This window comes from Suncus etruscus, chromosome 19 (assembly GCF_024139225.1).
Source record: "Suncus etruscus isolate mSunEtr1 chromosome 19, mSunEtr1.pri.cur, whole genome shotgun sequence".
Taxonomy (NCBI): Eukaryota; Metazoa; Chordata; class Mammalia; order Eulipotyphla; family Soricidae; genus Suncus; species Suncus etruscus.
The window spans coordinates 4,900,798-4,972,886 of record NC_064866.1 but is presented as its reverse complement, the minus strand read 5'-3'; the positions used below and the strand labels follow the sequence as shown (position 1 = coordinate 4,972,886).

At 35.4% G+C, this 72,089-nt stretch overlaps 1 pseudogene; it reads left to right on the top strand.

Moving 5' to 3' along the window:
- The first annotated feature begins 36,088 nt into the window (after positions 1-36,088).
- On the top strand, positions 36,089-52,511 carry LOC125997595 (high mobility group protein B3-like; annotated as a pseudogene).
- Positions 52,512-72,089: the final 19,578 nt, after the last annotated feature.

Sequence of the window (72,089 nt, the reverse complement as noted above, 5' to 3'; positions counted from 1 at the left end):
AAAGGGAAGAGAAATGCAAAGGCACCTTAATATACCAATTTATGCTTATTATAGCATATAATTTGAATTGAGAGAGGGAAAGCTAATACAGTGGGTAGGGTGCTTGCTTTGCACTCATAAAGTTTGGTTGAATTCTAACACCCTGTTGGTTCCCCTGAACCTCATCTGGGGTGACCCTTGAGTTCAGAACCAGGAGTAAAGTGTGGAGCACTATTGGTGTGGCCAAAAGTAAAAAAAAAAGGGGGGGAAGAGGGAATCCCAGAGAGATAGTATGGAGATAAGGCATTTGCCTTGCATGAAGAGAGATGGTGATTCGAATCTTGGTGTCCCATATGCTCCCCTGAGCCTGCTAGGAGTGATTTCTGAGCATAGAGCCAGGAGTAACCCCTGAGCGCAGTCAGGTGTGACCCCAAAAAAACAAAAACAAAAACAAAAAAAAAACAAAGTAAAAAATCTTTTATTTTACTTTATTTTATTTATACTTATTTATTATATATTGTTTCCTTGAACAAATTGCTTAGATGCACACACTACTAATATTTAAGAAGATAAAATAGGAGCTGGAGTGATATTGGTAGTACATTTGCCTTGTGCCTAACACAATTAACGCCTGTGACCACACATTAATCAGAAGTAATCCCTGGGCACTCTAGAATTTGGTTTCAAAACAATCAAAATATGGAATACTTGATAAGCAACTGGTTCTGAGAATATGAGAATATGAGAACTCAAGGGAGAAGGTCATTTGAGAAGGAAGGACCCTGGGAACTTATTAATAGTTTCAAAAGTGTGGTTATCCAGAATATAAACTGCTGACCAGAAGGGTGCAATAAGCTAAGGACTGAGAGCAGTCCTTAAGATTTCATCAAGAAGTTATTAGTGACCATTAACAGACTGGTTTTAGGAGTGGCAAAATGGAACTCTGGATGATTCTCTGTCACAGCTGTTCCAAAGAGGCCATCGAGAAGCAATTAGTTGCATTCACATTAAAATAGCTCTCATAGAGAAGCATTTTTCCTGTCCTAGAGCAAGGCAGGGGTGGGAGGGTGTGGGGTGGGCAGGAAATAGTGATTTAAGTGACAGAGAAGGGAAGGATGCACTCGTGAAGGATGGCGCAGGAAGTGCGACTTCAACCCAACAGTGGACAATTTTGTGACCACAGTGCTTAAATAAAGCAATTAAAATGAAAACATAAAAAGCTCTCACATTAACACACAATAATACATTACCTTTCTTTCTTCTCTATAGATTTTGAGTAAAGTAGTGTCTTCTAGGGCTATACCCTAGGAACACAATACAAATACAAAATACACAAATACAAAAACACAATACAAAAATGCCATCTGCACTCCTCTGTTCATCTCAGCACTATATACGATAACAAGAATCTGGAAATAATCCAAGTGCCCGAGAACAGACGAGTGGCTAAAGAAACTATGGTACGACTATCTTCATAATGGAATACTATGCAACTTTGAAGGAAGAATGAAATCATGAATTTTGCTTATACACGGATGGATATGGAAAGTATTATCCTGAGTGAAATGAGTCAGAGGGAGATGGATAGATATAGAATAATCTCACTCATTTATGGGATATAAGAAAAATAAAAGATAATGTAGTAATAATATCCAGAAACCATAGAGAGGAGGGCCAGGAGGACCAATACATGGTAGGAAGCTTGTCACAAATAATAGAGCAGTAGTGTTAGAGCAGAGATGGGATCACTATGACAAATATAATTGGAACTGATCACTTGGGACAATAACTGAAAATTGTATGATGATAAAATCATATGCTCATCATCCCTTCATTAACAATAGTGTAAAACACAGTGTCTTAAAAGGAATAAAATAGAGAAAGAGAGAGAATGTGAAAAAGAGAGGAGAGAAAGATACAGAGAGGAGCAAAATGTCTACTCCATGGGGCCAGAGCAGTGGCACAAGCAGTAGGGCATTTGCCTTGAACCCCCTAATGTAGGACAATTCGAGGTTGGATCCCCATGTCCCAATTGGTTCCTCAAGAAATTTCTGAGTGCATAGCCAGCAGTAATCTCTGTGTATCACTAGGTGTGGCCCCAAAACAAAACAAAACAAAACAAAACAAACAACAACAACAAAGCCTACCCCAGAGGCAGGCAGAAGGGAGGGTTGGAGGGAAACTGGTACATTGGTGGTGGGGAATGTTCATGGGTGAATGGAGATGTACATTGTAAGACTGAAACTCGATTATGAACAACTTTGTAATCACTGTGTTTAAATTAAAAATAATCACGATAATTGTTTATAGCAATGTATTAAACAGATCATAGAAAAAAAGATCAAGTAGAATTTATTCCACAGAGGCAAGTCTGATCCAATATATACAAAGAAATTAATACAATATACAACCTTAATAAAAGAAAGATTTAAAAAAAAAAAAGGCAGTGTCTTGCTGTTTAAGACAAAAGCAATGTAAGAGGCTTTCAAAATGGCCTAAAGTGCCAGGGAGGATGCTTTTATACCAAGAAATCCAGATTTAATTCTCAGGAATACTGAAGGTCTGTGTTTGACCCCAAGTACCTAGTTGTAAGTGGTACTCCGTACTAGTTTGGTGTGGGGAAAAAACGTAAGAAGAGTAATGTATTCAGTTATAACAGATGTAGGTATGGCAAGGTAATTTATTGTGGTAAACATACTAACATAAAACTATGAATTTTTGCCATAATGGAGCATGTACATTATAAATATATTTTAATTTTTATTTTTTTTCCAAGTAAATGATTGGCAGTGGTTAGAGCTGATCATGGCTATGCATTAAGAAAACATTCCTGGAGGGGCAGATGGAACCATATGTGGTACAAGGGTTTAAACCCAGGCCAGCCATGTGCAAAGCAAGTGCCTTATCTTCTTTTCTACTTCCCTACCCACCCTGGTTCCAACTGTTTTAAGTAAAAGATATATTTAAGTGTTCTTATTTTTCTGTTCTCTTTCATTATTTTCATATGCTCATTTTTTGCCTTTTTAATATTCACAGTTCTTTGAAATAATGCTTTATGCCTTTCAAATCCCAATAAAATCCAAGACATGAATGTTCCTGAGACTGCTTGCCCCTGGTACCAAACAGTCTCATGAACATTGAGTGGAAATTAAAAAAAAAATGACGAGGCCTAAATACCCTACCCAAAATCAACAACAATAGAATCAAAAGACCCAAACCACAACAAGCTATACACAAAAGGGACCTGTTACACCAGCAGTCCCGGGGGATTAAGGATGGAGGTATTGGATGTATGCTGGGAACAGGGGTGAAGGGAGGTCAACACTGGTGATGGGAATGGCCCCAATTCACTGGCACTAATGTACCTTAAACATAACTGTGAAACACTTGTAATTTCACATTGACCTCAATAAAATCTATTTAAAAAAATCCAAGACCCGGTTTATCATGAAATGCAAAAAATAAAAGTATAAATATTTATCAAAGCAATATAGGATATATTGTTCAGTGGGGACTGCTATGTGTGAATAATCAAACCATTTATGCCATGATAGCAAATTCTCTGGGCTTTGTTTGAGATCTGAACACTTGATGTGTCTGATGGGAAGGAAGCAATAGTTTGCCCTGACTTCCCAGTCCTGCTGGGAGAATTTCCAGACACCACCTTGAAGAGTGTGTGTATCCTGTTACAGTCTGCAAAGGTATCACCATTAATATCTTCATAGTTGACAACCAAAAAAGGTGATGTAAAACCGCTTCACATGACTTAGGAAGTAGGAGGGTAGATTAACTGTGATTTCCTGATCTATAAATCATTAATTTCCACCCCTGGTGGAGATATTGACTGTGGCACTTTGTTATACAAGAACATCTCATTTTTTATAGTGCCCTGTTAAATTATAATTAATAGCTACTGTGAAAGAGCATCCTATTGCAGACTATGAAAAATCAAGTCACTTATTTATCTGTTTTAACAATGAAGAAACTAGAATAAGTACTCTGTGACTGTACATTCAACTTTAGCACTGTGTACATGCTTCATATCTTTTAATATTCATCAGTATTTGTTTGCCAATGAAGTTACTATACATTTCTGAAAAAAACTTTCCAATGCATCACATCTCTTTAAAGTCATAATCATAACGGTTAAAACTAGGAGGGTTTTAGATGTAGACAATTTCAAGTTTTAAAAGAAACGTTTTTATATCCTTTGTTCATGTACTATAAGTAAGGTAAGTATACTTCTCCATAAATAAAAAAATGAAGAGAATAAGATATAGAGAGTTAAGTCTTTAGAAAGTTAAATGGACTTTCTGGGGCCCGGAGAGATAGCACAGTGGCGTTTGCCTTGCAAGCAGCTGATCCAGGATCAAAGGTGGTTGGTTCCAATCCCGGTGTCCCATATGGTCCCCCGTGCCTGCCAGGAGCTATTTCTGAGCAGACAGCCAGGAGGAACCCCTGAGCACTGCCGGGTGTGACCCAAAAACCAAAAAAAAAAAAAAAAAAAAAGAAAGAAAGTTAAATGGACTTTCTGAAAATCAAAATATTGATAAAAGACAGAACTGGAATCGACTATATTGCTAGAGGAACTTTTGATAGCATCATATGATCATTCTGTTTTCTATTGAGGAAAGTTATGCAATTAGAGACAAAACTGATGAAACTGTGAAGCTAGTATTTCCTTAGAGCTTATTAGAAATGCAGAACCTGGAGCCGAAGAGATAGTATGGAGGTAAGGCATTTGCAGAAGGACAGTGGTTCGAAACCCGGCATCCCATATGGTCCCCTGTGCCTGCCAGGGGCAATTTCTGAGCATAGAGCCAGGAGTAACCCCTGAGCGCTGCCGAGTGTGACCCAAAAAAAAAAACCAAAACAAACAAAATAAAAAAACAGAACCTCAGATTTTCATTCCCGGCTGAAGCAGAAATGGACTTTAAAAAAAAAAAAAAACAACATGCAATTTATATGAAAATTAATATTTAAGAAGGAATTAAAATGGTCCCATGAACTTATTTAACACAGTGTACTAGCAAGTACTAATCAATAACATTTATTGAATAACCAAGTTGATAAGTTTAAAGAATAACTTTTGCAAATTTGGCATAGTAAGACCTATTCAAAGCTTTTGATATGACTCTACCTTTGCCCATCGAATTGCTGAATGACTTTGATGGACTTCACAGGTTAATTTTAATTTGATCCAACAATCAATTGGTTAAAGAAAAGGCACATTTAAATATTTTATCTAAGGGAATTAAAACCTATAATTGATTGCCAGGTGAAAATGCCAATCTGCTACTTTTCCATAATGTAAAACAAGGATTGCCTCAGCTGTCACACACAAGATCTTTAAGAGAGGTAGGGCCCGGAGAGATAGCACAGCAGCATTTGCCTTGCAAGCAGCCGATCCAGGATCAAAGGTTGTTGGTTCCAATCCCGGTGTCCCATATGGTCCCCATGCCTGCCAGGAGCTATTTCTGAGCAGACAGCCAGGAGTAACCCCTGAGCACCGCCCGGTGTGACCCAAAAAACAAAAACAAAGAAAAAAAAAAGAGAGAGAGGTCACATATTGTATACTTCAGAATTCACCACTGGATTTATCATTTACCTGGTGCTCCCCCTTCTATTTAAGTGAATTAATGAGAGAGACTGAATTATTTGAGAAGGTAACAGGATTATGCCAGATATTTGTAGACCATTGCCCATATATCTTATTAACTAGTTAGCTTCCTAGGGGGGAAAAAAACTATTGATTTCTTTATGTTGGTCATAACTAAATGAATTACTAATTTTTGCTGTTACTGAGTATTGCTGCTTATTTTTATAAGTAATTGATTTTCATATCTTTGTAAAGGGTATTATGACAACTACTCAATAATTTATTGAAACAGATTGATCATATCATAGAAATAGAAGTGAATTTCAAAAGTCAATGAAGAAATGGACTGAAAATACCGAGGGCAGTGCATTTTCTTTGCACATGGCTGGCCCAAGTTTGATTCTTGGCATCCCACATGGTCCCTAGGCATAACCAGGAGTAATTCCTGAGTTTGGGGCCACTAGTAACCCCTGACCATAACCAATGTGGCCCCTAAACAAAACAAATAATTAAAACCTGGAATTCAAAGTGAAACAATATTTTGAAGGAATATTAATTAAGGCCCTAGATTAAAATCTATTTGTGGAAATATTGTTGTAGAAACATTGTTCTGGAACAAATACTTTTCCTAAAACCCATAAATGAGTGAGATTATTCTGCATCCATCTCTCTCCCTCTGACTTATTTCACTCAGTATGATAGATTTCATGTACATCCATGAATAGGAAAATTTCATGACTTCATCCTTCCTGACGGCTGCATAATATTCCATTATGTATATGTACCACAGTTTCTTTTAACAGTCACTTTTGCAACAATCCTCAGAGACAATGAGAGGAGGGCTGGAACTTCCAGCTCACTTCAAGAAACTCACCACAAAGAGTGGTGAGTGCAGTTATAGAAATAACTACACCGAGAACTACCATAACCATGTGAATGAATGAGGGAACTGGAAAGCCTGTCTGGAGTACAGGTAGGGTGGGGTGGGATGGAGGGAGATTTGGGACATTGGTGGTGGGAATGTTGCACTGGTGAAGGGGTGTGTTCTTTACATGACTGAAACCTAATCACAATCATATTTTTAATCAAGATGTTTAAGTAAAGATATTATTAAAAATAGTTTTCCTTTTGCCTTTCTTTCAACCCTAATTAACCATGTTATTTTTAAATACAATAGAATCAATAGAACCAAATGCAGTTTTTGGACTATATCACTCTATTAACATATATTAGCATATACTTATGTTAGTATTTATAGATTATATTAAATCTTATATAAACAATATATTATTTTATCAATAGCATTTATACTGATAAAATATATTAAATATTATATACTACAATTATTAAATTTTATATAATTACATATTATATTTATATTATATATATATATTTTTGGGTTTTGGGTCACACCTAGTGATGCTCAGGGGTTAACCCTGGCTATATGCTCAGAAATCACTCCTGGCTTGGGAACCATATGGAGCACCAGGGATAGAACCCAGGTCTGTCCTGGGTCAGCAGCATATAAGGCAAATGCCCTAGTGCTGTGCTATCATGCAGACCCCTATATTTATATTTTTATATATATTTATATGTTGATATATAATAAACATATTATATATGTTTATTAACATGTTTTTATCTATTTTATTTTAAATTTAAAGCACAGAAAGAATACTTTTTTAATTGAAATAGACTGTGACCAGAGAAAACCACAAAGACTGAAATTTCAGAAAAAGTGGTCATTAGAGGTTTGGAAGACCACCAATTCTACACAGTAAAATTCTCTGGGTTGGTGTGTGTGTGTGTGTGTGTGTGTGTGTGTGTGTGTCTGTGTGTGTATGTGTGTGTGATGTGTGTATATGTTGTTTATAGTAGGTGAGGGTATTCCCAAATTGTGCTTAGGAAGCCTGGGACCCTACTTGAAGTTATTGATCAAGGACATAAAGCTGCTTGGGCCCCGTAGAGCTAGTGATATGTAAATCATATGGACCATAGCCAGTGGTGCTCAGAAGACTATGCTGTGATGGCAAATGAACCCAAGTGGGTTGCATATCTATCAATCTATCATGTCTAGCATACTGTAGTATCTATGCCCCAGGTGTTCTAAGTTTTGACTCAAGTATTCCATAATTGATTTTGTCACAATACCTAATCATGATCTTATTGATTTCTTCGGTTTGATTCCCCGATTGCACTCAGAATCTGACATATTCAACATAGTGGCAATTTAAGTGTCCTCCACATAAGAACTAAGTAGAAATGAATAATGCTTGTAAAATTATTATATTTATTTAGACGTTTTGAAACTCAAGGCTACTTCTATTATAATAAGTATTATTCTAGGCAAATATTGATGCGGCCTATTTTTCATTAGCTTCGTTTTTAATGGAATACTAAAATGTTTTGTAGTAAACAGAATTTGCAAATATTGGCTGCAGAGTTAGTATAGGGGTAAAGTGCTTGTTTTACATAGAGCTGACCTGCTTTCAATTTTTGGCACTACTTATGATCCCCAAAGTCCTCCAGGAATGATTGCTGAGAGCATAGCTAAGAATAAGCTCTGAGCACCATCAAGTGTAGCCCCCAAAACCCAAAACAAAAACATTGCAAAATATATCAAAGGTATGTAGTTCTATGTGAAAGAATGGCAGAAGAATGGAATGTATGCTCCTTTTAAAAAGATTTAAACTTGATTTTGATCTCTGCTAATAGCATACCTTTGTCTTAGAAAAGTATCGTAAGATAGAACTAATTTCATTAAAATGAACAAAACAGGTATTAGCATATTGTACTTTAGCTTCCTATAAGTATAATTTATTTAAGTATTATTCTTTATAATTTACTCTAAGCAGAAATATCAGAAGTATAAGACATACAAGTAGAAGATATACAATAATATGAAAATTTTAATGTATTGGTACTTTAATTAAGTCTAATATTTAGACATTAGTTCTGGGTGCTATTTTTGGATTCTTAATTTGGGGGCAGATATGTGTCTCCCACAAAAATTTCCAAAAGAATATATATGTACTTATTTCTAAACAGTGTATTGTTCTTAAAATACCAGAGAGAGGGATAATTGGATGTCTTATTTTTCTCACTTGTCATTACTTCTGCAGCTGTCGCACAAAATAATGAGAATGCATGGTGTCTCCATGATTTAGTAGGAAATGCTTAAGACTCATAAGGTTATAGTTGTATTTTGTTTACATGCTGAAACTTAGATGATTGTCCCAAAGTCAATTGAGCAAGAGTAGTTAGGCCCAAGGAAGTTTCTAGGCCAGGCTGTACGTTGAGCCATTACCAGCTCTTCCTGAAAATTCCTAATCAATATTAGAATTTTCTTCCTTATGAGTTTATTTTTAGAACTTTTTAATCTATTTTTCTTTCAGTCACATTCCATGAAGTTATTTCAGTAACACTGAACCTCCAAGAAATCTCTTTTCTTCTCCTTTTAGAATTTTGTTTGTTTCTGTGTAAGTTTATTTACTTCCTTCCAAAATTCAGCATTCTGTATTACAGGATACTTGGAGAAACTTTCTTATAATTTTAAAGGGCCACTTAAGCCATATTTCAGGGAAATAAGGGACTAACGTTTATATTTTACTGACCTGTACAATAAAATTTTATGAGTTCTCCAATCGCCACACAGGATTCAGTGTCTTACAAGAGAGTGGTGAAAAAACACAAGTTGATACAGCCAGAAAGTTATATTCTAGAGAAATGAAGAACAAAATGTAGTCATTCTATGTAAAGGCAGGTAGTGGTAGATGTTGTGGGAATAGGAAATAACTAGAGAAGCAAACAGGTTTTTTTGGGACAGAATTTTCACTCCATTGAACATTTTGTGAAGTGAATGAGGGAGAAAATTATGTAGTTTCTGACAAATAAGCCCTACAAGAAGAGTGTAATCAGTGTTCTAAGGCAAGTTAAAGTACATTAGGTTATTATGCTTTGTATAGAGTGCATAATATATGTGACAGAAAAAGTCAGATGATTGTCAAGAAAAAAAAAATATTGAACCTGGAAGACCATACTAAGAATGGTGAATTGATGGCCAGGTAGTAGTATAGCAGATAAGGTTATTGCTTTGCATGTAGCTGATTAGGGTTCAATTTGGGGCTTTTTATTTGGCAACTTGAGCCCATCCTCAGTAATTTCTGAGTGCAGAGTCATGAATAAGCCTTGAATACTGCTGGGTTAAGGCTCAAAAGAAAACAAGAAAAGAAAATACTGAATTTGAGATTATATGTGCAAAGGCAAGATACTGATTTAAGCAGAAATCTTATAAAATTGATTTTATTTCAGATGAAAAAAAAAACCCACTGTTACAGACTAAAATGTGAGGGCATAGGGCAGGAGAACGTACAAGTAGTCCACTTGCCAGGTTCAATAACCAGCACCCCAAATTGTCCCCTCAAACCCATTAGGAGTGATTCCTGAGTTCAAAACCAGGAGTAAGCACTGAACATTGCTAAGTATGACCCCCAATACCATAACAAACAAAACTTGGGGCATAGGCAGTAGAACTAACAATGAACACAGAGAAATTTAAAGTAGTTGGAGGGTAAAAGGTATGATGATTTTTCCATTGAATTTAACACATGGATTTCATGTGAACTTGGCAAATGTAGAGATAAAATCTTTTTGCAACACCACTACTTGAAATCCTAGTAGAATTCATTCTCTTAGCATTGTTTATCATTATGACTATTAAAAGTATTATCTATTAGATAAATTTTATATGCTGGATACTGTACTTCCACTAGAAATGACATAGGTTAATAAAAAAGTCATCTTTATTTACCAGAAATTAAGAGAAATAGGCACATAAAATGATAAATTGTGACTCAAAGTAACAACCTCATTATTTTCTTGTTGGAGTGATTTATAAAAGAAACTCAACTACTTTTCTTCATGTATGTAACCCATCTGAAAACTGTTAGTTTAGAAGACATAGCAAAATTTTCTTTTCTTTTTCAATTAGTGAAAAATGCTTTCTCAATGAGAGACTAAATTTTTAAAGTTCTGTATATAATGATCTTATATTTGACAAACGATTTATTTGATTTGTAGTTATTGTCCCATTTCATTCACACAAGACTTGCTTGGCATGATGGGCTTGTTTCCATTTCCTGAAATCTCTGTTCCACGAAGAGGCAATGTAAATTAGTAGATAAAAATGAGAAAGAACTGTGCTGTAGTAAATATTCTTATGAATCTAACTAGGGTGGGGCATTTATATCACCAAACAACACAAAGGCCCATGAAAATAAGCAAAAGGACATAGTTGAGTGACTACACCATTATTTCTTTAAATAAATAGCATTACTGGATTTATCTGAATGCTTCATGTGTATAAGAGGGTGTGTGCGCTTGGGCATTTGTGTGTTTGTGTGCTCATACAATTTAATAAGTGCAGCTGTGTTTACACAGCTACATAACATTCTACATATACATAGAGCACGCATGTGGCCTGAGATCATTCATAGCTTTTTCTTGGAAAGTCTATGTAGAAAAATTATTCAACCCATAAAAACCAACTTGTATATTAATGCAGAGAAATTCTTAAAGTATGTCTGAAATCCCTGGAATGCCTACTTTGAAAACTAAAACTATTAATTTAACTGATAACTAGATGAAGTTAATTCAGAAATATTTCTAAGCATAGCCACACATATGATAATGAGTAGAAAACCATACATATTTACTTTGAAAGTATTAAAAAAAAGTAGATTCTGTGATATAGCAAACAGAAAATAGTAAATGATACTTACTGTTTTGAATACCCTAAACTTACATTGCAGAAGATAATAATTTTCATTTTCTGCCACTAGAAAAGAAATATTTGGAGTTAGGGTTTTGTCTTGTAGAAAAGGGTGATCAAATGCTAAACTATATTATAAAACTGGAGACTGACACATTATTTTCATTTTTTTTCTTTTGGTTTTTAGGCCACACCCGGAAGTGCTCAGGGGTTACTCCTGGCTGTCTGCTCAGAACTAGCTCTTGGCAGGCACGGGGACCATATGGGACACCGGGATTCGAACCAACCACCCTTGGTCCTGGATCGGCTGCTTGCAAGGCAAACGCCGCTGTGCTATCTCTCCAGGCCTATGACACATTATTTTCAAACCAACTATAAAGTTACTGAAATTTTCTCCAGAAATCTAGTTTTTCTCCCAACTTCTTTTCCTGTCTGGTTCTGAGCCAGTAAGCATCTTTAACTTTTGTCTTGTATCTTGAGCAATTGAAACTCTCATACCTCATTGTTGTTACTAAAAAGTGGTACAAAAACCAGGAAAAGAGGTTATTATAAGGTTAAACATACTTTTAACCTCTGATTTACTAACTTTATATCTAAAATTTGCAGGCGAGAGGTAAAAATGTATGCTCACAAAAAATTGGCAATAAAAATATAGGGAGTTCAATTCTTTTTTTAATCAAAAGGAATGAAATAATAGTATCTGTAGTGCTTAAATAAAACTCAACGTGCCTTTTTTGTTTGTTTGTTTGGTTTGATTTTTGGGCTATACCTGGTGACTCTCAGGGGTTACTCTTGGCTATGTGGTCATTTGGTCACTCCTGGCTTAGAAACCATATGGGACACCAGGTACCCAACCCAGGTCCATCCTGGGTCAGCCATTTGCAAGGCACATACCATACCACTGTGCTATCCCTCCGGTCCTCAACATATCTTTTAAGGTAAAGAAACAACATTCACTGTAAAGTCCTATTTGTGTTTAATTCCAAAATAGATTAACTTAATCCGTATGGATATAAATTAGAAGGTGATCGCCTGTTAGGAATGGGCAGCAATTGATGAATAAATAGAAAATGTGATGACAGGTTTTGTATACAGAGGTAAACATCTGTCAAAACTCATCAAATTGGACAACTATTTGGTTCAGGAAATCGTTGAAGAGTTGAAGAGTTGGCTCAATCCCCAACATTGGATAGTTTTCCTGTAACCATGCTTAGGAATAGGATCTGAGTACTGAGGCATGAGTTGGACTTAAGTATTTTCAGCTATAACTACCAAATACCGCCAAATAACTTTTAAAAATCACATACCTAAAATTTATGTATTTTGTTTAAAACATTTTATCCCGAATTTAAAATGTGTAATGACTAAAACTTTCAATGATTTGTCTTATTTTTGTGATAGAATTAAATTTAATCTTTTCCATGAAGCTAATTTACTTAAAATTTGAGACCCTCAAATTTTATTTAGAACTGACTTCTGACCAATATGCTTCTAACAAACTTCTTTCTAACTTCAATGACCTCTTTGTTATTACTTGAATATATAGGTAAGGTCATATCTCAGGCCTTATTCTATTCTTTCTGCTCTATGAATCTATACAGCCCGCACCCTCACTTTGATATTTGTTCAAATGTCATCTCATTAAACTGCTCTCTATACACTCTTTCAAATATGCATGCACTTGATGTTCTTTAAGTAACAGAAATGCAAACCACAGTGACTAAAAGATAAAAGGATGAGAGAAAAAGACAAAGAGAGAGAAAAAGGGAGGGAGTGGGGGGGGAAAAAGGGAAGTGTTTGCCATAGAGGTTGTTTCTGGGTGTGAGGGATGAAACTGGGCACTTTGGTGGCAGGAAATACACTGCTAAAGAGATGGGTATTGGAACATTAATTGTATGATTGAAATTCAATCATCAACAACCTTGTAACTGCGAATTTCATTGATTGAATTAAAAATTATTCTTTTTGTTTTGTTTTGGGGTCACACCCAGCAGCACTCAGAGGTTACTCCTGGCTCTATGCTCAGAAATCACTCCTGACATGATCAGGGGTCCATATGGGATGCCGGGTTCGAACCACTGTCCTTCTGCATGTAAGGCAAACGCCCTAGCTCCGTGCTATCTCTCCACCCCCCAAAAAAAATTATTCTTAAAATGAAGTGTCATTTCATTGTCCTTTATAGTACCTCTCATTTCCTGATCAAGTAAATTAATCTCAAAAATGTTAATATTTATCCATTTTAGTCTTTTTTTTCCATTCATAGAATGAGTGTATTCTTTAATAAAGAGCTCTTTATTATTCATTGATGTATCTCTTAGAACTTAGAAAACGTCTGATCCATATGTATGTCATCATATACTGGTTGAATGATTGAATATCTCAGCAAGCCATAAGAAAATAAAAAGGATAAAGGAATGCAAAATTATTGGAGGACAAACTATATTTTTGTGACATGCTATAACTATTGTAACTATTATTACATAACAAATCTCAACACTAATGTCAGAAAACAGCACTGTGTTCGGTTCACCTTGGAGTTTAGGACATCCCTATGGGTATGATACCTGTAGAATTGGCCTTTGGTTGTCAAAAGCAAAAACTGAAAAGACAAGAAGTTGAAGCTTCTTTCCCTATCATTACCTCCTATAAATAATTGCAGCGTCCAAATTCAGAGCATAGTAAAGTAAACTCAACCTTCTGATACAATAAAGGCTGAAGAATTGTAAAGTTATTTTTTTTCACAATCCTTTAATTGTATCCCCCCACCCTGGAATTTCCAATTTACTGTATTGCAGAAGTTTTTAAAATGGATGTTGGATTTTACTGACTAGGGTAATTATAGTAACACTAAAGTTCTGGTGGTGTACAGATACTGTGTGAATGTTTATTACATATTCTGCCTTTTTATTTTTAATTTAAAAATATGTAAATGACATTGAATATATAAGGGAACTATTATTCTTTAATAATAAAACATAATTTAATTTAGGTAACAATTTCCAATATGTTTAGTGTTATTAAATACATACTAGCCTCAAAGTATTTAAGAAAGAAGAGATTAAATATATTTGTATACATGGTCATATAGCCAATGAGCTATATGGAAAAACCTATTGTAATCCAGTCTCTACTTTTTTTTCTTTCATTTAAACCCCATGGTTGAAAAGTTGTTTATGATTTAGTTTCAGTCTTATAATGTCTACTATTCTTTATCCATGAACATTTGCTGCCACCAATAGCCCCAATTTCCCTCCATTCTCCTTTTTGCCTGCCCCTGAGACAGACATTTTTTACCTTTCTCTCTCACCCTGTCTCTCTCTCTCTCATTTTATTTTTCCATTTAGACACTGTGCTTTGCACTATTTTAATGAAGCAATACCATGCACATCATTTTTATCAGAGCTAACACACAGTTGTTGTCCACAGTGATCAGTTCCAACTGTCATTGTCACAGTGGTCCCTTCTCCACTCTATTTGTACTGCTTTGCAATTGTGGAAAGCTACCTGCCATGAACTGGTACTCATGGCCATCACCTCTATTAGTCTATATATTATTACCACGCTGTGTTTTTGTTCTTATATCCCATAAAGAATTGAGATTATTTTATGTCTACCCTTTTCTCTCTGACATTTCACTCAGCATTTCCATCCACGTATAAGCAAATTTCATGACTTCATTTTTTTCTTAGAGCTGTATAGTATTTTATTGTGCCTATGTATCACAGTTTCTTTATCCATTCATCTGTTCTTGGGCTCTTGGATTGTTTCTTGTTTGGGGACTATTGTAAATAGTGCTGTGATGAACAGAGGAGTGCAGAGGGTTTTTCTGTATTATTTTTGGAGGTTTTTGGTATATATCCCTTGGAGGGATATTTCTGGGTAACATGGAAGCTCAGTTTCTAGTTTTTAAGGAATATCCATATTGTTTTCCAAAAAGGATGAACTAGTCATCATTCCCACTAACAATGAATGGGAGTCCCTTCCTCCCTACATCCACACCAACACTGGTTGTTCTTGTTCTTTGTGATGTATGCCAGTCTCTGTGGTGTGAAATTATATCATTGTTGTAAACAATGTTTTTTTTCTCATCTTTTACCCAGTAGTCATGTAAAGAACAATTGCTATCTTCATTGACTGAAGGAAAACCTAAGATAGTGTTTTTATGACTCATTCTCCAAATGCTCCATCTATAAACTTATACAATACTTTATACAGAGTATCAGATCCCATAGTTCCATCACTAAAGAGATGAAAAAACTAAAAACCAAATGTTGAAAACAAAAGCTAATTCTATGTCATATAAAGTTGGTATTTAAAGTCAGATGTATGTAATTTCAAACGAGGTCGTTTTATTCTTTACTGGCTTCCCATTTGGGGGCTAAGCACGAAATAAAAAATGGAATAGCTAACACTAAAAGAGAATAACCCTTTTTCATACTAGGACTCCTTGTTAAACTATTAGAGGTGCCCAAAGATAATAATGTATCTACAGGTGATTAAGAAAGTTTCTAGATATAAAGTTATATTATAAAGTGGTCTTTATATTTAATCTATATCATTTATAGAGTCAGAACCAGCATTGCCTCTCTTGCACTGAGAAATAGTTTTCTTTTCTTTTCTTTACTACAGAGAATAAGTTTTCTTCTCCCCAACCTTTTTTTAACTGTATCCAACCAACCAATTGACAGAAGAAGGTAAAGTGATGAAAGTCAACAACTATCCAGGGACCTCTTGTGGTTTAGCCAATTAATTGTAGAGTCTTTGGAGAGAGGTAGGTAGAAAAAGAGCAAGATGCAAAGGAAGAGGTGAGAAAGGTAAAAAAAGAAAGAAAGAAAAGAAAAGAAATAAACTAATCTCCAGAACTTGTCTGGGTTCTTCTCAACCTTTCCTAGGAAGATGTCCCCTGTGGCCTATTTTAAGCCATTTACCAAACCTTTTTAGAATTCTTTGATTTTAACATCTGCTTTCCTCTTTCTACTCTGCACAGTCCTATGCTTCCTGGATACTTAGCAGTCAGCCTTTGATCTTTCTGCCTTTGGTTAGCTACATGCTGTAAACTTATCCTTCCTCAAGCTAATTCTGGGCAATAATGAACTTTACATCCTTTCCTTTTCCACCATGTTAATCACAAGTTCCCCATCCAGTTGAAAAGAGTCAAACTGGTTCTTCCATGGCGACACACAGTTCACTAATCAACTATAAAAACAGAGTCAGGCCATATATGGTCCCATTGTAATTATGTTATTCCAATAAATCAATCATCTTAAAATGCAATAAAGATCCTAAGGATAAAAGTATACATAAATTAGATGTCTCGCATAAAAATCAAACATGTTCAGTCTGGGTAGGATAATTCTTTGGGTCATTTGCATAGTTACCATAACTATTATTCATTAATTTCTCTAGACTTTAAATTTGGTATGATATTGTATGAGGGAAATTGTGAGAAGAGTCAGAAAAAATATTAAATAGAAACTAAAGAAAGAAGTGAGAAGACTAAGTAGAAACTTTTATTAAAAACAATTATGTTTTTCTATTATAGGCTTTAGTTATAGTTTATATTCTATTTTATATAATTTTTTATAAATTAGCCCAATTTATTCATATTGCCAGATATATCTGTAGACTGAATAGGTAATAATTTACAATGATTTAGATATAATTAAGCTGTTTCTAAAGTATTTTGAGACAATTTTAGTATTTTTAATTAATATCTTTATTTAAACACCTTGATTACAAATATGATTGTAGTTGGATTTCAGTCATGTAAAGAACACCCTGCTTCACCAATGCAACATTACCACCATCAATGTTCCAAATCTCCCTCTTCCCAACCCACCAGGTGATAGTTTCATCACATAACAATTATGTTTAACTTGATATTTAATGGTAGTGAGGATAAAGATAAAAATGAGAACATTTCCTAAGTAAATAGTTATAAATTCTTTTTTCTTTTTTTTTTTTTTTTTTTGGTTTTTGGGCCACACCTGTTTGACGCTCAGGGGTACTCCTGGCTATGCGCTCAGAAATCGCCCCTGGCTTGGGGGGGCCATATGGGACGCTGGGGGATCAAACTGCGGTCTGTCCTACGCTAGCGCTTGCAAAGTAGACACCTTACCTCTAGCACCACCTTCCCGGCCCCAGTTATAAATTCTTAATAATGATGCTTTTATTGTATTATTACTCATTCATAGAAAAAATAGAAAAAATATGCAAATATTTATTTCAAATCATAGACATTCTTCTGTTGTAAAATAAGAAAATGGTATGTTTTCAGAGAAAACCATATCCATTTACTATAAGTTATTTGTACCCAGATAAATTTTTTATGTTGTGAATTTTCCATTGCCAAAGATCCTATCTACAGTGGATCTCTGGTAACTCCTATCGGCCTCCTAGCTGGGGTAGGAGCAAATTGAATCATATCAGATTGAATTAAACAACCAGTACTTTATTTGCTTTTAGTTCTTATCACTGTGACTTTTACAATAGTTTTACAATACTGTCAATATTGGATGTCATAAATTCAACATTCTCTAAGTAGTTCCTTTAGAGTCAATTTGGTTAGCACAACTTAATGCTAGTTCTCTTTTGTCTGAGAATGTTTTTAATTCTCCCTCCCATGTAAATGAGAGTTTTGCTGGGTAGTAGACTCTAGGCTGGTAGTTTCTTTCATTTAGTAGTTTAAATATGTCATTCCATTGTCTTCTTGTCAAAATTGATTAAAATGAAAAATCTGGTTTGATTTTTATGTTCCTTTGTACTTGAGATACTTTTTTTATTGCTTTGAATAATTTATCTTTCTTTGTAATTTTGTAATTTTGATTACTATATGTCTTGGTGTTGATCTGTTAGGGTCTTTTTTCTTTAGTACTTTTATGCCTCTTGAATTCGTACAACTGTCTCTTTCAGAGGTTGAGAAAATTCTCTGCTATTACTTCCCTCATTACTTGTTCTTCCCCTTTCTCTTTTTCCTCCCCTCTAGTATTTCTATTAGTCATAGATTATTTCTTCTGTCTTTTTTCATAAGGTACCTAACATTTCCTTCCAATGTTTTGGCTCTCATTTCTTTATTGACTTCTTTGTTGTTGGTTTGTATTTTGTCTTCAACTTCATTCGTGTGATTCTGTATGTGTGCAATTTTGCTGTTATGGTTTGTTAGCTTGTTTTTTAGTTCTCTTAATTCCATTGTATGGATTCTCTCATTTTCTGATAGAGTCTATCTTTGAGTTGGTTGAATTGTTTGTCTATGGATTTCTTTGGTTACTGATTCCATGAATTCATTGCTAAGACATTAAGTGCTGATTTTAAGTCCTCATCTATAGTGTTTGTGCACTTTGGAGGACTTGGAAATTTCCTAGGATTTCTCTCCATATCCCCAGCTGCTAGTGTTTTCCTTAGTTTCCTCATTGTTTTTTGCTTTGGGTGGGATGCCTGAGTTTCAGGGTTTTTAAAAAACATAGCCTGATTACTTGTGTAAGAGGTGGTTGGAGGTACATTGGCCTTTCTGTCCTGAGTGGGCTTGGGACTTCTGTGATGGGCTAATAGGTCCGGAAGTGGAAGGGCTCATAAATACAACATTCTAATACCACAATCCTCCACCAGTGTCCTTTTTTCTTCGCTATTGTTTCAGGGTTCCCCATTCTCCTTTTTTTGTTTATTTTATTTAAATACTGCTATTACACAATTGTTCAAAATTTAATTTAACCCTTACAATGAACCCCCTTTACCATAAATGTTTCCTACCACCAATGTCCCAAGAATCCCTCCCACCCACTCACCCCTCAGTTGCCTCTAGGTTAGGCATTTTGCTCCTCTCTGTCTCTGTCACTTTTTTTTTTTTTCATTTTTAGATACTGTGGTTTGCATTATAGTTAATAAAGGGATATATACATATCACTTTATCTCCATCTAGTAACCAGTTATTGTCAAGAGTGATCAGTTTCATTATCATTGTCATAGTGATCCATTCTTTGCTCTAACTGTACTACTCCACAATTTGTGGTGAATTTCCTACTCTGTATTTTCAGAATTATAGTGTTGCTATACTACAACTATCACCAGAGTACTAGCATTCCTCTACAACTTTCTTTTTTTTTTTTTATTTTTTTAAAATTTTTTAAATTTTTTAAATTTTTTTGTTTTGTTTTTGTGATACACAGGGTTACCCCTGGCTATGCACTCAGAAATTGCTCTTGGCTTGGAAGACCATATGGGATGCCGGAGATCAAGCCCAGGTCCATCCTGGGTCAGCAGCGTGCAAGGCAAATGCCCTACAACTGTGCTCTCACTCCGGGCCCTCCTCTACAACTTTCTTTAATTCCCTCTGTTTCCTTCTTAACCACAAATCCAGTTTTGTAGATTTATATCAGAATCTGTTTTATAGGCCAATTTTAATTCCCTACTCTGCTTCTTTATACTCCACATATGAGAGAACTAATTTATTATGAATATAAGACAATATAAAATTCTGAAGTTTGTTGCAACTTCATTGAACTGCAGCATATCATTCTCAATGAAATAAGTCAGAGGAAGAACAAATAAGTAAACCTTGAGCAGTCAGTCAGGAATAATGTCTGAGAAACACCAAGAATGTCTCAATTTGCCCTCCCTTCTAAAATCAAAATAGATTCAGGATGCCTTATTAGAAGAGTTCTGGCGGCCATGTTCACGGGGACTTTTAGGACTGTGGACTTTCTGAAATATACTACTCAGAGACAGGACAGCTGACTCCCTTCTGCCTTATCTAGAAGTAGCATACTATACCTTTTTTGGGAGTTGAAATCCAAAATACTGAATGCCTTTTGATAAACAATGCATGTTTCATTCCTCTTCCCTTTACCATCTCTCTCTAATCTTTCCTAATACCCTTTCTTATCTCCTATCTTTTCTTTTTAATGCCAAAAGACTCAAAACTCCAGACTCCCTCTTTGTTTATTGGAAAGAGAGGAATAGATTAAGATTTGAATTACAGAGCAAACTCACTAATAGTAAAACTATTTATGACTCTTTAGTATTTTTAAATCTACTTTATTTAAAGAACACTTATCACATAGTTGATAATAATATATTTCTTTCCAGGTAAGTGGAAGCAAAATAATTAAAGAAAGAAAAAAAGGAAAAAAAAGAAGGAAAATAACATAAAAATAAAGATGTCCAGTGACAAGAAAATGTATGAAAATTGTATCTTCAATAAAGTCATTGAGTCATTGTCAGAAGTTTTAGTAAGCTCCTTAAGCTAGTTGGCCATTTTGCCTCTTTTTTGTTTCTGAACATTAGGTGGCTTTAGACATACTTTGGTGTGCTTCTACAGGATGTGGTATTATACAAAAGTGGTATTTAGGAATTCCAAGCACTATTACTAATGGTTTCTATGAAACATAAATTTGGCTGCCAGGACTTTCTGAAGTAAGAGAAGGTGGGTGCAGGGTATGGGGAGGTTGCCACACTCACTTCAACATGACATTTTATTTCTTGAACTGCACTTCCACATCTATAAGAGTTCCTAATAACAATATCTGGAGTTTTATTGTAAGCAATTCATAAAATAATATATACAAATAATGAACCACTCAATATATTTCATTTTATATTTATGAGGCCCCTCAATACATCTCAAACTCGAAAAAGCCTTGGAATTCAAACCTGTAAAATGGAAAAAAATCGCTATCCTCTTTCTTTCTTTCTTTCTTTCTTTCTTTCTTTCTTTCTTTCTTTCTTTCTTTCTTTCTTTCTTTCTTTCTTTCTTTCTTTCTTTCTTTCTTTCTTTCTTTCTTTCTCTTTCTTTCTTTCTTTCTTTCTCTTTCTTTCTTTCTTCTTTTTTCTTCTTTCTTTCTCTTTCTTTTTTCTTTCTTTTTCTTTTTCTTTCTTTCTTTCTTTCATTCTTTATTTCTCTCTCTTTCTCTTTCTCTCTTTCTCTCTTTCTTTCTTTCTTTCCTTCCTTCCTTCTTTCTTTCTTTCTTCTTTTTTCTTCTTTCTTTCTCTTTCTTTTTTCTTTCTTTTTCTTTCTTTTTCTTTCTTTCTTTCTTTCATTCTTTCTTTCTCTCTTTCTCTTTCTTTCTTTCTTTCTTTCTTTCTTTCTTTCTTTCTTTCTTTCTTTCTTTCTTTCTTTCCTTCCTTCCTTCCTTCTTTCTTTCTTTCTTTCTTCTTTTTTCTTCTTTCTTTCTCTTTCTTTTTTTCTTTCTTTTTCTTTTTCTTTCTTTCTCTCATTCTTTCTTTCTCTCTTTCTCTTTCTCTCTTTCTCTTTCTCTCTTTCTCTCTTTCTTTCTTTCTTCCTTCCTTCCTTCTCTTTCTTTCTTTCTTTCTTCTTTTTTCTTCTTTCTTTCTCTTTCTTTTTTATTTCTTTTTCTTTTTCTTTCTTTCTCTCTTTCTCTTTCTCTCTTTCTTTCTTTCTTTCTTTTCTTTCTTTCTTTCTTTCTTTCTTTCTTTCTTTCCTTCCTTCCTTCCTTCTTTCTTTCTTTCTTTCTTTCTTTCTTTCTTTCTTTCTTTCTTTCTTTCTTTCTTTCTTTCTTTCTTTCTTTCTTTCTTTCTTTCTTTCTTTCTTTCTTTCTTTCTTTCTTTCTTTTTTTGTGGGGGGGATTGGGCCAAACCCAGTAGTGCTCAGGGGTTACTCCTGACTCTGACAGGTCAGAAACCACTCCTAGTAGGCTCGGGAGACCATATGGGTTTCCAGGGATCGAACCCAGGTCTGTCCTGGATCTGTCACATGAAAAGGCAAACGCTCTATCACAGTGTTATCTCTCTGGTCCTAGCCTCCTTTTTCAAGATTAGTAGTGTATATAAAATAACCTTACATTTTGGGCATCATTGAGATAATATAAATGATTACTTTTATATTACCTTGACTTAAAAATGTAAAGACAATATCTCAGGATCATTTTTTGTGTTGTTAAAGGACTGGAATCAATCAAATTTGACCAGTGATTATTATCTATCTTTGTCCTTCAGAACAAAACGCTATATTGAAAAACTCTCCTTTTCCAGTCTGACATGATTTCTTTCTGCATTTCGAACGGTTCACCGTGATAAATAATGGCAATGTCATGTTGTCCATGAGGCAGAATCATCACGACTCTGCGCCATGACTTGCTTTCATGTCATAAAGTAGCATGTGGTAGGCTCAGACCCCAGGTATGGAATGGCCACACTGTGAGCTAGACTGATGAATCCATCTCTCAGATCTCTTGGCAGCCACTTAATATTAATATTTTTCTCTCTTTTTCTTGACATTTTACTTCCTCCCGTCACCCTAGGAAGCATGAGTAAACTGGGAGATGTCTGGGAAGTTGGAGAGGCTCAAACCGGGAAGAAAGATAATAATGATAACAGCTCATATTTGTTGATTACTTTGCAGCTTATAAATCTCTAAAAATACATTATGATATAGGGTTCTTGCCACATAGGTGCAAGCAAATTATCTCACTTTTCTATCCCATTTCTTCATCTTTAAAACTGCAATAATATTGGGGCCGGGCGGTGGCGCTGGAGGTAAGGTGCCTGCCTTACCTGCGCTAGCCTAGGAGACGGACCGCGGTTCGATCCCCCGGCGTCCCATATGGTCCCCCAAGCCAGGAGCGACTTCTGAGCGCATAGCCAGGAGTAACCCCCGAGCGTTACCGGGTGTGGCCCAAAAACCAAAAAAAAAAAAAAAAAAAAAAAAAAACTGCAATAATATTTCACAGAGTTGTTAGCACTGAAAAACAGAATATGAAAATCATACGAAAGTATATCTGGAACTCAATCTTCATTTATTTAATTGTATTTATGTCTCATATAGTCAACTATGAAATAGGTTAAGTCAATAGGAAACATTGGAGCCCTGTGTTCATAGTCTGACACTTTTGTGTCATAGAGCAAAGCACACATAAACTACAATGTACAGATAACTTATACTATTATTTACGTGAAAGAAAATGAAGAGGAATGACCTGAAGATAGATTATGAACTTGTAATTTATTTGTAGTCAGATAGTATAAAGGGGAAGAAGAGAAAAAAGCAAAGATTTTTCTCAGTGTTTCCAATTGATCTACAAGAAGGATTGTTTCCATATCAGCAATAGTACTATACAAGGAAAGTTAGGATTGGTTTTGATAGACAGTGATAGTGACTCCCATATAATTATTTTTATGTAATCCATTCTGTTTAAGCGTGGGATGAGGTTTGGTATATTAATAAGATACTAATATCTTATTATAAGTAATAAGATATAAGTTATAAGATAAGATAGTATAAGTAATAAGATATTATATCTGAGATTAAGTTATAAAAGAGGTTGTAACATTAATCCTGATCCCATTTTTGGCACATTTTTGTATTCTTTCTAAGCTGTCTGAGAGAAGCCCACCGCCATGTTGGAGAGATGACATGGTAAAGAACAAATAACTGTAGATTGCAAAGTTGTTCATAATAGAGATTTTTGTTTTGTTTTGTTTTGTTTTGTTTTTTAGTCACACCCAGTGACGCTCAGGGATTACTCCTGGCTATGCTCTCAAAAATCATTTCTGGCTTGGGGGACCATATGAGATGCCAGGGTATCAAACTGCGGCCCTTTGTAGGTCAGCCGAGTACAAGGCAAATGGCGTTACCACTGCACCGCCACTCCAGCCCCAGTTGTTCATAATAGAGTTTTTTAAGCTTACAATTACACCACCAAATCCATCATTAGTTCCAATTACCCTACATCAATATTCCCAGGTTCTATCCCACCCTCCATTCTGCCTATATAATAAGCACATTTTAAAGTTTGATTATTGTTGTTTGAGCTTTCTGCTGTGGTGTTATTGGCTCTGTGTTTTAGATATGTATACATACCATATCTCCACTCCACTGATAACTTTATGGCCCTATATTCTTGTCCCTATAGCCTCATATCTACCTCTTCTTACATGATTCCTCAATTTATTCCTCTACTTTCATGTCTAGAATCTGGGGTCAATATTAATATCGGCATCACTCCCTTTAATACTTTGCATTCCCATTTCCAATTATTCCAAACTGAGATTATTCAATATTTACCATTTTCTGAAGTCACCTAAACTAATCTTGGAAAATGATGAACATATACACACATACACACACAAAACTGAATCCATATTTCACACCTTACATGAAAATCAATCCAAAGGGAATCAAAAATTCTGACTTTAGACCAGAATCCATAAGCTATATTGAGGAAAATATGGGGACAATTCCCCAAGATTTGAACTTCGAAGATATCTTCAATGATATTATTCCATTGGCACAGACAACAGGATAAAATATAAACTAATGCAATTATATGAAAGTTCAAAGTTCCTTTGTAACTAAAGAACTACAGGCTAAAATGTGAAAGATACCCAATTATGTGGGAGAAAATATTTGAAAGTGATATATCAGATATTGTGTAAATATCTAAGATATGAAAAGCACTCACAAAGGTCAACAACAAAAATATCCAAAATCTTAAAAAAAAATGGAGACAGGAAACAGACATTCCCTGAAGAAAAAGGATCGATGATCAATAAAGAAAAAAAGTCATAATCACTTGTTATCAAAAAATTCCAAATCAAAGAACAAGATTTCATCTTACAGCAGTGAGAATGACACACATTCAAAAAGACTGGACGCAACCCATATTGGCGGCAATGTGATGGAAAAGATACTCTCATTTATTGCTTAGCAAATACTGGCTGATCTCATTCATATTTGGTTATATATAAAACCACGACAAGGTAGGCACAAAAGATGGGTACCTTGATCTGAGATTACAGAAACAAATACTTCAAGGAAAGAAATTGGGGGCAAGAAGTAAGCAAGAGTGAACAAGAGGTCATTTAGGCCAAGGATCATGTGCATTGGACACATTGGTGATATAGAGCAGTGATGTATATATGTAGAGTCATCAACAATGCAAGAATGAAAACCGAACCACAATTCTTAAACTTAAAAATATGCCTGTTACAGAGATAAACTAAAGGATGGGTGAAAACCTATATCAATTATGGAGGGAAGTTGACATTGGTGATGGTATTGAAACACTATACACCTGAAATTTATATGTACACTTTTATTAATCATGTAGCCTAACTTTTAAAAAAAAAGTTGGAAAAATAACCATCGGGGAAAAAAAGGAATTAAGTTGTATGTCATATCTGAACTGGTATAAATTATGTCTGAGAGTTTACATTTCAAACTTCTTATTTAAAAATGTTTACCTTTCTTCGGGCAGAGTCTATGTGGTAGAAACCCAGGCATCTCACTACTGAACTCCTCTGATAAGCCCTTTATGGTTGGCACATGAAACTGGGGAGAAAAAGACTATCTTCCATTCATGGTTTCTAAAGAGGCGATTAGAAAGACAGTTTCACAGGATGTTTGTAAACATTCCTGGCTGAAAAGAGCAGATGGGTGGGTCCTGGCAGGAAAGATTATTTGTATGTTCTGCTGTCTTCAAATCCAGATGGCCCATGACGTCACTGGAAAAATAATCCTGGAATGTGTTATGAGAAAGAACATTTTCATAATTCCTTTTGTACTGTAGTCATATAGTGATCTTGAGGTAGAAAGAAAAAGAACTTCAGTGACTTTCCAACTTCCCTTTGGTCAATTTGATCTGCAAAGAAAGGAGAGCAGGGGTCATAAAATCAATTGGATGAGAAGAGAAGAAAAAGCAAAGAAATACAGTTGAGCAGTCATTCTCTCTTCATCTTGTATCTGTCACTTGGTATACTTGTTTACCACACTGAGATACTAACATTTGTTAATATAAGACAACTCTGATAGGTCTGTCTTTGACATAAGTGTTTCTTGTTTATTTATATAACCTCAAAACCCAAAGCAATCATATCTATTAAAAATAATGAAGTTCTGCACTGATGTCATATTATTATTATTGACCCTAGAAGAAAGAATCAGGAAGAAAGAAACCAAAGGTTACTAATTGCTTTATATTTCATGCATTTAAATACATTTTATTTGCTATTATTTGAGAGAAGTCATTCGTTCCACTTTACAGGGAAGGAGTTAATGTTTGGAACTATATATAATGTTACTCCAGCTCAGGTGGTGGTTAAAGCAAGCATTTCAGTTCGAATCCAGTTGACCGCAAACTTTTTCCCATTAGAATAATTTGTCGTTGCCATGTTACTACCACTCCTCTCTACTTCAGTCATAAAGGAATAATAGACTCTGCATGGAAGAAGTGGTCTGGAAATATAAATTCTGGTTTGTTATTCATTGAAAAGTTCTGCTATAAGATAATTGGATGGATACTTTGGGGGAACAATTAGAGATGGATTTCTCTCCTCTTTTTCTTACTTTATATTGCAGTTCAGACATTGACAATATTATATAAAACTTGTGATGGCATTTATCTATAAATTTACTGTTTCCCACCACCACTAAAGTGGATAGGGCCCTTCACCACAATGCCAATTCTATCCTACGTCATCATTCTTCCCTTTATTCTTTTCCATCCCTCACCTCCTTGGATTTCTTACAATTTTCTTATTTCTCACAGAATTCAAAGAAGTTAAATCTCTTAACTCATTGATTATATAATGAGATAAGATGAGTATATCTTGTCATCTAGATATATTCTTTGATGAAACATCTATTCAGAAATATTCTCTATTTTAAGTCAAGATAACTATTTTCTTACTATTGAATTTTATATATTATTTCATATTTTAAATAAGTCCATTTTATTTAACGTTTTCTCATGTGGTATTCTGGTATTTTTCAAAATTTATTTTTCTTTGACATCCAAGCAATAGTTTTAACTTTATCATAACTGGCAAAAAATCTTCCATAATCTTTTTAAATAAATATTATGTGGTCTAAATTAAATTTTAGGATATATTTAGCTTATTTTTCTTTCAAATATTACTTTTTGTTCCTTTACCTAATTATTAACTTTAATACACCCAGGTTATGAATTTATTATACAATCTTTAGCATTCCTACAATTCTTGAATTTTGTCCTGTTGTAATTTGGCTATTGGTTATTCTTATTATTTTCCGTCTTTTTCTCTTTGCTTTTTAGTTTGATAAGTTTTCACTATCATGTAGTTAATAATAGAGATGCTCCTCTTAAAGAATTAGTACTGCCAATTAGTACATAAATAATATTCTTCACTTCTCTTTTTGATCAGTGTTTTTTATTTTAGCATTTATTATTTTATTTGTGCCCCAAAACTTTTGTCTCTGCATACACTTTCTATCAGAAATCACTCCTGGCAGTCTCACGGGTCAGTTGCATGCAAGACAAATAGTCTACCCTATATTCTGATCCCTATAAACCCATATTATAAAACCAAGACACTGTGGTATTGTTTATTTTACCTCACTATCATATTTTTCTCAGTACTCCCAGTCCTACCTATTAATTCACTTTTAGGATTCTTATTTTTTTCAGGTTTTATTTTATGAAATGAGTTTCAGAAATTGAATTAATTTTGGTAGTCCTTAGATTTTATTCATTTTATTAATTTTAAGCATAAAGGTGGGGCATTTGTCCTTGCAGGTGGCCGACTCAAGACAGGCCTGGATTCGATTCCCAGTATCCTATATGGTCCCCTGTGCCTTCCAGAGGTGATTTCTGAGCATGAAACCAGGAGAAACCCTGCAGGGTATGACCCAAAAACCAAATTAATTTTGAAGTATTTTTACTGTGTACAAAGCACCTGGTATAATTGGACTTTTTGCATTTTTTCTTAATTATTTAGATTTGCCTTATAGACAAAAACTGTTCAGTCTGTTTTACTGTAGGTAAATATGGCTTCAGAATGAAGTTTTAGCACAGTAATTCTAATACTTGCTAAGAGCTCCTAGAAGCACAAGGACAATTACCAAAAGATTATTTTATTTTATTAGATAGGTAGCCATTTAAAGAGATCTTTTGAAACATCACACCAACCAAAGATACACTTGCGCTTTCTTTATTAAATATACAATTACATGAAGTGTTCACATTTAGGCAAATATAACACCCACTTACATAATTTAATATTACTTCAATGTTTTATGTTAGTTCTAGATTTCTAGCTTAACTTTAAAGCTTAAGATAGAGATGTTGAAATAAGTACTGCAAAGTAATAAGATCATCAGTTTTGATATCATTGCCTGTTGCTATCTAACCAATCAATCCAGCATTTTTTTTTTTTTTTTTTTTTTTTGGTTTTTGGGCCACACCCGGTGACGCTCAGGGGTTACTCCTGGCTATGCGCTCAGAAGTCGCTCCTGGCTTGGGGGACCATATGGGACGCTGGGGGATCGAACCGCGGTCCGTCTCCTAGCTAGCGCAGGTAAGGCAGGCACCTTACCTCGAGCGCCACCGCCCGGCCCCAATCCAGCATTTTTGACTTAAAATAATCACACCTTTTGTTTAGCTCTAAAATCTGCAATTTGGACAGTGTTTCTGTGGAAATAACTACTTTTTTTTTTCCCCGCTTAATGTCAATTGGAAATACTCAGAGTGAAGGCTGGAATAATCTCAATCTTCACAAATCCAGAGTTTATTCTAAATTTTGTCTAGGAACCTGGGCCTCTCCTACCAGTGGTCCATCCGATATACTTTGGGCTATCTCAGAGCTGAACTATGGGCTCCTTTGAATGCTGAGCATCCAAAGTAAAAAGAAAACCAGGCAAAAGAAAAATTCCTTTTGTACTTTGTCATCAAAGTCCACTTCTGCCACAAGCCTTTTGATCAAGTCAGCTGCAAAGATCTAGTCCAGATCAAGGGATGAAAGCAGACCTTGTTTCTCTGTAGATGAGTGTTAATCTCTCCTTACAGAGAGAGCAAGTGGAATACAAATACCAGTATTGATATATTTATATATAATATATTATACTATATATTAAATATTAAATCATATTTATATATTAAATTTATATATACCTTACATATAAACTATATATATTTGAAAAATAAAATACTATCTGCTATGTGACATGTGTGTAAAAGTTCCTCGGTGTCAAATCTTAGACTACTACTTCAAAATACCAGACGTAAAACATGAGAATGTCTTTTTTCTCTTTCTCAAATAGCTATTATACTATCAGACAAAGCTCATCACCAAATTCTTTTTCCCAGAAAGGGTGGTGACAGGGGGCGAGAGAGATAGCATGGAGGTAGAGCATTTGCCTTGCATGCAGAAGGATGGTGGTTCGAGTCCCTGCATCTATATGGTCCCCCGAGCCTGCCAGGAACAATTTCTGAGCATAGAGCTAGGAGTAACCCCTGAGCGCTGCTGGGTGTGACCCCCCCCAAAAAAAAGGTGGTGCCAGGATAAAGAAGTATACCAGAATAATGCATTATGCCCAAGTTATACCTCAAGCTATGTCCAACTATTGCCCTGAAGGCAATTCTAATACTTTCATAATTAGAGAATAACTACTTATCTTTCTAGGACGAGACCACACAACTGAAATAAAGTTTAATACTTTAGTCCATCTACCAATGAGACCTCCACTCTTGCAAGCCAGGGCTATTCCCCTAAGGAGATGAACCTCTCCCAAGGTCATGAGGAAAATCATCTAGGGAAAGGATATAGTGAGGTTCTAGCTTTCTGATGATCCTTAAAATGATTGGCTATTAGAGGTACCTTCCTACTGCTCCCTTCTCCTTTCCTGATAGGCTACCTGGTATGGCCAGGTAGCTTGGGGCAGTGTCTATGGAAATAGGCTTGTGAAGACCTAACATACGGCTTATACCACGTGCTCCTTACAAAATGGCACCTCTCCCCTCTCAGAGCCTGAGAAGAAGCCTGCCATGTGGCCTTTACAAAATGGCGTCCCTCCTTGTTCAGAACTCAATCCCAACAATCTCAAAAGGACTCTCTTCTGCTTTGAATGAACTAAAAGAAATCAGTTTCAATTGCACTGCCTTTTAAAAATGTTACTTCAGCGTCTTTCTGGGTCAAGGCTGATAAATATTTATAAAATTTTCTGTGGTTAATGCAAATTTTAAGGTAACTGTGAACACCATCTCACATCTCACAACCAAAAACGTTCTAATTTCCAACTTTTCAAATGAATGATTAATTTGTTCAATAGTTCTCTCATTTGAAGTTTTTGTAAAAGCAAAGTGGCTTCAAGATACCTTCTTTAAATTACTTAATTTAAATACCATGGTTACTATATTGTTCATAATACAGTTGGGTTTTTTTTCACAGTTACAAATTTATTTATGATTGAGTTTCAGTCATATAATGTACAATACCCTTTACCAGTGCAGGTTAACCACCCCCCCAATGTCCCCAATTTTTCACCAGATCTTTTCTCTGCCAAGATACTGCCTTTTGTTTTTCTTTTTCTAAAAATAGTTTATAAATATCTATTCATTTTAGCAGTTTAATCTCACTCTATTTCCATTGATCCCCTTCCAAATTGAGTTCAATAGCAAAGCCCAAATTCCAAATAACTTTTGATAAAATCTCAAAGGGTTAGTGTTGTTGGATGTCCTCTGTTCCTGACCCCCCTGGCAGAGATATTTGTTCTAGGTCACCCTGTAGAGTTATTGTTCCCCGAATTCTCCTTGAGCCAGAAAGCTTCAAAGATATAATGGCACCAGAGATGGGAAGTACAGCACAAAAAGGGGTACCCTCCTCCATGATTCCTAATTTGGCATGATCTTGGGAAGTTTCTCCTCCCTCACAAAGAGTTCTGGTTATATTACCTATTCGCATACTGCCTTGTTCCAGAGCACTCCTAACTCCATAGCAACTCACCTATCCCTGGACTATATTATATTGCCCTTCAGATATCCCAGTTTGTTTTAAGGGAATAAATTGTCTCTAGTTATCAGTCTGGAACCTGTTCTTTCCTAGTCCTGAGCTGGGGGAAAATATCCTCAGTCCCTGAATGAACCAGGAGAAAGAAGTTGACCCTTGCCAGCCCACATAATTGGCACAGTCATCTGGAAAGTAATAAGGGACTATTATTAAGACAAAATAGGATTTTTTCATTTATAAAAATTATGCTATAAGGAAACTTCCAATAGTACAATATGACATATTCTAAAGTGAATTTTAAATAACCATTAGAAAAGAAAAGGAGTTCAACTTTCTATGCCCTCATCATAATTAAGATGAACAAGTTCTGAGGCCTGAGAGCTAGTACAGCAGTAAGGCATTTGCCTTGCTCACAGTCTATCCAGAATGAACAGTAGTTCGAATTCCGGCATCCCATATGGTCCCCCTTGTGCCAGGAGCAATTTCTGAGCACAGAGCCAGGAGTAATCCCTGAGCGCCTCCGAGTGTGACCCAAACACCAAAACAAACAAACAAAAAAGATGAACAAGTTCTGAAAAATTAAGGCATTGTGATACGGGAAGAGCTGTTGAGTATTATTAGAGAATATAAGGCCAAAAGCAAATAGAAGAAAATAATAAAAATAATAATGAGGATGTATTGAAATGTAAGTTTTTGCAAAATGCAGGATGTTTATTTTTCAACACTTTGTTTATGGAGCACTGTGTTTTATCAGTAGACAAAATATTATCAGAAGTGATATTAGATAGAGATATTGCATGATAGGCCAAATTGAATAAAAATATTAAGTATATTGTCTCTGAATTTGATTTGCAATAAAAAAACAGAATTATAACATTAATTTAACCATTTTCTAGATGTATAATTCTTAAACAAACTAAAGAAAATTGAGCAAGTTCATCATATATAAAGTGGAGAAGAACATCATAGACTATTGTAAAGTTTTTTTTCAATTTATTGAATCGCCAGGAAATAAAGTTTTTTTGATAGTTTCAATTGTGCAATATTTGATCACCCATCTTTTCTACTAAAGTCCCCTTTAAGCCCATCCTCTGCCCAATCTTCTTCTATGACAGACACTATTTTTTTTTAATTTTAGTAACTGCACTTTGCCCTAGAGTTACTAAGAGGTATAATGCATATCACCCAATTTTTGTCCCAGTGATAACTTCCCACTATCATTGGCATAATGGTCATTTATTCTTTAAAAACATAGGTGTCACCTCATTTTATTCTGTTTCTTTTTTTTTTTTTTTTGGTTTTTTTGGGCCACACCCATTAGATGTTCAGGGGTTACTTCTGGCTAAGCGCTCAGAAATTTGCCCCTAGCTTGGGGGGACCATATAGGACGCCGGGGAATCAAACCGTGGTCCTTCCTTGGCTACCGCTTGCATCTAGCACCAACTCGCTGGTCCCTTATTCTGTTTCTTATGAATGTTTAAAATTTTTATTGAGCTATAATTTATATATAAAATTGTTTGAATTTAAAAGTTAACATATTGGTTTGATCAATTTATATATTTCAATATGATTACTATAGTGGTTTTAGCTAACAGTTTTATAATGTCCCATACTTGTTACTTCTTTTATTGTATTTTCCTCATTTTTACTGAGGTACCATGATTTATAATACTCTTAATGATGCCTATATCATTCCAACATTACACCCACCACCAGAAAGTATGCTCACTCCCTCAACTCCCAAAACCAACCACCAATGTTCCAAGGACATACTCCATTCAGCATGCTACCTTCGAGTCTGATCCATGTAGTGGAACATCAAGAGATTTTTTTTTTTGGTTTTTGGGTCACAATTGGCAGTGCTCAGGGGTCATTCATGGCTCTATGCTCAGAAATTGCTCCTACTGGCTTGGGGGACCATATGGGATGCCAGGATTCAAACCACTGACATGCTTGCAAGGCAAACACCTTACCTCCATGCTATCTCTCTGGCCCTTTTTTTTTTCTTCTTAATCCAAGTAGAACTTCATGGTGTATAGATAGCACATTTTCTTTTCTTTTCTTTTCTTTTCTTTTTTGTTTTTGGGCCACACCTGATGATGCACAGGGATTACTCTTGGTTCTGCACTCAGAAAGTGCTTCTGGTTTGGGGGACCATATGAGACACTGGGGGATCAAACTGCAGTCAATCCTAGGTTAGTGCAGGCAAGGCAAACGACCTTTGTACTTGGAATAGAATTACACACTGGCTTTCTGAGTCAGGAAAGTTTTCTCCCAGAAATGTTTTCTTTCAGAGATTGTGGGATTTTTCAGATGCCTAATAGAATCATCATTACAAACCTTGCTTATTTACATAGAGAAACAGACAACTAAATTAACTATTATATGTACAAAGTGCAAAAAATATACATGTACTTTACATTGTTGTTGCTTTGTTTTTTCCTTAGTTTTTTTCTAAATGCAAAGACACAAATAATAAGTGCATGACATCCGAAAATGAACACAGACTGCACACACGTACCTATCCTGAAGAAGACAGAATATTCTCAGAAATACCCCTGGTGTTCCTTCCTGCTTGTTTTCAAACTCTCAAAGGAAACACATTATGTCATGCGAAACTCACAGATTGAAACCAGGATTGTCTAAGAAATTAAGTTTCTTATACTAATAAATCAAAAAAAAAATATGCATTCCCATCATCCTCTAAGAAATCAGTAAACTCTGGGTAAACTCTATTCCTTGAGAGAAACAAACAAACAAACAAACAAACAAAAAACACAGTCAAGTGAAGTAAAAACTGCTGTCCTCAAAACCTCAAAATCTCTACTATTTGTCCACTGATTGACAACAGACAATTGATCAATCTAGTCCATTGTATAAGAACACTTGATTTTTTTCTTTTATATTACAGTGTCTGTACTTTCGATCACCATGAGCTTTTCATATAAAGTAGCATAGATAAACAAATGAAGAAAGACATTTTATTTTATTTTATTTTATTTTATTTTTTGGTTTTTGGGTCACACCCGGCGGTGCTCAGGGGTTACTACTCGCTGTCTGCTCAGAAATAGCTCCTGGCAGGCACGGGGGACCATATGGGACACCGGGATTCGAACCAACCACCTTAGGTTCTGGATTGGCTGCTTGCAAGGCAAGCACCGCTGTGCTATCTCTCCGGGCCCGAAGAAAGACATTTTAAATGGATGCAGCATATGCATTTATAGTATGAAAGGCATTCATGCAGATATGTTTTTGTTTATTCTAGTTTTTCTATACAGATTAATACATTTATCATCAATGCTTTATTTTTACCAACAAATATGTCAAAATTACTTTAGTCCCAAGATAAATCTCAATATCTATAAAAATAATTTCAAAAGTTTATTCAATTAATTTTCAGATAACATTATGTCCCTGAGAAGTCCACTCTCAAGAAGACAGATAATGTGAACATGACTTTGTATTGGACTGAATGAGAGAGAGACACTGAGAAAAGAAAATATAGCCTCGGCTAAACATAGTGTTATGAAAGAACCACTTCAGACTGGAGGGTACAGGAAATCTGTCTGAAAAAATTAATATTTTAGGTGAGTTGAGAAGAAGTCATGAGTCAGCCACATAAATAAGTGAGGAAAAAATATTCCAAGTATACTGGGATTAGAAATCATAATGACTAAATGCTTAAGAAGTTTGATACACAGAAACAGGGACTATTGCTTAAGATAATGCTAGATGTGTTAACAAACTAACATTTCAGTGGCTCAACAGAGTACACATTTATTCTAACCTTTACTTAAAGTCTAGTTGATATTCAATATTTCCATCTACATCAATATGCAGCCAACATATGAAAGAAACTTCAAAATTTAGACGTAATATCTGCCACCTTAGTTGCCATTGTTCTGTCGGAATTTAGTGACCGCACCTAATGATAGGGACGATGAAGAGAGCCATGTTATTACCATAGTCTAATTTACAGGAAGCAAATATGGCTGTGGCTCGAGGGTAATCAGTTGACAGAGGGGGAAAAAGAAAAGGAGAAGTAAGTGAAAAATGAGAAGTAGAAGAAAGGAAGGAGAGAGGAAGTGAAATTGAAAAAAAACTAATAGGAGAGAGAAAAAATGGTAAAGAGAAATATGCAGGAATAAAATCAGGCCAAAACTTTTAGGGTACCAAAAGTTCTCATTTTAATCAAAGAAAGAATGGGAATTCACTGAAAACTTTTCGGCAAGAAAGTACATTTGTTTTGTCTTTTGACTGAGGGATGATTTTGAGAGGGGCAAAAAAGAGCATATGACTACTATAATGAATAATACACTTAATGGTTCAGGATGAATGGAATTTCCTGGGTGGTGTGTGCAGTGACATTTCAAAGTAGTAGTTGTATTTAAAGTATACCATGGAATTAATACTTATAAGTATATAAGTAATGGGGTAGCCATTATGTGACATTTAGTAAATAATATTTACTTGAATAGATACTATATCAAACTCTGTGCAGAGTTTTCATGTGAATTTAACCATCACAGAAATCTTATAAATTAAGGCAATTTATATTTATTAATGTGCATTATCATAATCATTTTACAGATAGAAAGACTGAGCTCATAGAATTGGAAAAAAATCACAGTTACACTAATTCATTTGAAACCAAGTCAACATTAAAACATGCCTATTCTGACTTCAGACCCTTCCCAGGAAGGCCCTAAAATTTTGCAAGTCTCTCTTGAATGTAACCTGCAAATAATATCCAAACTTCCAGCCTTCATTCCTCCTAAGATACACAGGCCATTTCTGAGTTGAGCCAAATACTACAGGTAAATTCCAAGATGTTGGAGGTATTTATGGTGCCCTCTCCGTTGAGGAGTTCACATCTCGTTTCTGAAATCCCGGCCTTTGGTATCTCCTGTTCAAGCCAGTTGTAATGTACTTGTAAGATCAATTGCTCTGAGGAGTGTCTGTTCTGAATTACGAAATTGTTGCTGCTAAGAGTCCCCAGAGATGGGGAGTTGGGGGGTGAAGAACTACACATGGGTTCAGTATGGCAGGCCCCTCTGCTGATAATGAATGGGGAAACGTGGCCAGTAAGGCTCCCAGACACAAAAACATTTGAGCCTCTTGATGAAAGGCCAGATGAGAAGGTAAGTGTGATAATGCAACTAAAAATAAAAGCCAGAGGCAGGTTATCCTCCCTTCCAGTCAGTTTACTGGACTCTTTTTTTCTGCAGTTATAATGGCAGTGATGGATTATATAGAAAATGAAGCAACTGAGCCTTACTAGCTCCTCCTTGTCTACCCCTCAGGTCCCCTCAGGCTACAAGGTTTCAGGACAACTTTAATCCACTCTGCCACAGACCCGAAAAACAAATCCCAGAAATTCCAGGGCCTGGAGCGCTTCCTTCCAAGCTGTTTCCTGAAATCCAAGACTGAAAGACAGGAGTTGCCCTTCAGTTGCTTACCGGAAGTCTCCTTGCTGGGAAATATTGTTTGAAAATCTGGAGCTGAGGGGCCGGGCGGTGGCGCTAAAGGTAAGGTGTCTGCCTTGCCAGCACTAGCCTAGGACGGACAGCGGTTCGATCCCCCGGTGTCCCATATGGTCCCCCAAGCCAGGAGCGACTTCTGAGCGCATAGCCAGGCGTAACCCCTGAGCGTCAAATGGGTGTGGCCCAAAAACCAAAAAAAAAAAAAAAATCTGGAGCTGAGAAGATTGTATGAGTTTGGTCTCCAAGGGTGCATTGGTTGGTTAAGAGTGGATAGTTCAATGTATGTCTAGAGAGAACAATTCCTTTTTTATATACAATCTTTTTTTAAAGCACTATGATTACAAGCACGATTGTAGTTGGGTTTCAGTCATAAACAGAACACCACCCTTTACCAGTGCAACATTCCCACCACCAATGACCCCCTCTTTCCTTCCCAACCCTTGCCTATATTTGAGACAGGCATTCTACTTCTTTCACTCATTAAGATTGTCATGATAGTTTTTAGTGTTGTTATTTCCTTAACTGCATCTCTACTCTTTGTGGTAAGCTACATATTGTGAGCTGATCCTTCTGGCCCTCATCTCTATTGTCTCTGGGAATTATTTCAATAGTGTCCTTAATTTTTCTTAAAACCCATAGATGAGTGAGACTATTCTGTGTCTATCTCTCTCTCTCTCTCTGACTTATTTCACTCAGCATAATAGATTCCATGTACATTCATGTATATGAAAATTTCATGACTTCATCTCCTGACGGCTGCATAATATTCCATTATGTATATGTACCACAGTTTCTTTAGTCATTCATCTGTTGAAGGGAATCTTGGCAGACTGAACAGTTTTATTCTGGAGGCCTTCTGGGAGTTTACTGGAGAATACATACCGTTTGGTAATTTGGGTGAAGGACGAGAGGACAAAGTGTCCCCTCTTTCTGAAGAGGATGTCACTCTTAGTTCTTTTTGTTCATAATTCTGGTTCCATCATTATTAGCTTGAGTTATCAGTCCTTTGAAATCCATTTTAATATAATATTGGGCACCTTTTGGGTTCTGAGATTAATGGTTATGCTTCTACATGGAGAGTTCCATAACTCTTGGAAAAATCTCTGGAGCAAAGGCATGCTGAAGTTTCTCATAGTTCTTTCTCTACATGGAGAATGCTCAAATCTATTCAGAGGTTCTGCAGATTCTCTTGACTTGAAGACAATACAGTCAGAACAGTAGACCAACTTTATCTTTCACCTTCCATTTTTTACTTGACTGTTCTCTGAATCTTGCAACAAGTATCAGAGAAATAATGGAGTAAACCTATGAACTTATTTTATGGAAACAATTTATATGGAAACCATTTAAGAAGACAATTCACCACTAAGAACCTCTCCATATCTGATAGTCCTAGCCAAATTTGTTATCTGGACAACTTTTTAAATTAGATTATATTTAAATATATATTTTTAAATTAGATTATATTTAAATTGATTATATTTTAAATTTTTAAATTAGATTATAAAGACATATCTATTGATTGATAGATTTTTGGACCACACCTGGGGACGCTCATAGATTACTCCTTGCTATGCACTCAGAAATCGCTCTTGGCTTCGGGACTATATGAGACGCTGGAGATCGAACCCAAGTCCATCCTGGGTTGGCTGTGTGCAAGGCAAATGCCCTAACATTGCACTACCACTCTGGCTCCCAAAATGTATGTTTTCTACATATCTATTTTATGAAATAGACACCAACATCAAAATGATATTTGTCTCATATTCTATAACATAGTAAAGTAAGGTAAGAATTTCATAGAATGGCATTAGCCTTAAAGTAAACAAGATTGGCTTCAAATTATACCACTATAAGTATTTATTTTTATAACTAAGATAAAGTGAATCACTAAAAACTACTGTTAATATTAAGTGAGGTATGCAAAAGCCCTCTCAATCTAGAAATATCAGGGTTAATTTTTTACTAAAATAGACTGAATTTAAAAAAAAAGACAGTTAATTTTGTCTACAATTCCCTATAGCATATTTCTCAGGGAAGTAAAGCACAAAGATGAATGGTTTTTAAAGTAGCTACACGAGTCATATTATGTCTTATATGTATGTTACAGGACTTCTTTTTAAGGAACTTTCACATTCATTTTTTTAGAAAATTGAGTCTTCAATAGCCATTCTTTAACATAAACTGCTTCAATCCTATATCAAGAACAGAATAATTCTGCATTTAATAGTAGCTAAATACAATGTTTAAGACTAGTGATTTGGAATCTAGAGGAAAAAAATGAAAGAGAAGATTCTGGTCTCGATGTTCAGGCCTTCATCTTCAAATTGGAGAAATAAGCTCAATTTATATAAGAGACCAAAAGAATGATGATGAGACTTTATTAGAAATAGATTAAGTAGAACTCATAAGTTCCCACATTATTCAGGCAGAATAAGAGCAGTAGAAACTTAAATTATTTTGGGAAGTCAATTGACATGTAGGTTAGGTGTCATAAGTCTCGATGAATATACCAAAAACTGAGTAAGAGCCCACTAATGGCAACAGTCAAAGTCAGAGGGTTTCAACCTTGCTGAATAATTGACTTACCTGGAAAAAGTCTTTTAGAATTTTGGTACCTGTTCCACATTCCTAGAAATTCTCATTAATTGTGATGGAATGAACCAAAAAATATCTACAATATTTTTTGCATTTCCCTCAGTGGTCCTAATATACAATGCAGTGATACACTATGTTAGGTTTTCCCACTTCCAAAGAACTATATATGTATATATTTTTCATAATATAATATATTTTTGAAAGTTATTTTAAAAGTTCAGATGTACACGCTGAATTTCCCTGTACAAATTGCATAACTTTTATTATCAATTTATCATCTTGAAAAATCTGTCATCAAATTCCACTTGATTCTTGCCTACTATATCACACTTGTATTATGTAAGTATATTTGATGAAGGCTGCATTGTCTATTAAATGGTTGTTTTGTTTTAGTGAAAAGTTGAAAAGTATGGTTATCTATATTTTCATCTGTAATACATAAATTGACTAATTAAAACAACTTTTAACTTAACTCCACAAAAGAATCCAACATTATGTTCAAATTAGAAGAACAAGGGCCACCCACTCACTAGGCTTTGTCTAGAAAAACTCCATTTTACCTATTTCTACCCATTACATTAAGGTCCATTTGTATATGTTATACATCTAGCTATGTTTAAGTTTTTTTTCTTTCTTTTGAAGGGGCACATATAGAGCTGCTCAGGGGCTATTTCTGGCTCTGTGCTCAGGAATGGTTAGGGTAGTGTTCCAATGAGCATATATGATGCCAGAGATTTGAATGGGTTCAGCAGTATGCAAGACAGCAAGACTGTCTCTTAGACCGTTACATAATGCATATAAAAGTAATTTATTTGAAAAAGTAATGAATATTAGAATGTTAGTAAATTGGCAAAGTAAACGACTCCATAGGCCTGTCCCAAAAGAACACTATTCGTAATAGTCAAAAACTTAGAAGTCACTGATTGTCCTTCAGAGTAGATTATAGGTTGTTTCTATGCATCATTACCACTTCCACAGATTTAGTTATATAAATACCTCATGATGAAATATAATATTTTTGAAAGTTAATTTAAAAGTTCAGATGTATATATTGGGCTTCTCTAAGTTTTCCTGTACAAAAATGCATACCTTTTATTATCAATTATTCATCTTGAAAAATTTGTCATTAACTTCCAATTGGGTTTATAGATTGTGTCAATCACATAACACTAGTAATTATTATTACTAAAAAGTAGACATGATTAAAATGCTCATTCTTTAAAAATATTGATATATGTTACAACGTAAAGAACTTTCCAAAGCATCACAATAAGTGAATGAAGATAGCATATGATTCATGTGTAATATACTAAAGATAAATTTATGAAGTTGAAATGCAGAGTGGTATCAAATATTAGAACTTGGTAATAGTGAGGGTTGTCCAGTATTGTCAAGTATCATGTACCACTGAATTGTTTACTTTAAAATGATGAATTTGCCCCCAATATGTTACTACTCCTATAATATTTATTAGCATGAACTTTCCGCCAGTTTCATACAAGTTGTATTAAAAGGAAAGATTTTACCTCTTCTAAAAGCTGAAAAAATTCAGAGAAAATAGAGATGAGGGCTGCAAGGGCTGGCCCACAATATGAAGTTTACCACAAGGAGTGGTGAGTGTAGTTAGAGAAATAACTATACTAACAACTCTCATGACAATGGTAATGAATAAGAAAAATAGAATACCTACCTGGAATACAGGTGGGGGTGGAGAAATGAGGGGGCATTGATGGTGGAAGATTGTACTGGTGAAGGAAAATGTTCTTTTCTATAACTGAAACCCAATTATAAACATGTTTGTAATCATGGTGCTTAAATAAAGATATTATTTTTAAAAAGTTGAATAATGTTTCATTATGTCTATACATATATTACATTTTATCTGTCTATCATTTGTTTGGGACATTTGGGTTGGTTCCCTATCATGGCTATTATAAAAAGCATTGTTTTAAATATAGGTGTTCATATGTAGTTTTGAATTACTGTTTTCCATGTTCTTTGGGCAAATATGTAGACATGGGATTTCTGATTCTATTAGCTTTATTAGTTCTATTTTAACTTTTTGATAACTATTTTATCTTTCATATAATTTGGGTCAATTAACATTTCCACCAATACTGAATGACTATTATTTTGTCCTCAACAGCACTAACAGCTCCTGACCTATTTGGTTAGACCTTCTGCCCTGTAGGTGATATCTCATTGCCATTTTAATTTGCATTTCCTTGACATCAACATTGATGAGATAGATAGTTTCAAGAGTCTGGTGACTCTACATATACATCTTTTGGTAATGAGTTTGTTCAGCTTTTCTCTGCATTTTAAATCTGGTTGTCTTAAATTTTAGATCTGAATATATAAACATCTGATATTATAGTCCATTATCTTTTAAAGTCTTTTTATTTAAATAATTTCTTTAGTTAAACACCGTGATTACAAACACAATTGTAGTTGGGTTACAGTCATAACAAAAACACCCCCCCTTCACTCTTGCAACCTTCCCATCACCAATGCCCCCATCTCTTCCCTCCCTCACTCCCCGTCTGTGTTCAAAACAGGCTTTTTACATTCCTCACTCACTGACATTGTTATGATAGTTCTCAACATAGTTATTTCTCTAACTGCTCTCACCACTCTTTGTGGTGAGCTTCCTATCTTGAGCCTGTCCTTCCGGCCCTCAACTCTGGGAATTATTTCAAAGTCTTTAATTTTTCTTAAAACCCATAAATGAGTGAGACTATTCTGTATGTGTCTCTCTCTCTCCCTCTGACTAATTTCACTCAGCATAATAGATTCCATGTCTATCGATGTATAAGAAAATGTCATGACTTCATCTCTCCTGACGGCTGCATGATATTCCATTGTGTATATGTACCACAGTTTCTTTAGCCATTCATCTGCTGAAGGGCATCTTGGTTGTTTTCAGAGTCTTATAACCCATTATCTATGTATAGTATCTGAGTACTTTGTCCCATGCAGTTATCTGTATATGTCTCAGTGATATTTTTCTTTGTAGTACAGAAACGGATACCATTTATTTTTTTCTTTTGTTTTTCTTGCTAATATAATTGAGTCCCAAATAAATCACGAAAGCCAAAATCAAATGGACTCTGTATCAGAAAGCCTATCATTTGCCTAATTCTTTTCTTCAGTGTATTTTATGGTTTTATTTGGCATCCAAGTCTTTAACCCACTTTAAATTAAATTCTGTGTTTATGAGGTAGTGATCTAGTTTTATGATTTTTGTACATGGTCACCCAGTTTTCTCAACATAAATTATGAAAGAAAATTTATTTTCTCCACTTTATGATCTTGGCTTCTTTGTCATAACTTAAGTTCTAAATGTGTATATGAGGATGTCACTTTTATTTTATTAATGTGTGCCTATTTTTATTGTAACATTGTATTATTTTATTAGTGAAGTATTGCTTGCCTAGTCAGAGTTTTTGTGGTCACATATAAATTTTAGTAACACCTGTTTGACTTTTGTTTGAAGAGAAAACCTTAAAAAACATTTTTTTTTATTTTTATTGTGACCAAAGTGCATTACAAATCTTTCATTGCATCATTTATGGTACATAGTGACAATGAATGAGGGGCATTCCCACCACCAGTGCTGTCCTCTGTCCGCCCCTGTTCCCAGTATGCATCCCACATCTCCCTCCTTACCCCCAGAATGCTAGTGCAACTGGTCTCCACTTTACAGTTTGTTGTAGATTGATCATCTATTCCACTGTCATTGGAGATAAAAGGATAAGAAAAAGGGGAGAAAAAAATTTGGTGACAACTACCAAAAAAAGAAAGAAAAGAGAGGGAAAAAAAAAGAAAAATGGAAGAAAAAAGAAAAGAAATGGACTCGGCAAATAAAAATAAAAATAAATCTCTATTATTAATACAATAAACCTGTGGAATTTCTGTAATAAAATACCTATTTGATGAATTTATATTGCATTATTATTACCTTGTAATTTCTGCTAACATATCATCATAATAAATAAATGTCATTTTCTTAAATTGTGGAAAAAAATTGAGATCTAATCTCAGTAATGTCAGTGTTTAGCATAGTTTTTTTTCTTTTAATTTTATTTTACTGGTGAACATAGATAATAGTATAAAGCAATTTTCTCTCTACTCCCCACAGTATTGATAAAACAATAATATTTGCAGGTAAGAGTAAAATATCCTTAAATGCAATATTTTCTTAGTGTAAATCTTACCTTTCTTCTCTCTCTTTTTATTTTTTTGTTGTTGTTTTTTTGTTTTTTTTTTGGGTCACACCTGGCAGTGCTCAGGGGTTACTCCTGGCCCTATACTCAGAGATTGCTCCTGGAGGGCTCAGTGGACCATACAGGATACCGGGATTTGAACCACTGACCTTCTGCATGCAGGGCAAATGCCTTACCTCCATGCTATCTCTCCAGCCACCTTTCCTCTCTTTTAAATAAATAAATTTCTTTAATTTAAAACACACTGTGTTTTACAGTGTTGCTCACAATAAAGTTATTTCTGGCATTCTGTAATCCAACATCGATCCCACTACAAGTGTTAAGATTCCTTCCACCATTGCCCTAAGTTTTCCAACCTCTCCCAAACCATCTCCTCTGCAGGTATAAATAATTTACTTAACATTGCTTGTTACAAGTAAATGGTAATGGGATTGTAGAAAAAGATTTGATTAAGAGAAAAGTTGTGAAAATTATCATATCTTGCAATGGGGTTTGACAATTTACTAAACTGTTAGTTGCTAGTTGAGTATTCTGTTGTTGATTTTGTTTGTTGAATTTGTTGGGCTTCTATGCTATCATTTGATGTATTCCTACTGGAATGTCAGTATTAAAACTATGAAGGTATCAAGCAGCTGCATAAATAGTTGTGCAATCCATAACTTCAAGAATCTATAAAGCTGGGATAATCAACTCAGCTTATGCTATCTCTGGAGCATGGCCTGTTTGTTGGCACTTCTGTTGGGACAGAGATATGAGAAAGGTGGTCCACCCTGGTTCCAAAACATCCCAGAGATATCAAGCACAGCATAGCATACATGTAATGTTTGGTATTTAGGTGTTTCTGCAGAGAGTAGTGGCAAAGTGATAAAAGTGGGTCAATGACATAGTGGCATTTTTTGGGTATATCTGTGTGTGCCCAGTTTGACTTCTTAAAGAATATTTTTGGATATATAGGTATATCCATATCTGAACCCCACCAGGTCTACTTCCTTCAAGCTATGTGCCACTTCTCCCTTGTCAACTAGTACAGGAAGTTTATGCATCAATTGTGGGATTTAGGACACACCCAGAAGGACCCAAAATACAGACACCAGCCTCTGGTGTCATTTAGGTGTGTCCAGGTCTTTGACCCTGCCCACCCCAGAGACTCTGCACCATGTGCCACATTTTGCAGGCTGCCCTGCACAAAAAATAAACAAATAAGCAAACAAAAAACATACTGACACCCACTTTTAGCATCTAAAGCCATATTGATGCTACCACATACATGTGGGAACTTAGACCCTTAAACTCCATTAACTCCAATGTTTCTGGTTTCAACATCTTGCTTCAAATCCTTCCATGATTTCACTACAGGCAAATGGGGTCGCTAGTTTATCTCCTGTATGAACACTGAAAAAGCATGGTCGCTGATATTGTCAGATTAACAGGACAATCTAACAGAATCACAATGTTCTGTAATATAATTAAAGAGTTCAGATCTCAGACAATTGGGAATCTGAAATCTGAAATCATAGTCACGACAGATTTTTAAAAACAATAAAGAATCAATCCATTGGATCACGGGTCCTACCAAACTATCTAGATCAAACAAAGCCTTAACCGTAGTCAGTGAGGAATTTAAAGCTAAACTCCTTCTAGTGCAATTTCAATGTGATCACTATGAAAATAAGGCAAACATTAGAAGAACAGTCACTTACCTGGAAAAGTCTTTTAGAATTTTGGTACCTGTTCCTCATTCCTAGAAATTCTCATTAATTGTGATGGAATGAACCAAAAAATACCTTCATTTCCTTCCTTTCTTCCCTTCCCTTCCCTTCCCTTCCCTTCCCTTCCTTCCTTCCTTCCTTCCTTCCTTCCTTCCTTCCTTCCTTCCTTCCTCCTTCCTTCCTTCCTTCCTCCTTCCTTCCTTCCTTCCTTCCTCCTTCCTTCCTTCCTTCCTTCCTTCCTTCCTTCCTTCCTTCCTTCCTTCCTTCCTTCCTTCCTTCCTTCCTTCCTTCCTTCCTTCCTTCCTTCCTTCCTTCCTTCCTTCCTTCCTTCCTTCCTTCCTTCCTTCTTCACACCCTGTCGCGCTCAGGGGTTACTCCTGGCACTGCATTCAGAGATTGCTCCTGGCAGGCTCAGGAGACCATATGGAATCAAACCTGGTCCATCCCGGGTTGGCAATGTACAAAGCAAACACCCTACTGTTGTGCTATCACTTCGGCCCCAAATTAGGACATCTTTTAAATAAATAAAAAGGTGATATACAAAAGACTATGAATATAATACGTAGCTGAGACAACTATAATAGAACTTGTCACATCTAATAAAATGTCTGAAGTGAACTTATATAAAATAACACATAAAGGTAAGAAGAATTTATCTATGTCTTAAAAGATGGCTTTGTTCATAGACAGTCTCAGAAGTTACCATAAAAAGTGTTTTTTGAGACATTAGGAAATGCAATATTATTCTTCTTGAACCCTTTCAGTTCAGGACTTTCCACTTCATAAAATAGCTGAGGATGTGAGACTGAGAAAATATATTTGAGCACAAACAGCTTGTAAAACTTAATAGCATTTTTTTTTTGGCATCACCAGAAGGTGTAACCGCTCTCACAACCAACTTGCCTGCCCTGTTCTGCAGTTCTGTGTGCAGACTTGTACGTGGGAGCCTGACCTTTGGTTTTGGCTGGCTGCTTTGTGTCTTTCTGATACAGGCAAAGTCTGCTTCCCTTTTTGTAGTGATTTCACCTTGCCATACACAAGATGGGGTAACCAATCCTTGTTGACCAAAGGACTATAGTATGGGGGTGGGGGTTTCCTCATTTTTATTAACTTTATTTATTTATTGGTTGATTGGTTGTTGGGCCACACCCAGAGGGGCTCAGGGTCACTCCTGGCTCTGCACTCAAAAATTGTTCCTGGCAGGCTGGGGGACCATATGGGATGCCAGGAATTGAATCGGGTCCCTTTGTGTCTCTTGGTTCCAGATTCATGAATGAGTTCCATTGTCAACTCTCTGTTATTGCTTTTTTGAGGTGCTCTTAATTGTCCCCTCTTTTTGTGGACTTATTATGAGGGCATCTAGGAAGGATGTGTGTCACCACCATGATGGCTTTCATATAGGAAGGCCTTCCATGGGGCTGTGCTCACAATGCCAGGTGGATATCTGTGCAAAGTGCCACTGAGCTTTGGATGGATTATATGTTGGTCTATTACTGACCAAGGAGCTGGTATGATAAAGAATTCTTTGTTCATGGTCACCCAAGAACTTTATATGGTGCCCTCAGCACTGCCAGGAGTTATTCCTGAGCTCAGAGATGAAAGTAAGCCCCGAGTACCTCTGGGTATGGTACAAAAAAAGTTAAAAGTTAAGAAAAAATAATTTATGTTCAGACAGGTTTTTAAGCTTTCTGGGATATGACCTGTGATGGGCCAGTGGGTCCCAGTGGCAGCTGTCACCAAAATCTCTAGAGACACTTGCTAGTCTATCTAGCTGTGTTAGATGTACAGATAAGATTTGGGGACTCTGAGCAAAACCTAAAGACTCTGACTCAGACATGTTGATGGCTAACTCATAGGCCCAGACTTCCTTGGGATCATGGGATAAGACATTCACCAAAAATACCCCTTGTCTTATCAGTTTTATAGTAAAGCCATTGATGACATGTTGAATATGCTTATTGCTATTACAATACAAAAACACTCAGTTGCTCTGATCCAATATTTCTTTTAGGGTATAGATGGGCTGCATGCAGAGGAATTCCATCCTGCAAATAGACGTCAGAAAATAGGATGCTTAATACAAAGGCTATGAGTCAAATAGCAACCACTTTGACCCAAAGTCAATGGAACCTGACATCTTTTCAGTAGATGCACTCTATGTCTGAAGCCATGTCACAGATGTTCTGTTTGTTTTTGTTTGGGGGCCATGCTTTGTGATGCTTAGGTTTTGCCTGCCTGGCTCTGCACTCAGGAATTACTCCTAGCAATGCTATGCACAAGGCAAACACCCTACCTGGTGTATTATTGCTCAGAACTTCTTTTATGATCTTGGCCCTGAACCCTCCAAAATGCCTAATACAGTCAGGTCTTACACAGTCACAGGTTGAGGAAGTTAGAGATGGAGTTAGCCGTCTACTCCACTGCTACCTATGGGATGTTACACACAGTGATACCAAACTCTCCTTCCTCCTTGGCATCCATATTGTAGCCACTGTCTATGCGCACAAGATGCACATGTCCTTGAACTCCAGGTCCACCCTGGTGAGTGCTGTAATGTGCTACATCATGGCACCCAAGGCCTTGATTAGCATCTTCCCATGGATCTCCTGTATTATCTGCATGTCCACAAAGGCCAGGTTTGAAGATGCCCATTTCCATAGTGGTATCCAGGAATGCCACCAGGGCCCAGGGTTACAGGAATCCATTCATGATCTTGGGACAAATATTTTCATAAATTCTGACCAACTGTTGCCACTTGTTTAGCCACAAAGCCATTTCCTCAATTTAGCAACTCTCTAATTCAAAGATAAAGTTGTCCTAAAGAACTTTCGAGAACTTTCAGGCGGTTGTGCACATTCCAACATTATGTGTCCAATAGTCTATTCATCTTTTCAATGGGCTCCAACTTCATTGACCAAAAATTTTTGGCACACTGGTGAGAGGGAACCTCAGGGTGGCATGGCTTGACCAGTGAGGCATTTTTGGTTTGGTTTGGTTTGGTTTGGAAAGAAGAGTTGAGGGTTCTGTTGTTAGTGGTTGGTTTCTGGTTTTAGTTTTGGACCACAACTGGCAATATTCAGAGGTTATTTCTACTTCTGCACTTAGAGATACATCTTGAGGATCCAATCCCAGGTTTGCTATGTACCAGCAAGTGTCCTACCAGCTGTAGTAGCTCTCTATGCCCCAACAGGACATTGTTTTAAAGGCCATAGTTCTGACCTGGATGAGAGGTTGTGATCGTCTAGACTAAATTAGATTAGTCCTAGAGTTAGATGGGAAAACATTTAGGAGGCAGAATATTTGCAAAAATATTCACAATGACTGACAGGGTTAAAAATATGGGTGGTGTGGCTGAAAGAAATTTTTTTCAACTCATAATAATAGTTATTTTTAGTACATAATCTAGGTAAAAGCAAAGTAAGTACAGCCTTGCTGCAAGATTTTTTTCATCACATATATCCTTTCTATACCATCTTGCCTCCAATAAATCATCAGGTGTGTTATTTTGATATGTAAGCCAACATGTTAACACATCTTTTAATGGATATTTTCACATCAACTTCATCCACTAATCACAACTCCTTTACTGTTCTTCTATCTTTCCAGGTAGACAATTGAAGTATATTAAATAAGAAAAAATACTACTAAAAAATTATAAGGGTAGAAAGGCTGATCGAGGATTTTAAGCCAGATGGTCGCCTGCAAAGCCCAGATTTCTCATTATAAAACCTCCTAGGTCCCTCCCGCTCCCTCTGCCATGTGGCAAACTGACACTCTGGACAGTTCTAAAAGTGGTTTGGAGTCCAGGCCTCAACACTGATGGGATATTAGCATTTCTCTTTTCATTCATCCCCAGATATCCTTTCAGCTTGACTTATTCTGACACCATATTTCCGAAAGCAAAGGAAATGATATAGAATGTAGGAGCTTTCAGATGTGGACTTGATTGAAATGGATGAAGTTTGTTTTCTTTTATGTTCTATTTCTCTCCATGCCTTCATAAGCTAGTGGATCCAGATGGCTGGAATCACCAATTAAAACAAAGAGAATACTAGGAAAGGAGTAAAGGAGAGAGAGAGAGAGCTTGGGAGATACTAAGTGGTAATTAGATCGAGACAGCTGAAATGGCTTCAGGATGGTAAAGATTCTTTCATTTCAGAAGAATGTGTGTGCAAATTAGGTCTCCTTCTGCTCTGTAAAAGTAATTTAACATTAATAAATTGTCACCAGAATTTTTTATTTCTCTAAGAAAATGTGTGTTGGTGACAGTTTCCACAGTAATCAATACGTAGCATTTAAACTGCAGATTAGCTAATGTAAAAACATTGAAAATACAAGAGGAATAAAATTTTTATGAGGTTTTGAGCTCTTCAAATATGTGATCAGTCAGTTATGTAGCAGTCTAAAGGTTTCAAGTTGGAAGACTTTTCTTAAAATATATATATATGTATGTATATATATATATCTTTATTTAAACACCTTGATTACAAATATGTTTGTAGTTGGGTTTCAATCATGTAAAGAACACCCCCCTTCACCAGTGAAACATTCCCATCACCAATGTCCCAAATTTCCCTCCTCCCCACCCCACCCCGCCTGTACTCTAGACAGGTTTTTTACTTCCCTCATTCATTCACATTGTTATGCTAGTTCTCAGTGTAGTTATTTGTCTAAATGCACTCACCACTCTTTATGCTAGGCTGCATGTCCTGAGCTGGACCTTCCACCCCTTCTCTCTTTGTCTATGAGGATTATTGTACAAATGTCTTGGTAGACTTTTCAAGATATAGCTGCCTTACCCTGAAGCAATTCACAGAGTCTCATCAGTACCTTGGAAGCTTAAATTGCTTAGTTTCTATTTAGAATTGCACATACTTTCAACTTTTCTCAACTTCTTGGAAGAAGTGAGGGAAGAAACAGGGCTGAGGGTGTGGGTGCAGAAGGGAGAACTATGGAGAATTACATGTCACTTCACAATAAACATAATTTTATATTACTTTCAGATACCTAAAATATTTCAAAATGTATTAACTTTCAGTATGCAAGATTCATTTTTCAGGACAAGTTTACTGTGATATGTAATTAACTTAAATTTATTTATCACTATCAGTGCTGTTGGAATATTATTGAAAGCAGGCTTTACTCGTGTTTGTAGAAAAAATTGTTTGATAATTTTTTTTCATTCATGAATGTACATGAACTTCATTTAATCTGCTTTCCAAATTATCACAAATTCTAAGTAATAAAACCCAATGATTGAGGCTTGGCTCTACTCTTAATTTACAAAACTGGTTTATTTCTATCTGTGGTTTAATTTTGAATAAGGCTGCAATGAAATCTTGAAGAGTGATAGAAAAATCAATGTAGGCTTGGGGCCGGAGTGGTAGGACAGCAGTAGAGTGTTTGCCTTGCACGCGGCTGACCCAGGAAGGACCAAGGTTTGATTTCCCCTGGCATCCCATATGGTCTCCAAGCCAGGAGTGATTTCTGAGCACACAGCCAGGAGTAACCCCTGACTGTCACTGGGTGTGGCCCAAAAACAAACAAAAAAAATTAATGTAGGCTTTATTTTTGTTTTTCAAATTTGTTCTACATCCAATCTTTTGCTTCCCTGTCTTAGGTCTTCACTAACCATCTGGCTAAACCCAAGTGTTACTGCCATCTATTAAAAACCAAAATTTTTCACTGTTTTTTTCACAGGTCAGTTTTTAATCATTCAGTTTCATTCCCTGGCATATCTCAGATTAAGATTCTCAGCTCTTGATAAACTTAGAAAACCTATCTACATTCCAGACTGGATTTTATATTAGCTATAAATAATAAAAACTGCATCTTCTTCAGGTCTTGTTTTCTTGAGGAGGTGTTATCTTTGAACTGACTCTGACAACCAGAGTAAGAATTAGAGACTTATTTTTCTTTTCTTTTTAAAATTTTTTTATTTAGATCATTGTGATCTACGAACTTATCCCTAGTTAAATTGTAGACATACAAGGTTTCAGCACCAATCCCACCAACAGTGTCAGTCTCTTTCTACCAATGTTCCCAGAATCCCATTGCATACCCACCTCCAGCCACCCTGCCATTTTAACAGGCACCATTTTTGAGTTTGGTTGTTAAAGTTTGTATCTCATGATTTCAATATTGTTGACTCTGTAGACTGAATATTTAGCTCTGAGCTTTAATTTTTTTCTGTTCCATCCGGCTGCATGTCCTATACCTTTGGACTCACTATCCTGACCTTGATTACATTTTAAAAGCATTTCATAGTTGTCCATTTATGTAAAGTATTTATGCAGAGTTTTTGTGATCAATAATGAGGCCTTATTTAAGCCAACTACAGAAAAGCAAATACTAGAAGCAACATGATACCTGTAAAATACAAAATTTCACATATGATCTAAACCCCTAGTTCTCAAATCACACCTCAATGCATTAAATAAGAATCACATGGATTCTAGAAACACTTATATGACAATTAACTGGATAACTAAGAAAAATGAGTAAATTATTAGAAACTTATAACTTGCCAAGAATAAGCCATGATAAAAATAGAAAAGGTGAGCAGTATTGTTAAATTAATATTTTAATTTTAATTAATATCAATCACAAATAATTATTCTAATTAATATCAATTAAATAAAATTAGTAACAAAAAATACCTTCCAGAGGTGGCTCTTGTGGGGGCAACTAATGCAAGTCTAGGGAGCAAAGAGCAGCCCAGACGAGCAAATAATACAGTCAACATACCTAAAGGTGAATTGAAGAAGCCAAAGGGGAAGATATCTGCATATGACTTCTCTGTGCAGACCTGCAGAGAAGAGCATAAGAAGAAAAACCCTGAAGTTCTTTCAATTTTGCCCAGTTCTCCAAAAAGTACTCTGAGAGATGGAACACTGTGTCTGGAATAAAGAAGTCCAAATTTGACTAGCTGGCCAACGCAGACAAAATTAGCTATGACTGTGAGATGCATTGATGGTGGGAATGTAGCAATAGTAAAGGGGGGTGTTCGTTTTTATGACTGAACCCAACTACAATCATGTTTGTTATCCTGGTGCTTAAATAAAGATATTATTTTTTAAAAAAGATGAAAGATTATGGATCCGTCAACAGTGGCAAAACAAAGAAGGACCCAAATGCCCCAAAAGACCACCTTCTGGACTCTTCCTGTTTTGTTCTGACTTTACTCCTAAGATCAAGTCCACAACCCTGGCATCTCAATTGGGGTGTAGCAAAAAAAGCTGGGGAGCATGTGGAACAACCTGAGTGATAATGAAAAAGCAGCCCTACAACAACAAGGCAACCAAGCTGAAGGAGAAGAGAAGGATATCACTGACTCTAAGTCAGAAGGGATGTTTGATGGTGCTAAAGTTTCCAGAAAAAAAGGTGGACGAGAAAGACGAGGAGTAGGAGGAGAAAGAAGGGGAAGAAGATGAATAAATTGTCACCCCATTTCCTTGTGAATACCTTAGTGTAAGGGCCACCATCGCCAACAGTTGCCCTCATTAGATTTCACCATACTCAATCATGAGCACATTGTAGTCTCAAAGGTGCTCTAAGAGTTGTCAATGGTTTACATGGCATGGCCATGGTTGTCCAGATTACACCAAAATTGTATCAAAGCTGTACATAGTTCCCAACCATTTACTAAAGAAAATGCTCGTGTTCTCACTGTGCAATTAGCTATTGATGTGACAAGGCATTTAAAGGTAGTCTCTGTTCTTGGGCATTTTCTTTTCTTTATTATGGTGGTGTTAACTATGTGGTTTTTGGCTAGAAATTTTGAGTTTCTATAGTTATACCTATAGTTAATATTTAAAAAAAAAAGCAAGAATTGGAGATCAACTTGCTGTGTGAGGCTTGGGGACAGGGGATTCTATGGGATACAGAGATAGAAAACAGGCAAGTGTCTGAGTGCAGTCAAGAGTAAACCCTGAGCACTAGCAAGTGCAGCCCCAAAGCAAAAGAAACCAAATTTTAAAACATAAATGTGGCCTGATTCAATTCCTAGCACCCTATATGACCCTCTGAACAATGCCAGAAGTCAATCCTGATTACAAAAATCAGTGCTACTGTGTAAGTCAAAGAAATAACAACAACAACAACAATAACAACAAGAAGTTAGGTCTGGCTAGAATGAGGTAAAGTAGATTTTGAAGAAAGCTTAAGCAAAAAGAAAAGCCAACGTCAGTGGTAAAATAATATTAATTTGGCTTCTAAAGCTAAGAAACAGAACTCTTTAGGACACAATGGCTTTTCAGATTATTCTCATTCACATGTTTTTAATTGAAAATGTTGGATTTATAACAACAGTGTCAGCAAAATCACTAGGCTATTTAGCTCTTTTCTGGAATCTAACAATTTTAGGGAGCAAGGCCTACTTTTAAAATTACATAGGTTTCTAATCATGCCCAGGTATTATGTCATGAAACCATGGAAACTGACTTCATTTCTTTTAAAATAGCAAAACTTTTATTCAAATAATATTGAGTCAGCAAATATGCTATAAAATAATTTCCAATAAATCTTTGATATCTGTATTATTATTTAATTAAAATAGCTAAAGTAATGTTCACTAAAGAGTCAACTATGATTCTGTTTGAATAATATACAGTTAAATAAATAAAAACTAGGTAATGGGGCTGGAAAGAGAGCATGGAGGTAGGGCATTTGCCTTGCATGCAGAACAATGGTGGTTCGAATCCCAGCATCCTATGTGGTCCCCAGAGCCTGCCAGGAGCGATTTCTGATTGTAGAGTCAGGAGTAATCCCTGAGTACTGCTGGGTGTGTTCCCCTGCCAAAATAAAAAAAAAAACCTTAGAAAAAAAGAGAAAAAAAACAAAATTAGGTACTATAATTTTCAATATTGTTAACAATAAGATTTCATGTTACAATGTTAATTGATCATTAACATTAAATTAATTATCTTAATTAAGTAAATTAATTATTGATTTTTATGATTTTTTTCTAATATGTATCTATATATAATAGGCAGAGAGAAATATCTTTCTGAGTCGCAGTTGTTAGTTACAAAATGAATAACTGCTTTAGTTCTCAGTTTACATTCATCTCCTTTATTTTCTCTTGCTGGTTTTCCTCTTCATATTGTTATTTCATGAATACATCAATTAAAGAGAAACAATCTCTGAGACAGAGGCAATGGAAGGGACAGTTGGGAAATAATACTAAAACTCAGGGCTGAAATGGTGGTGCAAGTGGTAGGGCATTTGCCTTGCACGTGCTAACTTAGGAAGGACCTCAGTTTGATCCCCTGGCATCTCCTATGGTCCCTTGAGCCAGGAGCCATTTCAGAGCCCATAGCCAGGAGTAACTCCTGAGCATCACTGGGTGTGCCCCCTTCTAAAAAGAAGAATATTAAAACTCTGGAGGAAGGGAAATGAGTTGCCTTTCAGGTATGAACAATAATGTAGAAACTTGCATGTCAGATTACTAAATTAAAAAAATAATCTGAAAAATAATCATACTTAAACAACAAATCTAAAGCCAACAACAGAATAGAAACCCAATCTACAACAAGCTAGACACAGAAGGGACCACTTATACTACCAGCCCACGGAGGCAAAGGAGGGAGATATGGGATGCATGCGGGGAACAGGGGTGGAGGGAGGGCAACATTGGTGGTGGGAATGCCCCTGATTCAATGTCACTATGGACCTGAAATACTACTGTGAATAATTTGTAATCCACTTTGGTCAAAATAAAAATTATTTAATTAAAAATAATCTGAATATTAAGTTAAAAGATCTAAGAGAGTAAATTTTTATTCTAAATTGATTTTCCTCTGGTTACTATGCTAGACATGTTTCCATAAGCAAATTCTGTCTCTTGTTCAACTTTCCCTAGCAGGATCACATTACATGTACATAGTGAGCGGTTGTATTATTTTTTTATTGGTTTACTCACAAGATAAAGTAATGCAGTTTACCCTACAGATTTGGAAGCAAAATCAAAATTGTCTATAATTATATGATTTAAAAATTCAGAGAACACTAACTAACAGTTGTTATTTTTCCTACTTTAATATGTGATGTTGTGTACATCTGTGTAGTTTAGTGAAAAGTATGATTCTACCCAACAGCAGAATTTATTTTCTCCATATTAAAGACAAAATTATCTAACTATAAATCAATAAAACACAATTTAAAAATGAAAAAATTTACACCTCGAGTTTTATTTATTTAAATATCTGAAGCCGAGCTGGAGAGATACCATGGAGGTAAAGCATTTTCCTTGTATGCAGAAGGACGGTGGTTAGAATCCTGGTATCCCTTATGGTCCTTCAAGCCTGCCAGGAGCATAGAGCCTGTAGAAACCCTTGAGAGCTGCTGATTGTGATCTAATACCCCTCAATAAATAAATAAATAAATAAATAAATAAATAAATAAATAAATAAATAAATAAATACATACATACATACATACATACATACATACTTACATACATACATACCTGAAGCCACACAAAATTAAGTGAAAATTTGGGAAACATTTATAACATATAAAATAGGGATACTTATTTAAAAGCTCTAAATCACTGACAAAGATATTAGTCCATCTGATGTAAATTAACATTAAATCGTTTAATTATAAAAATGGCAAAATTCAATTGTTACATTAGAATAGAGAACCACATCAATCTCATAAAATCAAGAGGGGAGCAGATCCACTAAATTTCTTTTTTCATGTTGCTCAGTTTTCTCTGAGCATTTTTATTTCTTCATATACTTAGTCAAACTACATTGCCAATTGATTAAACTCAGCAAGTGACTAAAAAGACAAAAGTCCAAGTAATGGATTGCTTTTTTAAAAAATTATTTTAATTTAGGCACCATGATTACAAACATGTTTGTAGTTGGGTTTGGGTTATAAAACAAATAAACAAACACACACAAAAGAACCATCCCCCTTTACCAGTGCAACCTTTTTCCATTCCATTTCTACTAGTGAGAACTTGTCTATATAATCAAATACACCATGAAGGAGAATGGAAAATGAAAATCCAGGAGGAAAATCACAGTCCAGTAAAAGGAGAAAACAGATTCTGATCATAAAACCAAGCATTTGCCCTGGTACCAATGCCTCACAAATGACTATCAGCATATAAATATAAAAATACTAAATGCAAGTAAACTAACATAATAGAATAATGACCATACTTGATATATCAAGTTGGTGATCTTTGAAGGAAAGATATCTATCTATCTATCTATCTATCTATCTATCTATCATCTATCTATCATCTATCTATCTATCATCTATCAAGTTGGTGATCTTTGAAGGAAAGATATCTATTTATTATCTATCAATCATCTATCTCTATCTATCTATATCTCTCTATCTGTCTATCTATCTATCTATCTATCTATCTATCTATCTATCTATCCATCAATCTATCTAAAACTCTTAGGCCTACTCCTGGTCTGTGTTCAGGGATCAGTTCTGTTAGAGCTAGAAGACCACATTAAAATTCTGTGATTAAATCATATTTGACCTCATTTGAGGCAAGTGCCTTTCCCCCAGTACTATCTCTCTGGTCTTAAAAATATTTTTGATATTTTAATGTCATTTCAGCATTTAAATATTTAAAAAATTATAAAGCATAAATAAATGTAGAAATCACCTATATCACATACCATTTGAAAAACTATTGTTTTTAGTATGAAGAATGATCTATGTTTTTTTTAACTTTGTCAATGTCAGAAGGTAGAAATGGGATTACATTTGTCATTTTTAACATTTGTTGTGCCCAAGACTGTATCTACCCAAAGCCACAAAATAATACAATCTTCCAAATATTTATATCTCAAAAGAGGCAAATATCTGATTATTGAAAACATATGTTTTTTGTATAGATTAGTCCAATTTTCTCAAATGTTTTATATTAATTTAGACAGTATTCTTCATCTTAGGGTGGTAAAAAAGATTCTAACACAATACACTATCTCAGAGGTATAGGAAACTCTGAGTTCATGATACCACAAGATAAATGGACATTCACCATTCAGTTAGTAAAATGAGGGTAAAGTCAAAGTTTAAAATAACTCCATAGCCTAGAGTGAAAGTGGGATGTTTAAATATGCATGAAAAAGAACTTTTCTGGCACAATAAAGGCCGAAAGGATAATTATATCAATCCCATCAATGTTAGTCCTTATGGGATTTCCTTCAATAATCTCTCTCTTAATAGGTACCATAAACTATTACATAAATACTCCCAAGCATCATGCGACTGAATGTTCCTAGAATGATAGAGTGAGGATGCAAATGTGACAATTATTAGTGAATATGTCTGCTTGTGTTTGAAAATACTATTATTTCCAATTTACCATCCATTCCAAGTCCATTTATGATGCCAATTTTCTTTTTTGTTTTAGAAAGTGAAGCATTTGAGGCCGGAGAGATAGTATGGCGGTAAGGTGTTTGCCTTGCATGCAGAAGGTTGATGGTTTGAATCCCGGCATCCCATATGGTTCCCTGAGCCTGCCAAGAGCGATTTCTGAGCATAGAGCCAGGAGCAACCCCTGAGCAATGCCGGTGTGACCCAAAAATCAAAAAGAAAAAAAAAGAGTTGAAGAGAGAGTTAGAGAGATAATGGAACAAAGTCTTATCAAGAAGTATAGGTTAGTGTAAAGAAATTGATACCTAAAGTCTGGTAATATACATAATTCAATAAGGAGATTGAGAGATACAATACTTTCAATGACTTTCATTTCTGTCTTGGAACTATAATATTAATTAGATAGTTTTCACAGCCAGCCAAAAAAAAAAAAAGTGAATGCAAAGCTAGGTTATGAGTAATGACTATATAGAACTGCTAAGGGAAGAAATCTATAAAAGGTATTAAAGTGCCATCCCCCCAAATGATAGCTAAGATACTAGTAAAAAATTTAGCTTTTTATAAGTAATCACATAAATTGGTTCCATCTTGTAAAATTAAATATCATACGGAGGTGAAACGTGCATAGTTCTTCAAAGATGCTACCCTCTGGACGTTACGTCCTGGCTCTGCGATTTGTGTAAGATTCTTGAAGTGCTCAGGGGACCTTAATGGTATCAAATTCTGGCACACACACTCACACAAACACACACTCACACACACAAAATAAAGCAGAAATTTTGCAAAAAGAAAAAGCACACACACACACACACAACTCACTTACTCACATTTTTTCAGACTTGAGCTAGTCGCATGGTTCACCTAAGCCCAATATCTAAAGTGCTCATTACTTGAACCCTATAATTTTTATGATGATTTAATTAACTAAAATAAAAAATCCCAATATTTATATTAAGTGGTGGTTGGTTGGTAAAATATTTAAAAATGTAGAAAATATCCAAGCTTTCTCTAAAAATTTGAGCATTGGCTCTTCTAGTTAGTGGATTTATTTCTCTTTTTATTGAATATTTTGTGGTTGTTAGATCGTTCCTTGAACGAAAAGTGACATAATAGAACAGTCAATCTTGGATATATCAGGTTTTTTTTGTTATTTTTGCAGCATGCACAGCCAAATAATATCTGACTAATTGCTGACATTGCTATAATCTTACTAGGTGGCCTATTGCACTTAATTTTGCAATATGAAACCAAATTATATTGCAGGAAATATATACAAAGATGAATAGCACGTTTATTTGTCCTCAAATTTCTAATTATAATTGATTCTCTGTCTCAAATAGTATGGGAAAAGTGCAAAGGAATTTTATTTGTAAATCTGGTTTGTGGTTTTAGAGGCATTAAGCGTAGGTTGTTAAGATAAATGTACCTACGATCTTGATGGACACAGCATTCATTGATATGTTAAAGTTTATTTCCATAGCAATTTTCGTTTACGCTAAAGCTCACACATGTGAAAAGTCTGATCTATTAGCTCCAGAAACCCAAGTCAAATAACAGCTGATTTATTTGACATTATCTATTTAAACTATTACTACTCAAGTAGTGGTCAAAATTATATTGCTGACAGAAAAGTGAAAATATTTTTTTCTTTTGGTTATTTGGACCAAATTTGGTGGTACATATGGCTACTCCTGACTCTGTGCTCTGTGAAAACTCCTCTGGTAGTGCTCACAGGACCATAATGGAAAGCTGTGGATCAAATTCAGGTCAGCTAAGAACAATTCAAGTGTTCAATTCTCTATAATATCACTCTGTCCCTAAAAGAATAAATATTATAAAGGCTATATACACAAAAATAAGTACAATATCATATCATTTATGAGAGTGATGGAGAAATAGAAAATAATTTAATTAATATCAAATGATATATTTCACCAAGAATTTAATTTAATTTTTGAAGGGGAGATAATTCCCAAAGAGTTCTAGGGTTTAGGTGACTACCATTGCTACTGATAATTGTCATGTCAGGCCAGATAAGTCAATACTGCTTGGAACCAGTGATCTTGAAGCCACAGAGAACTATACCTGGAGGTCTTGGGAGCAGGAGCCAAGTATCAGAAGACATGTGTGTTAGCCTTTTGAACTTTGCATCCGGTCTCCTTAAATTATTGTTTAGTTAAATAATATTCCTGAACCTATCTAATGACAGATCCAATAATAATAGTTTGAAGGAATTTTTGAATATGAATCATCCTTATTAAAGACTGGGAAAATAAAAAAATTTTTTTTTTGTTTTTTGGGCCACACCCGGCTGTGCTCAGGGGTTATTACTCCTGGCTGTCTGCTCAGAAATAGCTCCTGGCAGCACGGGGGACCATATGGGACACTGGGATTCGAACCAACCACCTTGGGTCCTGGATCGGCTGCTTGCAAGGCAAATGCCGCTGTGCTATCTCTCCGGAAAATCAAATTTATAGAGAAACAAGGAGAAACAAGTTTTTGACATGCTGAGCTAGATATTTGGAAGGAAGATCAAAATGAACAACCAAATAGTCACTTAAAAGTTGGATGAGATTTTAACAAAACAGCATGAACTTTGGAGTCAGGCTGAGTTTATTTCTTGTTTTGTCCATTATGGTTATGCGACTTTGGGTAAGTTATAAAGCTGCCATTGATTCACTTTTTTCTCATACTGTGTATGGTTTTATGGGATTATATAAATGACTAATGATTAGAATATAGAAGAAGATGCTAAAATGCTAATATAAGAAGAGCAATACGTTAAATGGTAGAACATGGGCATAGCATGTGTGAGGCAAAGATGTTACCAGCCAGAGTGAGTTTCAGAGATAAAACCATCAACTTGCAATGTCCCACTAAATTGAGTGTAGGTAAATGCCATCATTGAGGAATTAAACTTTGAGGTCATAGCATTTTAAGAAGTAGTGTTCACAAGTACGTGTATGTTGTTTAAAATGTGGGAAGGAATCTGAGGAAGGAAGGAAGGAAGGAAGGAAGGAAGGAAGGAAGGAAGGAAGGAAGGAAGGAAGGAAGGAAGGAAGGAAGGAAGGAAGGAAGGAAGGAAGGAAGGAAGGAAGGAAGGAAGGAAGGAAGGAAGGAAGGAAGGAAGGAAGGAAGGAAGGAAGGAAGGAAGGAAGGAAGGAAGGAAGGAAGGAAGGAAGGAAGGAAGGAAGGAGCTTGCCTTGTAGCAAGGTTGGCTTGGGTTAGATACCTGGAAACCTTTCTGATCCTCCAGGAGTGATCTCAGAACGTAGACTTAGGACTATGAGCTAAGCAAAATGGGTGTTGCTTAAAGAAGAAGAAAAAATAAGAGGGCAAGAGTAATAGAGTAGACAGATAGATGACAACATTAAATTTGAAAGAGGGAAACTATGGTGGATTTGAAAGCAGGAAGGTTTATATATGGAGGTAGAAACATTAGGTCTTCATAAAGGTACTGGTAATTTGTTAGCCCTTTTCTTCTTTAAACTAATCCATTCTCATTGAATCAGTTAAAATTCTTGGAAGTTTAATATGTAAGAGTTCCTGGGCGTTGGTTTTGTATTCATAGTTGGTTTTGATCTAACAAGAAACATGACAGCAACTGGAAAGTAAGAAGAGACTATCTATTTCCACTGCTCACTAATTTATTTAAGCCTCATTTCATTAGTAATTGAGTTTTTTATACACTCCTACCACATATCACACTCAGACTTGGTTCTGCAAAAATATTACTTCCTCCTGTTTCTTAATCCCTAAAGTGGGAGTCAAACTTTCCACTTTTATGATTTTCTGCAGGGCTTATTCCTATTCTATCCATAACTTGCCTTTCTGCTTCTCTGGTTAGTCAATATTATTTCATTTTCTTTTCTAATGGTCCTCTCAGTGATACTAGAGGCTGTTAAAAATTGTGAAGAAGGGCCAAAGCAATAGCATAGTGGTAGGGCTTTTGCCTTGCATGCAGAAAGATGGTTAGAATCCTGGCATCCCATATGGTCCCCCGAGCCTGCCAGAAGAGATTTCTGAGCATAGAGCCAGGGGTAACCCCTAAGTGCTGCCGATATGACCTCAAAACCAAAAATTAAAAAAATAAAATAAAATAAGAGAAACATAACTGGCTAAGATGTGGTATCGAGTTTACCAGTTTGGGAGTCAAGGCTGGAGAATGGTTTATTAGCTCATGAATTATCTGGTAGGGGGTGTGATAGAATATTATGCATGAAAATCTATCATTACCAGTATTATAAATCATGGTGTCTAAAATAAAGGAAATTTTTTACAAAATGAAAATGCCAAGCTTTAGATTTCTGTGTAAATTTTGGAGGTGAGTAGCAAAACTAAGACAGAAAAAGTAACCTCAGAAGTAGAGTGCAGAGGAAAAGTAATCGCGCTTTATTGGTTAAAGTGATATAACTAGAAATGTGAATGAAAAAGAACTATCAAATATTTGAGGAAGAATTAGCCACAGGTGGTCTTAATCTTCTATGGGTGGGAACTGGAAATTGTCTATTTTGTTTATTATAAGCAAATTATTTTGGCCAGAGACCAGAGTTAATTTTACCCCTTTCTTTGTTTGCTCAGGTTTTCCAGCCAGAAGATTATTGTAAAAATCTGTTGCAGTGTTCAGAGCCCACTCACACTTAAAAATGACAAGAGTGAGACTTCTTAATATTGACTGACAAAGTACAGAAAAACAAAAGTGTGACCATTTTTTTCTTGTGAAACACTTTCAACAGATCAGTAGAAGTGAGTGAAAAGAGAGTAAAAAATTTAATCTGTCTTTTTAATATTCTAAAGTACTAGTTAATCGTCCTTTTTCTTACACCAAGGCCTAATTTTATTGTCTTTATTTTTTAAGGAAAAAAAACTTCAATGTCAAACTGCTATCAAACATCTGTACCTCTGATATCTAAGATTAGTGGATGTTACTATTTTAGTATTATTGCTTAGATAAATTAAATTAAGAAAAAATTAAAATAGTATAAAGTTGAACTCAACTTTTTCATTGTCTTCTTGCCAAACACTCTTTTTTAATTTAGTATTATCATTCCAGTTTGTATTTTTATTTTCCCATATATAAGTATTTAAAAAAATATTCAAGGACAATATATGATTTTTTTATGTTTTTAAGTTTATTTGAAGACTTATACATTTATTTTGCTCTATCTAACATATTTAGAGATGATAGAATATACATAAAATATCAACAGACATTAAACTTTTAAAAGGAGGATTTCTCCATAGTGAGTCATAAAGTTACTGGTATATTTGAATGAGTATGATAGCCTGTTTTCAGGTTACTTTTCTTTTCTTTTTAATTTTTTCTATTTGGGGGGGTGGGTTTTGGGTTTTTAGGCCACTCCCGGTGACACTCAGGAGTTATTCCAGCTCTGCTCTCAGAAATTACTCCTGGCAGGCTTAGAATAGCACATGAATGCTAGGGATAGAACCTAGTTTGTCCTAGGCCATCTGAATGCAAGGTAAAAGCCTTACATGCTCTACTATAGCTCCAGCCCATCAAGGTGTTATTTTTTTGTTTGTCTTTTTGTTTTTTGAAAAAGAGCATCCTTGCCCTTCTGGAGCTGAAACTGCATGCTGCCGTGGGATCCCAGCTTATTTAACTGAGTCTCCACCCTTTCTCCAAACCCCTGTGCCAAATTGTCTCCAGATCTGATGAAAGGTTTTTTTGTCACAAACCTGAACAAACACATGGATGAAAACATGATAGAAGTGGGAGATCTCAAAATTCTAATCTCACTAATGGGTAGATTCATTAGGCAGAATATCAGTACGGACATAAGAGCCCAAAATATAAACAAGGAAATCTGGGACTGATGGATTTATAAAGGTCATTCCATCCTCTAGAAAACTGAATACACATATTTAGTGTGCACAAAACATTCTCTAGGATAGATCATCTACTCTCATCAATGAGGAAATTAAAACAAATTTTTCATGCTCCCATCATCAAAATAAGGTAATCATTGAAAGAACTATTTAACCAACTGAAAGATGAAATGATCCAAAGAATCAAGGAGTTCATAATAATGGAATTGAGATAGTCAAAAAATACAATATCCAGCCATTATAACACAATAGAGCACTTGGACAACAGTGTAAGAGATATTAAAGATAAAATACTGACCATCACCAAGAATGGAGTGACCCAAAAATGTGGGGAAAAAAAGAAAGGAAAAGAGTGTTAGAGTTGTGATCAATAATATTAGTAGAAAGAATCTTTGAATCATTGTAATACCAGAACAAATTAATAAAGGGAAAGTGTATGAAGAGCTAGCAGAAGAAAAAATTATCAAAAATGTTCTAATTTCTGCAGAGAAGTGCTGCATAGATTCAAGAGGCCCAAATATACTAAAAATTTTAAACACAAACAAGACACATAGTAATATCAAAATGGTAAAATCAAAAGACAGAGAAAGAGTACTTAAAGCAGCAAGAGGAAAAATCTCTAATATAAGGAAAATATCATAAGAATAACAACAGTCATCTATACAATATCTTAGAATTCAAGAAAGAGAGGAATGGCCTATTTAAAGTATTGAATAAAATAAAATTCTAGCCTACAGTCCACTATCCTGCTAAACTATCATTTACACTTAAGAAAGGAATAAGGAAATATTCATAACAACAATAACTGGTATCATTTAAACCTATCTTCCAAGAATTACTGAAAAGCTATCTATTAAAAACAGACACTTGGGGGCCCGGAGAGATAGCATGGAGGTAAGGCGTTTGCCTTTCATGCAGAAGGTCATCGGTTTGAATCCCGGTGTCCCATATGGTCCCCCGTGCCTGCCAGGAGCAATTTCTGAGCATGGAGCCAGGAATAACCCCTGAGCACTGCCGGGTGTGATCCAAAAACCACAAAAAAAAAAAAAAAAAAAAACAGACTCTTGGAAAAAGAAGCTAGATTCCATACTCACATACACAAACATGGTAACAGCCCTAGGTATTATTAATTTCTCTCAATGTCAATGTATTATGAAAAAGCCCTTTTTGAGGGGAGTTTTATTCATTAACATTGAGATGAATCAAGATAGAACATCCATCTGCTTCTTACAGAAAACAGACCTATACAGACAAATACAGTTTCAGAGTGAAAGAATGAAAAATAATTTAATGAGAACAAAACTTAAGGCCATTTATTACAGAACACTGATTACAACTACAGTGATGGAACAGAACTACTAGAACCATAAAGAAAAACTTTCTCCTAGCCTTCGCCCTATGACCTATGCAAATAACAAGATCTCCAGCTACAGAGGCAGGATGTCATCACCCACATCTGAGCAGGAAGTTTTCTGGCACCATAAAAAAGAGCTTGGGTTGTGTAAATGAGTGAGTATGGAGCCAGAAGTTGTTCCCATGACAGTATGCTTCAAAGTCAGAGAAACTCTGAATCTCTTAAGCCAAGGGAATTCCCTTTTATACTTCCCCAATACTTACTGTACCTAGGCAAAATTAATTAATTAATTAATTAATTAATAAATAAACCTTGCCACACCAGCACTCCTTTTATTCGTTTGTTTTTCTTTTAACTTTTTCTCATTTTTCTTCTTTTTTTTCTTTCTTTTCCACTCTTGTGGTTATTATTTGGTGATTTTATTTTGATAGTTAATGTCTATTTTTTAAACTGTTGGGGGTTTTTTTTGTTGTTGTTGATGATGTTTTTGTTTTTGTCTTCTTCCAGCAGAGCCACACAACTTGAATTATCTTGTTCTGCCTCATGAATTGAGGGGGGGGAATAAAAATGAACGGTACCAGGACAAAACTGCTGTATGAACATTGGGTGGAATTAAAAAAAGACCAGAATTAAACACCAAACCCAAAGTCAACAACAGAATAGATACCCTGTATACAACAAGCTATATACACAGAGGGGAACAGTTACACTAACACTCAGGGGGGTACAAAGGAGGGAGATATGGAACACATTCTGGGAAAAGGGGGGAGGGAGAACAACCCTGGTGGTGGGAATGGCCCTGATTCATTGTCACTACGTACCTTCAATATTTTTTTTAATTTTTATTTTAACCATATTTTCTTACATATCTTTCACAGTAATATTTTAGATACATATTAACATTGAATCAAGAGGATTACTGTGAAATATTTGTTACTCACTTTTTGGTCACAATAAAAATTATTATTTAAAAAAGAAAAGAAAAATAATTCAATGAAAGAAAAAGTAGCTGGGCCAGCTATGTGTATGTGTGACTGAATAGCATTCAATATAGAAGGTAATTAGAGAGAGAATGATAAAAAATAATTAGAGAATCATTAGATTCATTAGAAGCCAACTCGAGATAGAATGTTGTAATGATGGCAATTAGAGATAGAATGATAGAAACTGTCTATTGGTTAAGAGATTCAAGAAATACTATCACCAATATTTATACAATGAATATTAGCCCAGCAAAGTTCATATTGATCTGCTAACAATCCTAAAAGGAATTGATAAAAAAACACAATAGTAATGGAAACTGCATTTACAATTAGCCAAATCAACCAGACAGTATCAGTAAAGAGACCAGAGTCCTAAATGAGGAGCTAAAAGATCTCTAGTATTGTTGCAAATATACAGGTCTTTTATTCCCCCAAAATACATATTCTTTCCTAGTATACACAAAACATTCTTCAAGATAAATCACATATAAAGACATAAGTCAAGCATATATGAATTTACAAGTAAATAAATAGTTCAAAGTGTCTCCTCAGATAATAAGGACAGAAAAGTATAAAAGCATAAAGTATAAATAAGATGTAGAAAACGTCTAACATGTGGAAGATGAACAAAATACGGCTAAACAGCAATAGAATCAAAGAGGAAATCAAAGAAGAAATAAAAGAATACAGTGGAAATAATGATAATGAAGATATAAGCTATCAAAAATTTTAGGATACAGCAAAGTCTGTAGTATGGGGGAAATTCATAGTATTACAGCTTAACTTTAAGAAAGAAGAAGCTGTCCAAGTGATAGTACAATGGTAGGGAGTTTGCCTTGCACACTGCTGGTCTGTGAAGAACCCAGGTTAGATTTCCAGCATCCCATATGGTTCTCTGAGCCTGTCAGGAGTGATTTTTGAGTGCAGAAACCAGGAGGAACCCCTGAGCACCACTAGGTATGACCCAAAAAATAAAAACCTTAAAAAATACAAGGGAAATAGAAAGCCTGTCTAGAGTACAGGCGGGGGTCGGGTAGGGAGGAGGGAGATTTGGGACATTGGTGATGGGAATGTTGCACTGGTGATGGGTGGTGTTCTTTACATGACTGAAACCTAAACACAATCATGTATGTAATAAAGTTGGTTAAATAAAAAAACCTCCCCCCAAAATAAAGAAGCTTCAATAAACAATTCAAATGCATCTCAAATATCTGAAAAATAACAGCCAACAAAACTTAAAGACAGTAGGAGAGAAATAATCAAAGCAAGAGTGAAACCAATACTGTAGAAATTAAGGAATAGATAAAATAAGGAGTTGGTTCTTTGAACGAATAAACAAGATAGAAAAACTTTAGCTAGACTCACTAGGGAAAAAAGATAGTATGTGTAAATAAACAAGATCAGAAATGAAATGGGAGAAATTACAATGGATCCTTCCGCAGTTCAAAATAAAATGAGAGGTTAATGTGGACTACTTTGTGATCTGAAGATGGAGAATCTAGAAGAATGGAATAGATTCTTAGTGTCATATCATCTCTCATAGCTGATAGGAAAAGGCAGATATACTAAATAAGTTAATCACAAAAGAGTAATTAAGAATTTCCATAAGAACAAATGTCTTGTTCCAGATGGATGCATTATTAATTTCTGTCAAACATTCAAAGATTCACTACTTTTCCTTGTAAAGTTCTTCCAGAACATCAAAGGCACAAACATTTTTCCTAACACCTTCTATGAAGCTAACATTACAATAATATCCAAAGCAGAAAGGGACATTTCCAGAGGAGACCATTTCAGACCAATCAGCCTAAATTACATGGATGCCATAATCCTTATCTAATCTTAACTCACTGGATCCAAGCATACATCAAAACAATAATAAATATACCCAGATCAAATGGGATTCATCCAAGGAATGAAAGAATCGTCCAACATATGCAAGTTCACCAACATATCACATTAATAAAAGGAAAGATAGGAACCATATATATGATCCTAGTAATCCATACAGAAAAAGCTTTTAATGAGATACACCTCCATTCATGATAAAAAGAAAACATCAGCAAAATATGCTTGGAGGGAACATTTTTTGAGATAGTAAGGGCAATAGTTAACAAATCCACAGCCAGTATCATTTCTAAATGTGAAAAACTTTTAAAATCATTTTCTCAGAGATCAGGATCAAGGCAAAGATGTTCACTGTTATAACTGTCATTAAATACATTACTGGTTAAAGTACTCAGACAAGGAAAACAAGTCAAAGGGATATCCAAATTGGAAAGAGGAAGTCAAGTTTCTAAACCATGATAACTCTAAATCACTTAAGAAAGAGCTAGAAGACTGTAGGAAATGGAGAAATATTGCATGCTCTATGGGTTGGAAGAACTGATATTGCTAAAATGACCATCCTACTTATAGGTTCACTGTAATCCTTATCTAAATGCAGATGACATTTTCAAGGACCTAGACAAGTCTGTAATAAAGTTTGTATGGAATCCGAAGAGATCATGAATAACTAAAAACCGTAACAAAAGATGTCAAGGTATCTCATTGCCTCTTTTGAGACAGTATTATAAAACTATAATAATTAAAACTGCCTTGTTCTGCATTAAAGATAGGCTCTCTGATTAATTTCATCAGAGTCAAATATCCAATGACAAAACCCTATCTATATGGACAGTTCATATTCTCGGCTGGTAATACACTTATCTTGAACATAGCTGAATCCTGACACCCTATATAGTTGTCTGAGCACAGCCAGAAATGAGCACAGAACCAAACAAGCTCAGAGTACTACTAGGTGTAAACCCAAAAGAAACATACACTTACAAACACACACACACACACACACACACACACACACACACACAAAGGAACAAGGGAGATGGTCAGTGACATGGTTCAATAAACTGAGATTGTGTTAGGGTCTTGTAGGAGATCTAAATTCAATCCCTATTAGCACTCCTGGGCATTGCCAGATGGACATATAGGTTCAGAACCAAAATTAGTCCCTAAGCACTGCTGGGTGTTGTCCAAAAAACAAAGAAAATGAAGAAAAAGGGTGATTTGATACATACACTAGACTTTTTTGACTTCAAATAGAAAATGAGTACTTGCTCATTTCTCATTCTAAGCTTATGTATCTATATACCACCATTCTTCAATTCCAGAGCATGCATATAAGATCTTATATGATATGGTGTCTGCCTACTTTAAAAAAATACAAATTAAATTAGTAATACACAGATAAAAAGTTGTTGATGTGTGATGGTCAGGTAAACCGTTTCTAGCACCCACATTTTTAAGTGTTTATTTCCTGCCACCAGTATTCTCAGCTTCCCTGCAGCTCCCTCAGTCTACTTTTCAGTCAGTTACTTTTCAGATCTATTCTTCCTTCACTCCTTCCTTTGTTCCTTCCTTCTCTCTTTGATTTCTATCTTTTCTTTTCGTTCTTTCTTTCTATCATTCTCTTTTCTTTCTTCTTTCTTTCCTTTCTATTTTTCCTTTCTTTCTTCTCTTTCCTTCCTTCCTTCTTTCTTTTTCTTTCTTTCTTTCTTTCTTTCTTTATTTATTTTTCTTTCTCTCTTTCTTTCTGCTTTCTTTCTTTCTCGCTTTCTTTCTTTCTTCTTTCTTTCTTTCTTTCTTCTTTCTTTCATAATAACTTTATTCAAAGATCTTGATTACAAATATGACTGTGATTAGGTTTCAGTCATGTAAAGAACACCCCCTTCACCAGTGCAACATTCCCACCACCAATGTCCCAAATCTCCCTCCATCCCACCCCACCCCCACCAGTACTCTAGACAGGCTTTCCAGTTCCCTCATTCATTCATGTGGTTATGGTAGTTCTCGGTGTAGTTATTTCTATAACTGCACTCACAACTCCTTGTGATGAGCTTCATGAAGAGAGCTGGAAGTTCCAGACCTCCTCTCTTTGCCTCTGAGGATTGTTGCAAAAATGAGTTTTATTTTTCTTAAAACCCATATATGAGTTGGACTATTCTGCGTCAATCTCTTTCCCTCTGACTTATTTCACTCAGCATGATAGATTCTATGTACATCCATGTATAGGAAAATTTCATGACTTCATCTCTCCTGATGGCTGCATAATATTCCATTGTGTATATGTACCACAGTTTCTTTAGACATTCACCTGTTGAAGGACATCTTGGTTGTTTCCAGAACCTGGCTATTGTGGATAGTGCTGCAATAAATATAAGTGTGAGGAAGGGGTTTTTGTATTGTATTCTTGTGTTCCTAGGGTATATCCCTAGGAGTGAAATAGTAGGGTCCAATAGGAACTCAATTTTCAGTTTTTGGAGGAATCTTCATATCACTTTCCATAAAGGTGTGGACTAGAGGGCATTCCCACCAACAGTGGATAAGAGTTTCTTTCTTCCACATCCCCACCAGCACTGCTTGTTCTCATTCTTTGTGATGTGTGCCAATCTCTGTGGTGTGAGATGGTATCTCATTGTTGTTTTGATTTGCATCTCCCTGATGAGTGATGAGGAGCATTTTTTTCATGTGTCTTTTGGTCATTTGTATTTCTTTTTTTATCAAAGTGTCTGTTCATTTCTTCTCCCTATTTTTTATGGGATTAGATGTTTTTATCTTGTAAAATTCTGTCAGTGCCCTGTATATGTTGGATATTAGCCTCTTATCTGATGGGTATTCTTTCTTTCTTTCTTTCTTTCTTTCTTTCTTTCTTTCTTTCTTTCTTTCTTTCTTTCTTTCTTTCTTTCTTTCTTCCTTCCTTCCTTCCTTCCTTTCTCCTTCCTTTCTTCTTCCTTCCTTCTTCCTTTCTTTCTTCTTTCTCTTTCTTTCTTTCTTTCTTTCTTTCTTTCTTTCTTTCTTTCTTTCTTTCTTTCTTTCTTTCTTTCTTTCTTTCTTTCTTTCTTTCTTTCTTTCTTTCTTTCTTTCTTTCTTTCTTTCTTTCTTTCTTTCTTCCTTTCTTTCTTCTCTCTCTTTCTTTCTTCATTCCTTCCTTTCTTCTTTCTTTCCTTTCTTCTTCCTTTTTCTTTCTTCTTTCTTTTTTCTGTCTATCTATCTGTCTTTCTTTCCTTCCTTTTCTATCTTCACCATTTTTGTCACAATGGTTTGCAATATTGTTATTAAAAGTGCATCATGGACATAACTTTTAACTTCTTTCAGGAACTATTCCTTGTACAGAGCTATCAGTTTCAATCATTATTTTTAAAGTGACACCTTCAAAGTCCACATTGCAGTCCTCCCCACTTTGCCTTTGGGCATTGTTTTCTTAAATTTTTTGTTGTTGTTGTTACTCTACCCTACTTCTATTTTCAGTACAACATGGTCTGAGGAAATAATTGATATGATTTCTATCCTGTTAATTTTGCGTAGGTATATTTTGTTTGTTTGGGGTTTTTTTTGGAGGGGGGCACACCTGGTGATGCTCAGGGGTTACTCCTATCCATGCACTCAGAAATTGTTCCTGGCTTGGGGGACTATATGGGATGCCAGGGATCAAACCCAAGTCTCTCCTAGGACAGTTGTGTACAAGGCAAATGCCCTATCACTGCTCTATCGCTCCAGACCCTGATTTTGTATAGGTTTGTTTTATAACCAAATAGGTGATCTATTCTGGAGAATTATCCAAGTGTTATAGAAAAGAATGTGCATTTGGCTTTCAAGAGACAAAACCCTATTTATACATAATATTTGCAACAATCAAATCATTAATTTTTTTTTTTTTTGGTTTTTGGGCCATACCCTGTGAGGCTCAGGGGTTACTCCTGGCTATACGCTCAGAAGTTGCTCCTGGCTTCTTGGGGGACCATATGGGACGCCGGGGGATCGAACCGCGGTCCGTCCTAGGTTAGCGCAGGCAAGGCAGGCACCTTACCTCCAGCGCCACCGCCCGGCCCTTCAAATCATTAATTTATTCCTTCAAAACAAATATTTACTTATGTGTTTTAATAGAGTTGATTTAACAAGATGTGATAGATGGTATTTAAGTCCCTTAGTACTATTACTTTACTACCAATATCTTCCTTCAACTCTACTAGCAATTTCTTAAGTATTTTGTTGATCCTTCATATACTTGCATATGTTTAGGAGTGTGAGATATTCGTGGTGTACATGTTCCTTGATCATTAAGAAATGAGCTTTGCTGTCTCTTATAATCTCTTTGATCTGAAGTCTTCATTGTCTGATACTAGTATGGCCACTCCAGTCATTCTGAGGTGTTGTTTGTTTGAATAACTGTCTTCTAACCTTTTCGTTTGTGGTTGTGTTTTGAGTTTGTGTTTTCTCTGATCCTTCAAATATGTTTTTGCAAGTCGCAGAATATTGGTCTTCTAATCCAATCTGCCATTCTATTTCTCTTAATTGGTGTGTTTAGTCCTTTAACATCGAGACAATATATGACCATAGGATTTTGTGCCATCTTTCTATAAAAGTTTGGTGTGTTTGTGGGCTTTCTCTTGTCTTAATGTAGCCCCCTTCATTCTTTTT